This window comes from Micropterus salmoides, unplaced genomic scaffold (assembly GCF_014851395.1).
Source record: "Micropterus salmoides isolate LMB-PRFRI ecotype aquatic unplaced genomic scaffold, ASM1485139v1 Ms_hic_scaffold_997, whole genome shotgun sequence".
NCBI lineage: Eukaryota > Metazoa > Chordata > Actinopteri > Centrarchiformes > Centrarchidae > Micropterus > Micropterus salmoides.
Genome location: NW_024044789.1, coordinates 1 through 56,168, shown reverse-complemented (window position 1 = coordinate 56,168; position 56,168 = coordinate 1). Strand labels below are relative to the sequence as shown.

At 41.0% G+C, this 56,168-nt stretch overlaps 3 protein-coding genes and 4 long non-coding RNA genes across 22 annotated transcripts; 3 read left to right on the top strand and 4 right to left on the bottom strand.

The window, feature by feature from the left end:
- Nucleotides 1-1,980: 1,980 nt before the first annotated feature.
- LOC119896415 (proteasome subunit beta type-6-like) lies at nt 1,981-2,432 on the bottom strand. Its single transcript, XM_038709837.1, has 2 exons — nt 2,257-2,432; nt 1,981-2,155 (listed from the first exon to the last, which is right to left on the bottom strand). The coding sequence occupies exons 1-2, from the start codon at nt 2,375-2,377 to the stop codon at nt 2,028-2,030; spliced, it is 249 nt and encodes an 82-aa protein (XP_038565765.1). The 5' UTR covers nt 2,378-2,432; the 3' UTR covers nt 1,981-2,027.
- A 1,572-nt stretch (nt 2,433-4,004) lies between these two features.
- LOC119896414 lies at nt 4,005-4,500 on the bottom strand. Its single transcript, XR_005443226.1, has 2 exons — nt 4,437-4,500; nt 4,005-4,090 (listed from the first exon to the last, which is right to left on the bottom strand). It is a non-coding gene; the product is annotated as an uncharacterized LOC119896414 (long non-coding RNA).
- Nucleotides 4,501-10,869: 6,369 nt separating this feature from the next.
- On the top strand, nt 10,870-12,508 carry LOC119896413. Its single transcript, XR_005443225.1, has 2 exons — nt 10,870-10,907; nt 10,978-12,508. It is a non-coding gene; the product is annotated as an uncharacterized LOC119896413 (long non-coding RNA).
- On the bottom strand, nt 11,586-32,139 carry LOC119896412 (E3 ubiquitin-protein ligase RNF126-like). Of its 16 annotated transcripts, none has more exons than XR_005443214.1 (20): nt 31,862-32,139; nt 31,488-31,723; nt 31,177-31,400; nt 29,947-30,155; nt 29,597-29,672; nt 29,345-29,448; nt 28,918-29,213; nt 28,578-28,754; nt 28,308-28,476; nt 28,167-28,217; nt 27,652-27,866; nt 27,407-27,552; nt 25,936-26,030; nt 24,503-24,674; nt 23,760-24,042; nt 22,502-22,777; nt 21,753-21,821; nt 21,378-21,661; nt 20,795-20,910; nt 11,586-12,844 (listed from the first exon to the last, which is right to left on the bottom strand). XR_005443214.1 is itself a non-coding variant. In XM_038709834.1 (7 exons), the coding sequence occupies exons 4-7, from the start codon at nt 22,758-22,760 to the stop codon at nt 12,662-12,664; spliced, it is 627 nt and encodes a 208-aa protein (XP_038565762.1). In that variant the 5' UTR covers nt 22,761-22,777; nt 23,760-24,042; nt 24,503-24,674; nt 24,986-25,162; the 3' UTR covers nt 11,586-12,661. The 16 variants fall into 16 exon arrangements, 4 of the variants coding, with proteins under 4 accessions (XP_038565762.1, XP_038565761.1, XP_038565760.1 ...); XR_005443218.1 differs by lacking the exon at nt 31,488-31,723 and having other exon boundaries at nt 21,378-21,526; nt 21,608-21,661; XR_005443215.1 differs by lacking the exon at nt 31,488-31,723 and having other exon boundaries at nt 27,221-27,552.
- A 9,550-nt stretch (nt 32,140-41,689) lies between these two features.
- On the bottom strand, nt 41,690-43,611 carry LOC119896410. The gene is made up of 2 exons (XR_005443212.1): nt 42,648-43,611; nt 41,690-42,577 (listed from the first exon to the last, which is right to left on the bottom strand). It is a non-coding gene; the product is annotated as an uncharacterized LOC119896410 (long non-coding RNA).
- A 4,606-nt stretch (nt 43,612-48,217) lies between these two features.
- Nucleotides 48,218-49,572, top strand: LOC119896409. The gene is made up of 2 exons (XR_005443211.1): nt 48,218-49,130; nt 49,487-49,572. It is a non-coding gene; the product is annotated as an uncharacterized LOC119896409 (long non-coding RNA).
- Nucleotides 49,573-50,936: 1,364 nt separating this feature from the next.
- On the top strand, nt 50,937-51,568 carry LOC119896416 (proteasome subunit beta type-6-like). Its single transcript, XM_038709838.1, has 3 exons — nt 50,937-51,005; nt 51,088-51,292; nt 51,394-51,568. Exons 1-3 carry the CDS (start codon nt 50,937-50,939, stop codon nt 51,519-51,521), a joined length of 402 nt encoding a protein of 133 aa, XP_038565766.1. The 3' UTR covers nt 51,522-51,568.
- Nucleotides 51,569-56,168: the final 4,600 nt, after the last annotated feature.

The window sequence follows — 56,168 nt, the reverse complement described above, 5'->3', positions numbered from 1 at the left end:
CACCAGCACGTACCTTGAGATCCTCGGGCAGAGTCTGTTGTCTGTTCCAGAGTCTCGACTGAAAACTAAAGGGGACAGAGCGTTTGCTGTCAGGGCCCCGAGGCTCTGGAACAGCCTGCCCAGGAAATCAGGTCGGCTGAGTCAGTGAACTCTTTTAAGTCCCTTCTTAAAACATACTTTTATAGGAGAGCCTTTCCCGATTTATTTGACTTATTTTATCCCTTTTATTTTATTGTATTTTACTAACTTTATATTTATCTTAAACATGAACATTGCGTTTGTTAGCCATCCTCTGCGTTGGCTTGGTCAGTATTTCATTTTGTTAGTGTGACAGCCCTGGTTAAGATGAAAGAAACCCAGATTAAAGACGTGACGTTGGACTGAGGTGATGATCAGATCAGAGGGAAGGTTATCTTACCGTGCACGAGGATCACAAACACCACAAACATCTTCATCTTCCTGTAGAAACTCCAACAAGCACAAAGTTAATCTGCTTCTAACTAAAGGAAGTCTTCAGAAACACAGTGAGGACATCAGTTCACAGCCAGTGTCCCTTTCCTCCCCCTGATAATCTGCTGAAACTTTACTTTCGATTTGAACAGTTGCATAACATTTACAGAAACAGGTGGGGCAGGTAAGGGAAGGAGGAAGTCAGGTCATGTGTAGAGCAACAGTTACAGTATCTGGAAAGAAATGTTATTTTTTTTGTTTCATCTCAGTTCATGCATTTGAGAAATAGTGAAGAGAGACAATGGACCTCATGCAAGAATATTTTCCTTTTCTTCTTGCAAAACTCTAAACATAACAAAATGATATACATTTTACTAACCTGTTTGTGTTGGAGTGGGTGCTCTGTGCCTGAGAGGACTCTGCGTGTCCTAAAGGTGTCTCTTTCTGATTGGCTGGATTCACAGGTAGAACCTGGGAGTGGCTGCTGCTGATTGGTCCATTCACAACATCCTGTCTTTTAAAATATCTGGGCGAGTTTAGTGCAGACAAAACGTAGTAAAACGTTTTTTTTCCCGAGGTGGTCCCCTGAACACCCTGTTGTGTACGCAAGCACACTGCATTTCCTGCCTTTTTAACGCCGTTGTGTTTACAAACTTGTTGCAGCACAGAAGACCTGAGACACACCCACCAAACGGGAGCAAATATACCTCGAAGCCCGTTGCAAGTAAACATGCCGTTCAATCTGAAAATATTGCAAACCGGTGCAAAACGTTTTGAGATTGAACTCGCCCCCGTTTTCCAGCCGTCTGACAGCAGCAAACCAAACCCTGTTTGTTTTGCGTTAGAGCTGTGAGGTTCGTCTCCTGATTGTGGTGTCTCACTGTGTTTAAAGTTTATTCTTTTCCATTTCAGTATCAGTAAATCTGTGAATGACCGTGTTGTCTCTTGAAGAAAGCTGTTGACAGGCATTCATCTGATTTACCTGGCTTGACATTGTCGCTCCTGCTGGAGCGAGTTCAGCGCCGACAAATAAGATTTTTTCCACGGAAACCGTGGTACCTTGAACCCATTGTATATACAAGCGCTCTTTATTTTCCTGCTTTTTTAAAACCCTTGTTTTAAACCGGAATTCAACCCAGTGGACGCTGTAGCGCTACTGCCGATGAGTGTTTGGGGGTGTAATAGCAGAATGACGGGGACACCGACGCACAGGTATAAATGCATGGCTACGTGCGTAGCCTACGGCGTAGTTGCATACGAGTTTATGCATCACTGGCGACAGCGACTGGAGTTTGTTTCCACCAGATGACTGTGTCTGATCTGTTTAAAGTGTAGTAATGAAGCAGGACAGAGCCGCTCTCTGGCCTTCAGGCAGGAGCCCTCAGATTCAAACAGGTTCTTTAACAGAAGCCAACAGAAAACCAAACAAGGCTAGCAGTTTCCCCCTGCTTCCAGTCTTTGTGCTAAGCTAAGCTAATCCTGGACCCACAGAACTGTAGAAGTCTGTTTAAAGAAGGACAGGAGGACAGGGACAGACTGAAACCTTTATTATCACAACAAAATGGACATTAACGTGTTTAGTGTGTGGAGTATTTGGGCAGCTGGTTTCCCAGTATGACTCGTCTCTCCACTCCCTCCTCTGAGATGCTCGCCAGTCTGACCACGCCGCCGCTGGAGCCGTCTCTCTCCATCGCCAGAGACAGAGCTGAGAGACAAGACAGGAGAGAGACAGAGAGTCAGTCAGAGCCAGTAGTCCTGCAGTGGACCGCAGCTCCCAGCATGCCTTGCAGCAGCAGCAGTGTGTACCTGCAGCAGTGAGCTCCAGACACTGGTCTTTGCTCAGTCCCGGTTTGTAGTTGGAGTCCATGAAGCCGTAGATGTAGGTGCTGCCGCTGCCGCCCACCGACACCGGCTGCCTCACCAACATCCCACCAATAGGCACGCAGTACACCTGAGACACAGACGGGTGAGCAGAGAGACAGTCAGTGTGTGAAAATGTCCAGATTTGAGTTCAGCAGAGCTTCACAGGTTGCCACTGGAGTCCTCTTCCACTCCTCCATGACGACATCACGGAGCTGGTGGATGTTGGAGACCTTGGGCTCCTCCGCCTTCTGTTTGAGGACGTCCCACAGATGCTCAATAGGCTTTAGGTCTGGAGACATGCTAGAAGTCTGGCAAGATGTCGTCATGGAGGAGTGGAAGAGGACTGTGCGATGTGTTATTTTCAGGTGTGTTTATTAGGGATCGAAGTTTTTTCCGGACTGATACAGATTATTAGTGACCAATTAGACCGATATGTGGAACCGATATCCTTTTGCTGTAAAAATTTTAATGTTGGTCTCAAAATTTAGAATAACAAACTCCAACACAAAGTCTGTTAAAAACAACAATATTAAAGTTAATTGTCATGTTTATAAATTAAAATTAAAAACGGCTTAGAGATCCATCCCAGAGATGGACTTAACTATAAGTGATAAATTATCATAATCTTTGTCTTTAAAAGCTGCCATTTATATTGTATTTATTTTATATTGTTAGGATTTTATTGATATATTTATTGATACTATATTCTTTCTGTTCTTTATCCGTCCTTTTATTGGTTTTTCATTACCAATTCATTTCATTACTTAAAAATGTTATTTAAAAAAGATATACAGGTGCTGGTCATATAATTAGAATATCATCAAAAAGTTGATTTATTTCAGTAATTCCATTCAAAAAGTGAAACTTGTATAATGTATACATTCATTCCACACAGACTGATATATTTCAAGTGTTCATTCCTTTTAATTTTGATGATTATAACTGACAACTAATGAAAACCCCAAAATCAGTATCTCAGAAAATTAGAATATTGTGAAAAGGTTCAATATTGAAGACACCTGGTGCCACACTCTAATCAGCTGATTAACTCAAAACACCTGCAAAGGCCTTTAAATGGTCTCTCAGTCTAGTTCTGTAGGCTACACAATCATGGGGAAGACCGCTGACTTGACAGCTGTCCAAAAGACGACCACTGACACCTTGCACAAGGAGGGCAAGACACAAAAGGTCGTTGCTAAAGAGGCTGGCTGTTCACAGAGCTCTGTGTCCAAGCACATTAATAGAGAGGCGAAGATAATGAACAACATCTAGCTTCAACAGAAGGTAGAAACGAAGAGTACAAAGTAATGATTAAAATGACTCAGGAGGGAGCCTCATTCGGCGAGTGGAACCCGCTTCATTTAACAAAAGCTATAAACAAGTTGGTTGGCAATGTGAAAAGTGCGCGAGTAATGAGAAATGGAGCACTGATCAGCAAGGGAAGGCTGTTCGGCTTAACAAAATTGAAGGTAAGCGAGTGCAAGGATCATTGATCACCTATAATACAAAGAAGGTTCGAGGAGTCATTTCGGGAATACCCACAAATATGTCAGTAGAACAAGTCAAGGAAAATGTGGAAGGAGCACGTGTAGCCGAGGCAAAACGCTTGAAAACAACACGTAATGGTGAAAGATGTGACAGCTTGTCTGTGTAACGGGTTTGGTCGGGTGTGTGAAGGATGACTCTTGAGATCACTTCTTTTCCACGATTTATTGGCTCGCACATCTGCAGAACACAATGCACACATCAATTGCCCCCTGGCCTCCTCTTACATTACCTCTGCTTCCCTCAGCGGTGCAAGACGCAACTGAGCGCTTCATGTATTCAAAATACATTACAAACACATCACTCCAACATCACATGAGTTACTCTGCTCATAGTGTTCATAGAAAGCCATTAACACTGTTCAGAAAATACTAAATATTAAATGCAACAATTACATAAAAACAGCACATAGGTCTCCCCAAAACAACATCGCCTAACAGCGACACCTGGTGGTCTGAATAAAAAGTGTGTGTGGGAGGTGACAGAGACAACAAAAGTTACCAACAAACAGAAGGAAAACACATACCTGCAGAACACAATGCACACATCAATTTCCCCCTGGCCTCCTCTTACATTACCTCTGCTTCCTAAACATACAAATACAGCGTTTACAAGACGCTGAAAACTCCGACAAGCTACATAGGTAACATGACGCGCCCGCCTGCCTGGTAAAACTGGCGCCAGAAAGTTAAAATGAAAACACTGATAAAACGTATTTTAACGGTCACACTGATACAAAACTGCTACGTGACATAACCATATTGAAATTGCACAATTTGTGTTTAAAGTTTTAACGTAAATGGTTCAATTTCCAAAGAAAACAATAGATAAACCCAGCAGCACTTTTCTACACAACTTAGCCTCAGCGGTGCAAGACGCGACTGAGGGAGACGAGCACTACGGAAGCTTAGGAGGTACAAAAGGGGTAGTGTGCAGCTAAGGAATGACGGAGTTTACATTTCCACAAGAAAAAATAGCAAAAATAACTCAATGAGATAAATTTGGAAATAAGAATTATTAAAGTGCATTTTTAACTCCGTTACATCTGTTATGATTGTTTTTGATGAGGAAAGTCTACCATCTAAGGTATATATAGGTTATATGTGCTACGATGTCAAACGTTATGTTCCCCCACCTCTGAGGTGCTTTAAGTGTCAAAAATATGGACACGTAGCAGCTGTATGTAAGGGCAAACAAAGGTGTGGAAGATGCAGTGGTGAACATGAGTACGGGAAATGCGTAAATGGAGCTAAGCTAAAATGCTGTAACTGTGGAGGAGAACACAACTCGGCCTACAGGGGATGCGAGGCTAGTAAGAGAGCTGTAGAAATACAGAGAATTAAAACATCAGAAGGGATAACATACGCTGAAGCAACCAAGAGAGTAGGTTGGCAACCAGACAGACCAAACAATAAACAAGCTAGTGTAGAATGTAAAAAGTCAAGAACACGTGAGGGATGTGACAAAATCAAGGAAGACACTATGATTGCGGGGAAAAATGAGTTTGTTTTGCTTATGGTTGAAGTGGTAAATTGCTCTGTGCAAACAGAGAAGAAAACGAAAAATCTAAATAATAGTTAAAGCAGCAGAAAGTACTTGGGAATCAAGGGGTTAGTGTGGGAGGAGGTTGAGGAACAATTAAGTGGAGGAACAACAAGCTCACAAGCACTGTCATGGGGTGGTGGATCTTCATGATCCTAACTATACTGCAATGGAATGCAAGAAGTCTAATTGCTAATGGACAGGAATTTAAGCATTTTATCTCAAACCTCCAAGATAAACCCAATATTATATGCATACAGGAAACATGGCTAAAACCACAATGGGACTTTGTAATTCAGGGTTACACAGCAATTAGGAATGATAGGGTGAATGGAAAAGGTGGTGGGGTAGTTTGTGCTAAATGGGACAAGGTTTAGTTTGATGACTGTAGGAAAAGAGCATGAAGCAATAGTAGTCAAAAGCTGGACAATAATTAATTATTATAACCCTTGCAATAGATTAAATATAGACACATTGAATACTGTGGGTGGGCAAACACGGGATAAAGTGGTCTGGTGCGGTGATTTTAATGCACATAGTTCACTGTGGGGAAGTAAAAAGACAGATACTAATGGATTAATCATAGAGGAATCAATTGTGGATAAGGGATTAGTTTGCATGAATGATGGAAGTGGCACCAGATATAACAGTGTTTAAAATACAGAAAGTGCAATTGATTTAACATTAGTATATCAGGGGTAGCAGGCATTACCACATGGGAGGTGTTAAATACATCATCAGGAGGTAGTGATCACTACCCTATAATAGTTAAGATCGGAGTAGAGATACATCATGAGGAAAACTCAAGAATAAAAAGGTGGAAACTAGATGGGCGGATTGGGACACATTTCAAAAATTATGTAAAAATAAGTGTGAGAGTTTAATCAGAGAAGATTTATCAGATGGGGACCAATGTAATAAAAAGTTGGTGGGAGTCATTATAAAGGCAGCAGAGGAAACGATACAAGAAGTACAGGGAGCAGAGTGAAAAAGAACGGACCATGGTGGGATGTAAATTGTAGCAAAGCTATTAAAAGAAGAAACAAGGCATTTAGGCAGTTAAAAAACATCATTCACTAGAGACATTAATTAATTACAAAAGATCACAGGCCATAGTCCGGAAGACTATAAGAGCAAAAATACGTGCATACTGGAGGGATTACTGCAATAAGACTGGAAGAGAGACATCACTGGCTGATATATGGGGAATGGCTAGAAAAATGAGTGGAATCAGAAGGAGTTATATAATACCAGTCTTAATAAGTGGCAATAAAACGGCAATCAGTAATGTGGAGAAGGTAGAAATGTTGGCAGAAACATTAGTTAAAGTACACAGTTCAGAGAATTTATTAGTCGAAGCCAGAAAGTGCAGAGATAACATTCTTGCCATGAACCCAGGTGTCAATATACAGAAGAGCACAACAACTGATGATTTAGATTACCATTTAGCTTATTTGAGTTAAGGAGGGCTATCTCAAAGACAAGACTTCATCTCCAGGGAAGGACAACATCTGTTATAGCATGTTAGCTCACTTGGAAGATAGTGCACTTACTGTAGTTTTAAGATTATTTAACCAGATTTGGGAAACAGGCAAAATACCAATAGCATGGAAACAATCAATCATAGTACCAATAGTAAAACCTGGGAAAGATCCATCAGACCCATCAAGTTATAGACCAATAGCACTCACATCAAATTTGGGGAAAACCATGGAACGTATGATAACAGACAGATTAACATTCTTTCTAGAAAGCAGAGATCTGTACTCACCATACCAAAGTGGGTTTTGGAAAGGGAGAAATATAATGGACTCTATTTTATGTTTGGAATCTGAAATCAAAAAAGCTCAGACAAATGGGGAGATTGTGGTAGCTGTCTTTTTTGATATTGAAAAAGCATACGATATGTTATGGAAGGAAGGGTTACTTATCAAATTAAATAAATTAGGTATAGGTGGTAGACTGTACAACTGGGTGTTGGACTTTTTATTTGGCAGGGCAATAGAGGTCAGGGTGGGCACAGAATATTCAAGACTCTATAAAGTTGAAAATGGTACTCCACAAGGCAGTGTGTGTAGTCCAGTACTATTTAACATCATGATCAATGATATTTTTGAAAAAGTGGAAAGAAGTATTGGGAAGTCCTTGTATGCAGACGATGGGGCCCTATGGGTAAGAGGACGGAATTTGAAATTTATTCAGAAAAAATTACAGGCAGCAATTGTGGAGGTGGAACAGTGGGCAAATAACTGGGGTGTTAAGGTGTCGGGTGCAAAGACACAAGTGATATGTTTTCCAGGAGACATAAAGAAGTGTCCTTAAAATTATATGATCAAACCCTTGAAGAAGTAAAAGTTATCAGACTGTTAGGAGTGTTGTTTGATGAAAAGTTGACCTGGAAACAGCACACTGATAAGGTCAAAGACAAATGCAAAAAAATCAATAACCTTTTAAGATGTCTGTCAGGAAGGGACTGGTGGGCCACTACAACATCATTGCTTAAAATATACCAGACCTTGATGAGATCTACACTAGATTATGGATGTATAGCAAATATGTCAGCAGCAGAATGCCATCTTAAAAAACTAGATGTGGAACAGGCACAAGTGTAAAGGACATGCAGTGAGCATTTAAGACCTCTCCAGTGGCTGCCATGCAAGTGGAAATGGGGGAACAGCCACTAAGAATAAGAAGAACAAGAATTATGCTAACATACTGGGCTAATCTTCAGGGACACTGTAGCTCTCACCCCGCGCTAAAGCCGACCTAGAAGAATGTTGGGAACACAATAAGAGCAGCTGTTTCAGTTTTCGATGGGTGAAAGCAGAAAGCCTTTGCTTGTGCAGTATAAAATATATCCCAATAGTCCCATATCCAGATCTTTCTCCGTGGTTTTTTGTAAATCCATCCATTGACCTGCATATACAGCAAATAATCAAAAAGAAATCCAAGCAAGCACACACGGGAAGAAGAGCAGAAAGTTACATAGAGCAGCACTATAGAGATAACCGCATGGTCTTTACTGATGACTCTAAAGATCCAGACCGGACGGACAGGAGCTGCCATATACATCCCAGCATACAAAATAGGCATTAAAAAGAGAATCATCTATCAGTATATACAGTTGAGCTTATGGCCATTTTGATGGCATTACAGTGGCTAGAAGAAAATAAGGAAAGCAAGGTGGTCATTGCATCAGATCGCTGGGCAGCGCTCACCAGTATTAAATCGGTTAAGTCCTGTAGGCTGGATCTGGTATTTAGTATTCATAGCTCTCTATGTAGATTATAACATAAGGACTGGACTGTCTGCTTTGTTTGGGTTCCTGCCCATGTAGGGGTAGAAGGAAATGAAGACGCTGATATTCTGGCAAAACAAGCACTTAAATCAAAGTCAGTTGATATACAAGTTCCGCTAAGTAAATCTGAAGCTAAAACAGTCATTAAAGAGAAAATGCAAAAAATATGGCAAGAATACTGGGAACTAAATGAAACTGGAAGACATCTTTACAGTATACAGAATCATGTTGGTCTGGGAAGAAAACTGGGTGGTTGCCGGAAGACAGAGACCGTCATTAGAATAGGACACACAGGGTTTAACCATTCACTTTATAAAATAGGTAAACACCCAACTGGGCACTGTGTAAAATGTAGTAGTGTAGAGAGCATTCAACATGTGCTGGTTGAGTGTAGAGGCGAGGAGGAAAATAGCAGCAGTTATAGAGAAAGCTGAGCTTAGGTTCACTGTCGAGAACCTCCTTGGGGATAAAGCATGGGGAATATCAAAGCATATTTGTTTATTTGGTTTTTATGTTAGTCTGCACATAATCTGTTCCACACTCCAGTCCGGTAGGTGGCTGTAATGCTCCTAAATGCTGGCTGCCAACCTGCCACAAAACAAGAAGAAGAAGCAGAAGCAGAGCGCTGATCGGGGAGAGACGAGGGAGGAAAGTGTTTTTGCTTTGCAGACCAACTAAAGTCAGAAGTCTTTAATTACTGTCGGCAGGGCTCTCAAGTCTCGCGCATTTCAGCCAGTTCACGCGCTCACACCTTGTATTTCTCACGCTGAGAAGTAAGTTAAGAGATAACGTCCTCCAAGTTGTTCATTAATGGACGATCATTTCTGTGCCGAGTTCACAGCCTCATCTCTGTAGCTGCTAAATGCCAGAGCCGTTCAGCCCATCACAAATTAAAATGTGTCGTTTCCGGTAAACTCCGTCGTCCCGCCGCAGGCGCGTTCGTTACCAGGCAACATGGATGCGCGTGCACACACGCAGTGGAAGTCGGAAGCGCGAGACCCGATGGATGCGGTAACTGTAGGTTTTTGTTGTTTCCTGGAAAAATGACTCAGAGATAGTGAGAGCAGCTGATGTTGGGGAGGACAGACAAATGTGTTGTAAATTATTACTGATGCAGTCAGAAACTCTCCAACCTCTTTGCAACCTGCAGCTTTGGCTTTTTTATCCAGCGCCCAGCAAAGTAACTTTAAAAAATAAAAGGACCAATATTTCAGTGTAAAAATGCTCAGCAGGTGATCAGAAATGACGTCATAACAGGAAACCAGAATAATCCAGGAGATCATTTCCATGGATGGAAAGAATGAGATCAATAAGTTATTGATTTCCAGTATTGATCAAGAAGAAAGCTGAAAGAAACCAAATGTGTTGATCACTCAGAACAAAGAAATGCAGCTTTAATAGTTTGGATCAATGAAAGATTGATGCTCAGTTCTCTTCACATCATGTTGAAGCCGTTTGGAAAGAAAAGTGGGCTCAGAGTCGGCAGAAGAAAAGGCCAAATATTGATGAAGCAGGAAGAGCAGTTTGGGATCAGATCCAGATCAGATGTTTGTGTGTCTCGGTGTTCTGGACTGATGTTGAACATGTGGAGCTGAGATTCATTTACAGAACAGAGATGAAAACATTTGAAAGCTTCTTCTCTTCAAAGTTCAGCTTTAGATCCAGAAATGTAAAAGTCCAGCAGCTCAACACTGACAGGAGACATTACTGTGAAGCAGCACATGGACAAAACAATCCCAGCAGCATCAAGACTCTGATCATCTCCAACAGCTTCCTGTGTTTCTGTCCCCTGTTAGCTGCTGCTCTCATCTGCTTCTGTCAATAAAGTTATTCAAACTGCTGCTGCTGTCTGTGCAGCTCATGTTCTGCTTTGTTGTCCTCTCAGTCTGTCAGGTGGAGGTGGAGGAGGGGGCGGAGTCTGTCCTGCTGCCCTTCAAGACCACAGAGAACCTGCCTCAGGACGCTAGTGAGTGGATCCACTTGATCCCTATGAGAAGGTCCACGTGTATCAGACGGCTCTGACCAGCCTGACCAACAGGACCAGGTTTACAGAGACCGAACAGAGATGAAGGAAGACCTGCTGAGAACTGGAGACCTCAGTCTGACCCTGAAATCCCCCACAGACAGAGACGGAGGACGATACAGGTGCAAAGTCTACAACATGAAGGGAGACCTCATGAGAGAGAAAGAGTTGATCTCAGGGTCAAAGGTCAGTATGCAGACTGAGGTCAGAGTCTCTGTGTTTGTCTCTGTCTGACTGTCCTCTGTCTCCTCTGCAGAGAGAAGCAGGCTCCACTGATCCAACTCCTCTGATGGCCGATCAATCTGTTTGATCTTTGATCATTGATCCGATCTGACTCTGGATCAGAGAGAAAATGGAGGTGAAGCAGCTGATGGAGGACGGATGAAGACAGGAGGACGCTTTGTCAGCTTCTTCTTCACTCTGACTCCTCCTACTGACTCTCACACACAGTCTACACACTCACTATTGATTCCTGCTGATCAGTGATGTCAGAGTGAGGTCAGCGTGATGTCACATGGCTTGAACGGGCGTGTTTCCTGTGAACCTCCCAGCGGCTGGATAACAGCTGCGGCTCTCTGGATATTTGTGGCTCGTTCTAATGCGTGCAGTCAAACAAACTTTATTTCTACAGACACAGAGAAGTCAGCAGCTGCAGGAAATCAGAACCACTGACAGGAAGTTAAGAGTCAAGTTAAACCACATGTCAGAACTTTCTACAGCAGCAGGATTTAGAAGATGCTGGAAGCTGCTGTCTTTAGATTTTGGACCCGTCACAATTTGTCACATTTTCTGAAGCCACAACAAATCTTGTTGAAAGGAAACAGTTGATTGAAGGTCCAGTTTCAAACGAAGAGTCAAAGCTTCTCTTTGTGTCGACTCCTTTAATGAGAACATTGAAAAGGACTCGAGTCCAAGTCTCAAGTGTCCAGCTCAGATTATTCCAGCACCAACCCTGGCAGGATGCAAGTTAAACAGAAAGCAACACATTTAGTGACAGAACAGAAAGCAGCCAGCTGTTAAAATGGACTCAGAGAATGAAGACACAATAAGATTTGATTCAGTCAGACTTTCACAAGAACAAAGGTTTGTTCAGCCTGAACACAAATGTGGTCTGTAGTGTTTTTGTAGTCCCTGTTTATTCAGCGCCTCTTCCTCCTCACTACACACTGGATCAAAGCACAGCAGTTAAACCCAGAGGCCTCCAGTGGACCTGGTTCAGGCCTCTGAAACATCTGGACTCTGTGATCTTTGTCTTCCAGCGTTGACATTTGGAGCAGGTATAAACAGACGTCACGTGATCTAGTTTGTTTGAAGCGTACCGAGTCCTTCAGACGTTGATCTCAGAACTCAGCAGAAACTCCACTTCTTTAGTCTCTTTCCTCCAGGTTCTGGTTTTTCTCGTCTCTCTGTTCATTCCTCAAAGATAAAGCTGGATTTTTCATTGAAGCTGAAACATTTCAGTAAATATGCCAGATTTAGCCAGAAGGCTGTTTTTCATCTGTAGTCAGTACAAGTCAACACAAAACAGACAACATAGTAAAACCAACCCAGGGACCAGTAGACTCCAGCACAATATACTAGCAGTCATTATGTTCCAGTACACAGGTCATGAACTGTTACCAGAGGAAATCAGAAGCTTACAGTAATCTGTTGGACTCAAAGATGTTATGTTATTAAAGTGCTGTTTATGCACTCAGATCTAATTCAATAATCTGGTTTCCTGCAGCGGTTTGAAGCCAAAATAAACATTTTGCTGTGATTTCATTTCAATAAACTGATCAAAATGATGCTGATTTGTTGAACATATGAATTCCTGCTCTGTCAGGTCTGTCTTCAAGATGACAAGCAAACATCTTTTAAAACGCTTGTTTTCTAAATGGAGTTCTGCTCAGTCAGGGCGATGCTATGCTAACTTGTTTCAAGTACGACGACGGCTGGAATCATCTATCAGACACAGATTCATTTTCAGACCTCACCAGGTAGTTCAGCTTCCCGCCTCTCTTTTCTCCCAGCATCCTCCTGTCTCGTCTGTAGAAATATGAACTAGTGGTCCACGCGGTCCTTGTGGTCCGGACCGGTTGCCGAGGGGTCCGTTGCTGGTCCAAAGCCACTGCACACCTCCTCTGTATAATAAAAGCTTTATTTGTAGAGCACTTTTCAACACGGGGAACAAAGAGCTTTAAAACAATCCATCTGTCAATAAAGGAAAATAAATGAGGCGTCACACAGTGAAAGCTTTTTGTAGAAATGTGTCTAAGAAGTGAGATGAAACCAGGAGCAGACTCTGAGCCTGTAGGGGCCCTGACAGCAGAGACCCTGTCCCCTTTGGCTTTGAGCCTAGACTTTGGAGCAGTTAGCAGAGCCCTACTAGAGGATCTCAGTCTGCGTCCTGGCTCATATGGGGATAAAAGCTCAGAGAAGGTGCGTGCCCATGTCTGGCCTTAAAAGTGATCAGAAGGATTTTAAAGTGCGTCCTAAAAGAAACAGGAAGCAGGACGCTCACACTGGGCTGATGTGCTCACATTTTCTGCAGCGAGCGGCAGCATTTTGGACCAACTGTAGGTGATGAACTGATTTCTGACTCAGACAGGTATATAGGGAGGATATCGGTCTGCGGCTGAAATGAAAGACTTCACCTCGGCCGCATTTCTCAAATGATAAAAACAGAACAAGCTTACATGAGGTTCAAAACACAACTCCTAGTTTCTGGCCGAGCTTCTTGTTCGCTTGGGTTTGTCCTGATTTCAGAAAGGAACGAACATCACAGAGGAAGACGCAGAGATGTTGATCCTCACAGGTACGTGAATCTAAACTATAACGTGGTTCATGCTGAACTTGAGCGCTCACTCTTTCTACACATCCTGGCAGAGAACGCTGGTGAGCTCCCAGCATCCTCTCCTGTACCTGCTGAACGTGAGCGTTAAAGCGACGAGCGCCAAGAAATGTCCCCTTTACGCAGCGCCTGGATTCACTTTCTTCTCGTCTCTGTTCATTCAGGATAAAGGAGGATTTTTTGGACAACATGTGGACAAAGTGCAAACAACGTATGGTTGTTTTGTCAAGCTGTTAATTTTTCACGCGTTATCAACATGTTAACAACACATTGACTACGTGTTGATAACGTGTTGATAATGTGTTGATAACGTGTTGATAACGTGTTGATAACGTGTTGATAACGTGTTGATAACGTGATGATAACGTGTTGATAACATGTTGATAACGTGTTGATAACGTGTTGATAACGTGTTGATAACGTGTTGATAACATGTTAACGTGTTGATAACGTCTTGATAACATGTTGATAACGTGTTGATAACATGTTAACATGTTGATAACATGTTGATAACGTGTTGATAACGTGTTGATAACGTGTTGATAACATGTTGATAACATGTTAACGTGTTGATATCGTGTTGATAACGTGTTGATAACGTGTTGATAACGTGTTGATGACGTGTTGATAACATGTTAACGTGTTGATAACGTGTTGATAACGTGTTGATAACATGTTGATAACGTGTTGATAACGTGTTGATAACATGTTGATAACGTGTTGATAACGTGTTGATAACGTGTTGATAACATGTTAACGTGGTGATAACGTGGTGATAACGTGTTGATAACGTGTTGATAACGTGTTAACGTGTTGATAACGTGTTAACGTGTTGATAACGTGTTGATAACGTGTTGATAACGTGGTGATAACGTGGTGATAACGTGGTGATAACGTGGTGATAACGTGTTGATAAAGTGTTGATAACATGTTGATAACGTGTTGATAACGTGTTAACGTGTTAACGTGTTGATAACGTGTTGCTACATGTTGATAACGTGTTGCTAACGTGTTGATAACGTGTTGCTAACGTGTTGATAAAGTGTTGATAACATGTTGATAACGTGTTGATAACGTGTTAACGTGTTGATAACGTGTTGCTAACATGTTGATAACGTGTTGCTAACATGTTGATAACGTGTTGCTAACATGTTGATAACGTGTTGATAACGTGTTGCTAACATGTTGATAACGTGTTGATAACGTGTTGATAACGTGTTGATAACGTGTTGATAACATGTTGATAACGTGTTGATAACGTGTTAACGTGTTGATAACGTGTTGCTAACATGTTGATAACGTGTTGCTAACATGTTGATAACGTGTTGCTAACATGTTGATAACGTGTTGATAACGTGTTGCTAACATGTTGATAACGTGTTGATAACGTGTTGATAACGTGTTGATAACGTGGTGATAACATGTTGATAACGTGTTGATAACGTGTTGATAACGTGTTGATAACATGTTGATGACATGTTGATAAAGTGTTAACTGTTGATAACGTGTTGCTAACATGTTGATAACGTGTTGCTAACGTGTTGATAACGTGTTGCTAACGTGTTGATAACGTGTTGATAACGTGTTGATAACGTGTTAACGTGTTGATAACGTGTTGATAACGTGTTGATAAAGTGTTGATAACGTGTTGATAACGTGTTGATAACATGGTGATAACGTGGTGATAACATGTTGATAACGTGTTGATAACGTGTTGATAACTTGTTGATAACGTGTTGATAACGTGTTGATAACATGTTGATAACATGTTAACATGTTGATAACATGTTGATAACGTGTTGATAACGTGTTGATAACGTGTTGATGACGTGTTGATGACATGTTGATAAAGTGTTGATAACATGTTGATAACTTGTTGATAACTTGTTGATAACGTGTTGATAACGTGTTGATAACGTGTTGATAACGTGTTGATAACGTGTTAACGTGTGATAACGTGGTGATAACGTGTTGATAACGTGTTGATAACGTGTTAACGTGGTGATAACGTGGTGATAACGTGTTGATAACGTGTTGATAAAGTGTTGATAACGTGTTGATAACGTGGTGATAACGTGGTGATAACGTGTTGATAAGTGTTGATAACATGTTGATAACGTGTTGATAACGTGTTAACGTGTTAACGTGTTGATAACGTGGTGATAACGTGTTGATAACGTGTTGATAAAGTGTTGATAACGTGTTGATAACGTGGTGATAACGTGGTGATAACGTGTTGATAAGTGTTGATAACATGTTGATAACGTGTTGATAACGTGTTAACGTGTTAACGTGTTGATAACGTGTTGCTAACATGTTGATAAAGTGTTGATAACATGTTGATAACGTGTTGATAACGTGTTAACGTGTTGATAACGTGTCGCTAACATGTTGATAACGTGTTGCTAACATGTTGATAACGTTGCTAACGTGTTGATAACGTGTTGATAACGTTTGCTAACATGTTGATAACGTGTTGATAACGTGTTGATAACGTGTTGATACGTGGTGATAACATGTTGATAACGTGTTGATAACGTGTTGATAACGTGTTGATAACATGTTGATGACATGTTGATAAAGTGTTGATAACATGTTGATAACGTGTTATAACGTGTTGATAACATGTTGATAACGTGTTGATAACGTGTTGATAAAGTGTTGATAACGTGTTGATAACGTGTTGATAACGTGTTGATAACTTGTTGATAACGTGTTGCTAACATGTTGATAACGTGTTGATAACGTGTTGATAACGTGTTAACGTGTTGATAACGTGTTGATAACATGTTGATAACGTGTTGATAACGTGTTGATAAAGTGTTGATAACATGTTGATAACGTGTTGATAACGTGTTAACGTGTTGATAACGGTTGCTAACATGTTGATAACGTGTTGATAACATGTTGATAACGTGTTGATAACATGTTGATAACGTGTTGATAACGTGTTGATAACGTCTTAACGTGTTGATAACGTGGTGATAACGTGTTGATAACGTGGTGATAACGTGTTGATAAGTGTTGATAACGTGTTGATAACGTGTTGATAACGTGTTGATAACATGTTGATAACGTGTTGATAACATGTTGATAACGTGTTGATAACGTGTTGATAACATGTTGATAACATGTTGATAACATGTTAACGTGTTGATAACGGGTTGATAACGTGTTGATAACGTGTTGATAACGTGTTGATGACGTGTTGATGACATGTTGATAAAGTGTTGATAACGTGTTGATAACGTGTTGATAACATGTTAACATGTTGATAACGTGTTGATAACGTGCTGTCAACATTTTGATGACATGTTGATAACATGTTGATAACATGTTGATAACATGTTAACGTGGTGATAACGTGGTGATAACGTGGTGATAACGTGTTGATAACGTGTTGATAACGTGTTAACGTGGTGATAACGTGGTGATAACGTGGTGATAACGTGTTGATAACGTGTTGATAAAGTGTTGATAACGTTTGATAACGTGTTGATAACGTGGTGATAACGTGGTGATAACGTGTTGATAACGTGGTGATAAAGTGTTGATAACATGTTGATAACGTGTTGATAACGTGTTAACGTGTTAACGTGTTGATAACGTGTTGCTAACATGTTGATAACGTGTTGCTAACGTGTTGATAACGTGTTGCTAACGTGTTGATAACGTGTTGATAACGTGTTGATAAGTGTTGATAACATGTTGATAACATGTTGATAACGTGTTGATAACGTGTTAACGTGTTGATAACGTGTTGCTAACATGTTGAGAACGTGTTGCTAACATGTTGATAACGTGTTGCTAACATGTTGATAACGTGTTGATAACGTGTTGATAACATGTTGATAACGTGTTGATAACGTGTTAACGTGTTGATAACGTGGTGATAACATGTTGATAACGTGTTGATAACGAGTTGATAACATGTTGATAACGTGTTGATATTGTGTTGATAACATGTTGATAACGTGTTGATAACGTGTTGATAACTTGTTGATAACGTGTTGATAACTTGTTGATAACTTGTTGATAACGTGTTGCTAACGTGTTGATAACGTGTTGCTAACATGTTGATAACGTGTTGATAACGTGTTGATAACGTGTTAACGTGGTGATAACGTGGTGATAACGTGGTGATAACGTGTTGATAACGTGTTGATAACGTGTTAACGTGGTGATAACGTGGTGATAACGTGGTGATAACGTGTTGATAACGTGTTGATAAAGTGTTGATAACGTGTTGAACGTGTTGATAACGTGGTGATAACGTGGTGATAACGTGTTGATAACGTGGTGATAAAGTGTTGATAACATGTTGATAACGTGTTGATAACGTGTTAACGTGTTAACGTGTTGATAACGTGTTGCTAACATGTTGATAACGTGTTGCTAACGTGTTGATAACGTGTTGCTAACGTGTTGATAACGTGTTGATAACGTGTTGATAAAGTGTTGATAACATGTTGATAACATGTTGATAACGTGTTGATAACGTGTTAACGTGTTGATAACGTGTTGCTAACATGTTGAGAACGTGTTGCTAACATGTTGATAACGTGTTGCTAACATGTTGATAACGTGTTGATAACGTGTTGATAACATTTGATAACGTGTTGATAACGTGTTAACGTGTTGATAACGTGGTGATAACATGTTGATAACGTGTTGATAACGAGTTGATAACATGTTGATAACGTGTTGATATTGTGTTGATAACATGTTGATAACGTGTTGATACGTGTTGATAACTTGTTGATAACGTGTTGATAACATGTTGATAACATGTTAACATGTTGATAACGTGTTGATAACGTGTTGATAACATGTTGATAACATGTTGATAACGTGTTGATAACATGTTGATAACGTGTTGATAACGTGTTGATAACGTGTGATAACGTGGTGATAACGTGGTGATAACATGTTGATAAAGTGTTGATAAAGTGTTGATAACGTGTTGATAACATGTTGATAACGTGTTGATAACATGTTGATAACATGTTAACATGTTGATAACGTGTTGATAACGTGTTGATAACATGTTGATAACGTGTTGATAACATGTTGATAACGTGTTGATAACATGTTGATAAGTGTTGATAACATGTTGATAACTTGTTGATAACTTTTGATAACTTGTTGATAACGTGTTGATAACGTGTTGATAACGTGTTGATAACATGTTAACATGTTGATAACGTGTTGATAACGTGTTGATAACATGTTGATAACGTGTTGATAACATGTTGATAACGTGTTGATAACGTGTTGATAACATGTTGATAACGTGTTGATAACGTGTTGATAACGTGCTGTCAACATGTTGATTTCCTGCGATTCTGAGCCATTTGGCCAGTTACCCAGTTTGAAGGGTGAGTGTTGTACTTTTCCATTGGCTCCAGAGTAGTAGGGTTAAACCATTTCTGTAAGCCTGGGGGGTTTGCCTGCCACTATTTAACATACCTATTATTTCTTGGTCCTTTTCTTCCTTTGTGTGTAACCTATAAAATGTAATAGCTGGATTGCGGTTTTATGACATTAAATTATAACGTTATAAATCATTTAAGATAAATTGCCTCCTTTTGCTCCACTACTGCCTCTTTCAATAAAAACAATCTTTAGTTTTATATCATTACATCAACAATAGTGTGGCTGCACAGTTACAACAGTGGTACTCACTAAATGTTGGTTTAGGATACAGACCATTGGAATAACATGAAACTTTCCTCTTTCATTGAATGTAGAGTTATGACCAGCAGGGGGCATAATAGACTAGCCTATACCCTTAATCCTGATGAAATGGTAAAATAATGACAATGTCCTGATTTTAACCAGGTGCTCGGGGTGGGAAACTAACATCATTTAAGATTAATTATCGACCAAGTCTTAATTGAATAGCTGGATATATCATACAGCAACAAGAAAGCAGTGTGAATACCATTTAAACTGCCTACTGAAGTCATTTCATTAACAGAAACGTTACAATGTTTCCATCTGCATCTGACTCTACATCAAAAACACCCACAGAGCTAGACAACCACGAGAAAGGTTTTTATTTCAAAGATACCCCATCAATTGCCCGTCATTGGCCCATGGGTTTATAATGCAATCCAATAAAACACCAGCAGAATAACCAGAGATCAATATCTTCCTGCCTAATCTCAACAAAAAAATATCATTATATCCTTCAAAAACACAACATTTATTGCAGGGCTACATTAGGTCCAAAGCCTGTAAATGCCAAGAGTGAAAGTAACCCCTACAGCCATCCCATATGCCACTGAGGGCTCAGCTGCAGGATTTAGCACATTTTCTGATGTGTAAAGAGGACACGGTATCATATCAAGTCTGGCATTTCCCACAATAGCGTATTGCAGCGGTGCATTTCAAGGCAGATGGAGTTGCTTGAGAGGTGCAAGTAGAGAAGACATGGGGTTGAACTCAATCGACTGTTAGGACGTCTGTACGGGTTTCTGTTTACATGGTGCAGAAAGGCATTAAATAAATTAAACAAAAATACAAAGAAATATCAGACTGAGATGATTATAACTGCCACAGATAGCAAAGAGAACGTGACAAGCGCTGTGTCTTGGCGAGGAGAACAGGGATGAGAAAGGTAGGTGTCTCAGAAGGACCATCTCTCCTGTTTGCGGCGTCCATGTAGAGGGTGGATACTCTGATGGGGAGTTATAACTAGTGGACTCCTTATTTAAGTCCTATTGCACACGATGCTCAGGCTGTTCTGTGACCTTTGTCTGGTAAGTCAAATATACCTCAGCAAAATCCCACACTGCTAATGTTAAATGACTGGTATAGTAGGGCAACTTCAACATGGGTGAACTAATTCTGCATTTAGCATCTAATAATGTTTAGTTGATTGTAATTTCACATTCCTTTAAGGCAATTCTAAAGGTAAAGCTGGCAAAATGATATATACACGTGCTTATTGTTTGTTACTGTAAGTGCCATTAACCTCCATTCCTCTCCTAGAACACATTAATTCGTCACGTATTTGCACTGGGAAACACTGTTCCTTCATTACAATAAACAATAGGAAATGTTTATTTTTAGTCGACCCCACATAAATGTTTCTACCAGGTAGCATGTTCTAAATTCCTTTAGGTCCTAATGCCTGAATGAGCACTGTGAATATCATATCAACTATTAAATGCCATTAAGGATCTGTTTTGTGAGTTTATTTTACAAAAGCTCAACTCTCTTTGTTATGACTCACCAGTTCCAGCCATGGTACTATCCATTCTGAATGAAAGAAGTGGTTACAGGGCAGCTGTCTGAATGGCTCTCCCACTGCGAAGTTCTCTCTGTGCACTGGACACTGCACACAGCAGTCTACAGGAGAAAAGAAATGTTTATCAAGACCCCTGTGGTTACTAGGGGTGGGGAAAATAAGTACATAAATCGATACTTCACAGGGTTATTATTATCAATGTGCAACTAACAGACTGTATATAAAAAAGCAACTAATGATTTTCACTCGCACAGTGTGAGCACGGTAACATTTAACAGTTGGCTCCCTCTCCTCATTCTGCAAAGGACACCTACGTGACAGGCAGCAGAAAATGACAAGCGAATGTGAAAGCAAGAGGAGCAGAGGAAAATACGAGCAATAAGCTGTCAGTGTGGCAGTAAAAGGCGGAGTGAACATGGTGTGGTTGGAGCATTGTAAAGTGCGTAGTTCAACATGTATCTGCATCTATACTAATAGCAGCAGCATCAGAAATAAAAATAGCAGCAACAGGAGTCACTAATAATGCTATGTAGCTACATTTATAGGACGTAAAGTTAGCTCCACTCACTTTTGTCTCTAAACCTGCAATCAGACACACGTGCTGTCAGTTTATCCATTTTGTCTTGCAGCCATTCACATTTCATACTGACAGATGGGAGAGGAGAGATCTTCTCTATCAGCTGGAGGAGGGCCTGTGTTCTGCAACTGACCCAGTAACTACACTGACAAAAACACATCTGTGAGCTGCAAAGAAATGAAAAGGTGGCAGGGACATAAAGTTTTATCACGGCATCTAACCCTCTCATTCCTCAGGGATTCATTATCCCCTGGATTAGAGTGCAGGATACCGTCCTGAGAGAGACAGACACCACATGTTAATTAGAAACAATGCTTACACTGCCACTAGACCTTACACTGTGAAGCTATTATAATGTAATCTTACCTTGAGAGGGGAGGTAAGCTAGGGAATCCAGAGTTGGCAAAGAGACTGGCAAGAAACTGTTGTATAATCCTGAGACACAGAGAGAAATATACTGTCATCAAAAAGAAGAACAGTTGGGATTGTAAGAGCATAAATGCCACTGTTATTATAAATGGGTGTATGCAAGGCGGAGAAGAGAGCCAAGAGGAGGGTAAAGAAGACTGAAGCTGAACTGGTCAATTACTCCCCCCTCCACAGCAGGTGAGCGGTCTGGTCTACCGGTATCTCCTCTAGCTGACACGAGAGACTAACTGGGAAACAACAAGGGAACAATACAGAGGCATGGCCAAAACATTATCTATGGCTAGACTACCAATCGGTCCCGCCAGAGTGTCCACATCCTGGACTTGTCGCGTCTGTGCACGGCTTGGACCGAATCGGTTAGCAGGAACTGTTACTCTTTCTTGCCAATTCAGAACAGGAACTGCAGCCGCAGCCCCTTGTTGAGCAGTGTCGGATCCAAAAATCTCTGCCATGGCTGTGAGCGGTTGTGTTTGCCTCTGAAGACGTCCTTGGACAAATATCTGATATGGCGAGGCCAACAGGGCGCGAGCCACGGTTGTTCCGTTGTTGCCTGAAAACCTCCAGGTCCCGGTTAATCCGTGGCAGGTAAACATAATGCAGCGGCCACAAGTGCAGCTCATTGGTACAGTCAATGATTCTTTCATTTTCAAGGAAGGTGAAAAGCTGGTGGTCCACATTAGTCATACCTCTCCAGAGATCTCCCCAAAGCCTCTCCATCCGCTGGTTATGGACACTTCTGCCCCGGATGGCACTTCCTCTTTCTAATCCACGGTAAATGTTCATGAACAAGCAGACAGCATTGTTTTCTCCCCCATGGTCACACCTTATTCGAGACTCCATACCTAGCAGTGGCTTGAACAAACTGGTCAAACACTGTGCAACTTCTGTTATTATCTGAAGCCTGCAAAAACACAACCGGCCTGCTGAAGCCACAGATTCCGCCATGGATCACTATTCTCCATCTACAAACGAAACAAAAAGCTGTTATTCTGTGTTAAGATTACATTAATAAATTCAGGATACTATGCTTACCCCTGCCAAAAATATAGGGGTGCAGTCAAAGTGCAATTTTGTACATAATGCAGTGTTTCCCACAGGATGACAGCGTAACTGTGGCCGGGGGGGGGCAGTGGACATTGACTAGTAGCCATGTACAGTGTCCTAACCTCGGCCACCCAGCTGTAGGCTATTCTTAACATAACTAGGCTCCATACATGCTTACTAATAACTTATTTGAAGGTGGGTCTCAGAAATTGACAGCGTCGTGTTGGACAGATTTGTGCAGCCGTGTTTATGATACTAACGTCGACCATTCAGCTTCAGATGGATTCAGTGATCTTCTCTGCGCGGAAAAGCTGGCAACAAGCCTTCCTGCAGCGCATGATCATGTTTTGATTCAGGCTGCACAAAGAGGAGCAGCTGTTTACAGACGGTTCAGTTGTCAATGTGTTTGTGAGAGAGGGGGGGAGGTAGCGAGGTGCTGAGCGAATACATGCACTGCACGCAACTCTACAGTCAAACACCACGGATCCATTTCAAATAGTACAAATAATTAAATAATCTTCAATTTGTGGCAGTCAGCGTTGATATTGTGGCGGACCACCACAAATACATTATGTGTGGGAAACACTGTCATGTATCGTCAGTCATCAATAATACAAAACAGACACGCAGAAAACATCTCATAATTACAAGTAACATAACAGAGGACACCTCAATTTATAAAAACCTGATGACAGTTCAATAAACTAGGAAAGAAACCTGAATATTAACTTGTGTCCTAACAACATGCAAGTAACGCACACCAGTACGGCAAAAACAAATTCATATTTGCATGCAGAATATTCACTCTTAAAGTGAAAAGCTTGCACTGAAGAGGCCTGTAAATGATTCTGTTAGTTGAGTGTTTAGTCTCACTGTAACTAATTTATCATCCGCATGTACCTGATGAGTTTGTGGTTCCCATCTATGTGCCACAGCGAGTTGGGTCCTGCAGCACTGTAGGTTCTCCGGTGCAGTCGGTGAGACAACGCTCTGGATTCACTCCAATCAAACTCTCTCTCACTCTTCTCCTCTGCACTCAAACAGCCATAGCAGCCAGTCTGGCCAAAACAGCATTTGCTCCCATCTCTTCATTTTCTCCAACCGACTGCAGCTTGACTTGACTTCATCAAGTTCTGCATTAGAAAGACGTGCAGACCTCATCAGGTAGGGCAAGTTGAAGCGCCTGGGAGAGAACAGAACTCAATTTCAATCTGAGTGTATTTGCATTTTACTGAACGTGACCATCTTACACAAACTTCTGATAAAGATAACAGCATCAATAATAATAGCAGCTTCAGTGATAACTACACCTTGAAGAAAAAAATAAACACATGTTTAAAAGTTATCCTCAAGAACGTTTTTCCTCAATAATAAACTAAACCAAACTATTGGTTTGGAGTGTAAAGAACATGGCCATTGGTTTTCATGCTCAGAATGACCAAGTGTGTCACCCAAATTTAATGTCTGACCTATATGCATTACATTACGATACTGAACTTTAGCTTATTCCACTTTACCCACTGCCAGCTTGAGAAGTCTACCCATTTCACTGAACATATAGTAAGATAGAAAACAAAAATCTAGTGAATAAATTGACAAAAGAACACAATATTTTGTGTACGCCTTGTAACTGTTGTTCATACCTCAATCTTCGTTTAACTGTACTGACTGATACATCCAGGATTTCAGCAATTTGCGTAGCTACAAATCCACATGAAAGCAGGAATCTCAGGTGTTCTTCAGTGATTAGGTAGCTGGATCGTCCAAAATCACCTGTCCGGACCAATGGGGCTTGATACCCGGAGGTCTCTAATGCTGCCAAAACAGAATACATGACCAGATATGAACCAATATGCATGCCTGTCAGCCACTATTATCAAATTATTGTTTTATAAGGCTCATTTAAAATCGACACAGCAGACAGGACGCAGCATTCTCTCATGATTAGAGCTATATTTGATTACACTCATACAGGTGAAGTTGTGCAGGTGCAGGGATAGAGATGAGATGTTGATGGCGGTGTATTACCCTGGTGTTTTTAGCCTGTGGAAAAACCCTCTACATTTAATGTAGTTTACCTTCAAATACAATTTCTGTCTAAACATAGGAATGAAGTAATAAGTTACCACTGCTTTGCTGCTAAAGGTGCAAGGAAACTTGCATATCATGCACACAGATGAGGGATGAGGCCAGCCGACTTCTTTGTTCCACAGGTGAGCTGGCTGCCTGATTGGCTTACGCTGGTATTCTTACCCTCGAGTGGTTGGGTACGACCAGCCGTCTTATTTTAGTTTATTTTTATTAGGGACCAATACATCTAACATAGATAAACTAAATAAAGGAATCCGTGTGTGTACCATAGTGTTTAACACCCGTCCCTAGAAGGGCTTTTAAAGAAATAAAACATTAAAACAGTAATGAAAGAAAAAAGAAAATACAATATGATGGACATTACAATACAATAATCTTATAATCTTACTTTATTCCCTGAAGTCAACCTCCACAACAGTGTAATGTTATCTGTCCAAGCTGTACACTGCACCCCACTAGTGTTTTGATTATAAATGGTTAGGGAAGTGGTAGAGGACAGAGTCAGGATTTATATCAGCCTGAGATGAAGTACTGCCTGTGGCTCTCACACATTACAAGAGACTGTGAAAACATGGCATGTAATGAGCCCCTGGCCAATATGTATTGGGAGCATTTTTGTACTTGTTTGTTAAAGATATCTACAAAGGCAGTCCTTTAGTTATGAATTAAGATGAATAAGTCAACACAGTGTGTAAGTAGTTCAGAAGGCAAGCAGTTTTAGTTTTACTACCACACGCTCACACACTTTATTTCGCTTTGGTATTTATTTTGAGGTCAAGTCATTTTTTATAGCTTCTAAGCACCTGTACAATCACAGACACTAACAATCACACTGGTCAGACCCCTGATCAGTCAGTCAAGCCATCTAAAGTCAGGACGACAAGCTGTGGACTACGCATGTTGAAAACAATTCCACCTTTAAGCGTCTCCAAACTTGAAAGCCTTTCCATGATGCATGACGTAATCTCTAGGCAAAAGTCAACACCTTCTTGAGTCACTAATGGAAGAAGTTCATCTGCATCGTCCAACTGGAGAATCCTCCCTCTTGCCCATCTGATGCTCCTCTCAAGGGTCTCTAGTCTGAGGAACAAAAATGTGACATTTTTGACAAACTAATCTTAATTACATTCCCATCAATCTGTATCCAATTGAGCACAAGTGAGTGGAGCATGACTGAGTAGAACCTGAAGCTACATTGTTACAGTCACCTATAGGTTGTACAAGAGCATCATATATCTGTATGGCTAGTTTGCACATTCACGGATTTATATTAGCTCTAATTTGACCGATATTGGGTGCAAGAGATTTTACAGAATGGGTGGGGGGGTGCGTGTGACCTCCAGATTAAAACTAGTTAGTGTCATATCTTACAGAAAATACAGTTTCATAGTTTCGCATCATTGGGACTTCTGCAGTTTCTCTTCCATTATTAATGCCAGAACTGCTACTGCATTTACTAACTTCCTAGACAAGCTGCCCGTCCTGTTCATACAATGTCCCTCTTAACAAGTTTTTCCACGACACGTTGACTTATGAAGGGGTGGGGGGGAAATACATTCCAGCGATCCGTTTCAAACCGGACCAGCCGCCTCCCACCACCACAGCTAACAGTTAGCAGTCAGAAACCCCTCCAGCACAGATGCTCCTTATTTAAAAACACAGTCAGTAAGGTTAATGTTCCATCGCCTAAAAATAATTAAAATGTAACGTTATATCAGTATCGAATGGGAGCATGCCAGAGAGGTTGAAAGAAAAAGGGGTTGGCCGGTTGGGGAATCTGGCACTCAGTTTCATGGTATTAACAGTAAATGTTGCCCTGTCTTTAATTGGGACTCTACAGTCGATGGTTTCTACCAAGTAATAAAAATCTGCTTCCCGGTATAACGTTAACTAAAAATAATAATTAAAAGTCATAACGTTAATGGCAGGAAACTCAATCACCAATGTGTTACAGTCCTAAAGCTGTCCGCTGAAACGTTAAACTTAAACATGTGACATTACAAAACGTAGTTAGTGATAAATGTTTAACAGTTATTTACTTAGCCGCGTGGAAAATATCTCCAATTTCCTACAATACCAGGCCTACAACCTAGCAGTTAGCTTGCTGGCAGCATAGGGAGACGTGGCTGCAGTTTCTTAGTAGAGATACACTTTCAAACTGCATTGCTCAAGTTCTGTAACAAACCTCATCTACTTTGGTTGATTATTCAGAGCTTTTAATTAGGACGTGTCACACTGGTCAACAACTACAGACCTAAGTAGACAATTACCTCAAATCATCTTAACATCATCACCTGAGAACAACGTTAGCAGGCAGGACATTCAAAGTTCAGCCATTATGAAAATAGCTGTCAGTGACTTTAAGCCAGACCAGAAGTGGGAGCGTGAATAATGCCATCGCACATAAACTTGGCGAACTGTCTGTAAGTGTCATGGATAGGAAGTTTCAAATTTACAAGACAGGTGTTAGCTTCAGGGTACTTCCGCCCTGCGTCGTGAATGAAGTTCAGCGTTGGGTGAGGAGAAAAACCAAGAGCGGGTACTCTGTCGGCTCCAGAGGCAAACACCAAAATTTGCTCCATTGTGACCTCAAACACACCATCTGTAAAATAGTGAGGTAATACAATAATTAACATCTGATGATCTGCAGGTTTGTGTCAGCAAGTCAGAGTCACTCAAAAAGAGTGAATCCTTTATTTACCCTCCACATCTAGAAGAAAGTCTCTCCAGTACCCTTCCACTCTCTTCTCCAGGCGCCACCGGTTGCTTCCAGGAGGGGACAGTGTCACTTGGAACAGGGAGATCAAGTCTGTGGCCTTTAGAGGCCTCTCAGATGAAGAAAACACCTCCTTCAAGATGCTGGCGTGAATTTTCATCAGGTCCAGGAGACCAAGTGTGTTCAGTCCTTCAGAAAGTCTGTAAAGAACCAAAATGATTAGAAGGTGTATGTTTGTCCTGCAAGGTACCATGTCTCACACACACGATTTATACGACAGCATGTTAAGGAAAATACATTTAAAAAAGCACATCTGCCCAACACACCCCAGTGATGAGAACCAAGCAATTTCCATAGGTTAAGTCAATCAGGAGTGTCGCACAACAAAATTGTGACCGTCAAGCAGTGGGCCCAATCAAACAGAAGCAAGTGCTCTATTAAACAGTATGTGGCACCATGCAGGTTTGTTTTTCCAGCAATAAATATTGATGTGAGCTCACCCAAGCATTTTCCTCAAAACATAAGTCAAATCTGGTCCAAGCACTGTAGCTCTGCCATCAACAAAATTAAGGAGTTAAAATGCAATTTACAATTTGTAGCCAGCATTACAGATAAAGTGTGGGACTATACACAATACTCACTGTTGGGAGGCTTCTTTTGTCCTTCCACGTAGAAACTTGTGGCAGCCTGAACCAGCCGGTCCCGTCCCTCCACGGTGGTGAGACGCCTCAGGGACCCCAACAAGGACAGGCTCTCTGCAGCTTCCTCAATGGCAGCTCTAGCCTCTGTTATATCACCGGCCTCACTGATCTTTATGACGTCCAATTCATTAGTAGAAGCAGGCCTTCAAGATACTTTCACTGTTTAGAGAAAATAAAATAAAATAGCAAGGACAGACAAAATTCACATACCTTTCTGAGTTTCCACTGCAAATCTGGATCTGCTACCTCTTTGAGAGCGGGTGGTAATGTGGGTGTAGAGCAGAGGTTTTGGTAGAGCCTCTCCGGAAAGAGAAGGCAACACTCCTCCATGCAGCAGCGCCACAGCCATCATAACTCCATAGGTTCTGTAGAGACCTCTGTGTAATGCTGCATAATGGAAATGTAGAACAATACATTTTGCAGTGGTTAACAGGTGGCAAATCTCTGCAGAATAAGGTGTTTATAACTCAAATCTAAAATCTTAATCCGCCAGGAATACAATCAATTTGTTAGAATATGACTTAGATTAATGGCATGTGTGGGTACTAACCGTGGCTGTCCAGGGACAGGTTCTTACTGTGGCCCTGTAAATAGGCTGCTATCTCTGAGAGCAGTCGGAAAAACCCCCGTGTAGGGCCCCCCTCATCCACTGAACCTTCTGCTTGCATGAAGTCATCCATAAATATGACGCTTAATTTGGCCTCTGGATTGAAACTCCTTCTTGTAAAGGCTCGCATGGCACCATCCATTATGTTTTCTCTGCATACATTGATCATATTACTGCTGGGCGTCTCTCCAATCCAGACTTTTGATGCCAGAGTTGTCAGTAAGGTTTTCAGATCTGGTCTAGAACAACAACCACCAGAAACCTTTTTCAGGTGGGACTTGCAACATTCAAAATGTGTATGTAGCACTTTATTGGCCTGATGGCCGCGACTCATTTAATCCATTAATGGAAGTATGAAACTAGCACTTACTCGGTAGTTTCTTTGACATGACTCAAATCCAGGAAGCCAGCAGTGGTATCAGAGGACCCAGATGAGATGTTTTGAGGAGTGGTCTCTTCAGGAACCAGAGTGTCCTGACAAAACACAAACACCTGAGTAAAGACATTACCATTAAATACAACATTACAAAATATAGGCCTACAGCTTGCACTAACGTAAGTGTTTAACATACTTTACCTGGGCGAAGAGGGGACATTTTATAAAACACTGCTGTGTGCTTACCCTTTCCTGCTCAGTTTGCAGACTTTGTATGTATTCCTCATCTTGTCTTGTGAAGTGCACGCCACTCATGTAAATCCTAGAGGAAACATTAAAAATGTAAAAACATTATATTAGTAGTTTTATATTCAGTCCCTAGTAAAGACAAAAGCTTACATCAGCATCATCATCTGCTACTTCCACTCTCTCTGTGTCATGAGATTCACGTTCGAGCTGTAAAACATGCTTACTGTTACATTACAATGGCAACAATCGCTTGTCTTAACATTTCAAAAGGAAATTACTTTTGGTTGGGTAATAATTTTGATAAAAAATGTTAATTGGATAATGATAGTGCTGATAACTGTACTTACATCCCTCGCCATTGTATTAGGTCTCTCCAGGCAGTTTTGTGAAGTATGGACCTCCTGTACATCCTTCAAAATACCAGAACGCCCCATTTGTTGGCCAAAGATGCAATATGCCATTATGAAATATACAACAAGCCTAGAAAGAGCTTAAAATGGGTGCCCATATCATCTTGGTCCAGGTTTTGGCCAGAGTTCGAGACCTCTTCTGCATCCTAAAGAGACAAAAACAACACGTATTGTTTATTTGATCTGGATGTTTACACTAGAGCCCGACTGATATGGGTTTTTGGGGGCCAATGCAGATTTTAAAGTGAAAAAGAACTGATATTTAGATTTTGAAAAGGATTTGGATAATAGACCGCTTTCTGGTATAAACTACACTTAGAACAGGCCGTTTTCTAAAACCTTTTCCTAATTGGATTATGTTAATAAAATAGATTACGGTCTCAACAACTGAACATTTAAACAACTGCTCATCAATAAATATTTGCTGCTAGAAGGTGGAACTTTTTCAGCCATCTGTAAACAGAAGCAGCATGTGTATTTTACCTTACACATATTGACCATTTTCAATGCAGCATATTCACATCTAGTTTTATCCCCTTACCAGCACTCTTAATTCTATCCAAAGCTACAAGAAACCATTTCTCAACCATATGGCTCTAAAACACACCGTCTACGATACAGTGACCTGCTCTTGAATGTCTCCAATACTACATGACTGTCTACAACCAGGACTTGCAACTTTGAGATTTCATTTCACTATAAATGAAGCTGATGTTTTCTTTTGTGGTTTTTGTGGTGACGCAGTGTTAACAGGGGAGCTGCAAAGCGCCACCTGGTGGGCAATCTATGACACTCATGACATGAGTGATCTAACTCAGTCTTCTTTTTTTAATAGTCATATTGGATGTTATAAACGGCAATTTAAATGTAATTGGATCAGATCGGCTGGCCGATACATTTGTCGGGTTCTAGTTTACGCCCACAATATACTGCTAAAATTATGCCTGCGTTACAGATTTGATGGTGGTAAAAACCAAACAAACAAAAACCATCTTGCTGTTCTCCAACCTGCTCTTCCAGACTCTCCTTTTAAAAAGTAGAGTGAAAGTTGCTATAACATGGTTCAGTTATATGCATCGGTGTTCCAGCGCATCAATAGGAATGAGCCATTACAGATTCAGATGATTAAGACGACATTCAGCTCAGGGTATGATCAGTGTACAGTACCTTTGGGAGTATATATATAAAGCTGATCGATTCAGCTCTCTGCTGGCTTTCAGCACAGATGGTGATAGTGGACAAACTTGAAGTCTTGTGGTTTCTTTATGACAATCTACTCTTGCCAACTCAAAATCAGTGTCGCCCACTCTTGGAAACGCATTTCTGAGGACAGCGTTGAACTCCTCAGCAGACAAGGACACTGGCACCTTAACTTTTCTTCTAAGCTTCCGCTACAATGAAAATTGCATAAAGAAAAATCACTACAAGGTATTTGTGAAGCAGTCTCTTCAGAACATACAATGCAGTGTTTCCCTTACTCAGTAGTGTAAATTACAGGCAGACCCATTTTGGATTTTACGTCTGATGCTATGAAGGAAATTGTGGGTGGAAAATTCCAGCAGACGAGCTCCGTCTTTTTAGCGACTTTATAAAACGTGGAAAAAGTTACCGGAGCAGACGCATCCAGGGAGAGAGAGGCGGAGAGAGGCGGAGAGAGGCGGGGCACGCCGCTGTGTTTGCAGCAGGTGTGTGCGCAAGCGTGAGGAAAAGGGAACTGAAGGGAAAGGGCGCAGATTCAATTATAGTGTAAGCTGTAAAATAAGTGATTAAAATGTCAAATAGAAAATGCCTCCCCACTGCCCAAGTTGTTTGTCTGTGGGAAACACTACAGTGCATATGTAATTAAACATACCTTTTTGTGGGTGGAATGTTTCCATATCAGGATGGAGGAGGAGACCGACTCTGAAAGTTGCAAGTCTTGTTTGCTCCGTTCTCCTCGGTCCTCTGATGGGAGTATTTTGTCTGAACATCCTCAGCCTGAAAAGGTGACAGAAAATGAGAGACTCGGAAATGCAAAGCCAGAAGCCCAGATAGTCAATGTCGCCGGGAAAAAACCCATAACATATCCATAACTAATGGCAAGAGGTAAATTAATGGCAATTAATATTAAGATAGGCCTATTAAATATAATACATGCAGGTGGCCATTTAGGACATCCTCCCCTGCTTTAATCATAAGATGTACTATGTTAAACTTAAGACGGCGCTCGTCTGCAGAAAGGCAGAGTCCCAGCCTAATAAAGCGCTATTAATCCTTCATCACGGTGTGCCACAACCAAACTGAAAGGAAACAGTTTTGGCTGAACGCAAAAGCATCTCAGATAAATCTGATTTATATGGAAAAATTCAGCTCTTTGCCCCACAAATTTTACCAAATGGATCTACAACTGAGGGCTGACAAACGACAGAATCACCACCATGTAGCTACAGTCGGTGTCTATTCATAGTCGGGGGCCCGGCCAGGGGGGAAAGCTTGAACAGCACAGTTTTTAAACTCACGTGCTGATGTCAGCAAGGTGTCACGTCTTATACAGAGACCTTGCTGTCACTTGACAAAGATTTCACTGCCGTCAATAAATATTTTAAACTGAGCTGCTGAAACATTCGGCGTGAGTGCAGTCCTGCATTTATTAAAACCTTTAACAGCAGAAATGTTTCTATCAAAAGGTGTCATTTGCAGCATTTTTGCTGAGTTAGCTTGCTACATAGTTGGCTAATGTTGGCAAACACTACAACAACACTTCAAGTCTCCCCAATTAAAGTCACTGAGGCGACATCACAGAATATTTCATTAACGCTACTCAAACATGATTTATGTTTATTTATGATTATATTATTAAATCTGTTACTCATGGCACTCACCTAATCTCAAGCATAGATCAAAGAGGCTGCAAAAGTGGGGGAGGGGAGGCAGTGTTGTGATTGGCTGCAGCTTAACAAGCAATTAAGCAACCTGTAACTGACTTGCACTGGTATTACAACGCTAGAAATCAGCACCAGAAGCTCCACATGTTTAAGGTTATATGCACTTGTTTTAGGTAGTTAAAAATAATTGGAATACAGGCTACCTAATTTATTGTAAGTGTTCTGATGCGCAGTGAGTTAAATGTAAGACATAATCACAAATTGTGTAATTCTAATAACTTACTGAGAATTCAGTATAATCAAAACTGAGTTGAAGCAGCCAAATGTGAGCATCTAATGAGCTCTGATCTAGGCAATGAGTGAGTGTATGAGAGGGAGTCACAGCTTTACAGTTCTATCATGCTGCCTGCAACAGTTGCTCCACTTGGGGGGTTAAACCCAAAGGCCAACCTATTGTAGCCATCAGTGATGCTCTACTAGAGCCATTATCTATTAATGAACTGTTTTCATCACTTTCTTAAACCATCTGTTCAGACGCTTCCATCATATATTAAAGATAGATATCAACATTAAAAAAGTTACCCAATGATGTTATTCTGGCCACCTTAGATGTGGAAAGCCTCTACACAAAGATTTTCCTTGTAAGAGGTCTTGAGTATTATCTGCACAGAGGAAGCACTACCACCCTGTCCATTTATTTGTGAGCTAATTTGGTCCTTAAACTGAACTACTTCTCCTTCATTGGAGATTTCTTCCTACAATGTAAAGGAGCATTGATGAGTTCTACTTTTTGCACAGGAATATGCTCATTTATATGTTTTTGTTTTCACACACATTATGTTTTTAAGACTAACAGGAACCCCCTGACCTTAAGTTCTCTGTTGAATATGATCATAAACATTTGTCTTTATTGGATTGATGGAATTATGCAGTGGCAGCCGTATCTCAAAATAAACAGATAAGACTACATTCTGCCTAGCCAGCAGTGCTTATCGAGCTCTGCAATACGGTTTACCCAAGAGTCATTTACGCTCAAATGTCATTCTACTGAGGAACTAATTGATAAGCTGCTGCAATGAAAAAAGAGCTTTCGGGACAGAGCCTACTCTTTACAGTGTATTGATGAGGCTTACCAAAGTGCATTTCAATACTGGAACGATCTTTTACAAAACAAAATAGGGTAAAAGTTACTCTGTCAGAACGCTATTCTTAAACACTGGCCTCTGATCCGGCATTAGCATACCCAGCATTTTAATGATCCTCCCCTCTTTGTCTATAGAAGAGCTGCTAACTTATGCAACACGCTGGCACAGAGATAATATTAAGGCAGGTTTTAAACAGAATATTTTAGCTCCTGGAAAAGATGGGAATAATCCATCTGGCAATTGTGCCAAACAACAGGGAAAATCCTCAATGTGGATTTTGATGTGTTGTGCTGTAATCCAAGATGTTTCTTTTCTTCATCTCTCATGTACAGTTTATGGTCTATGGTTTGTGGCGCCCCTCACCTGATAACCATTAGTCCTTTTCTTATAGATCTGGGGGACTTCTGATTTATGATGGCTCAAGCCTGATCCCTCTCAAATTCCCATTTCCTTTGTCATTACATTGTATTGTGTTATTAAGGGACAAGTAAGGCTTCTATTGGCATGCATGACAGTACGCCATTCAGTACTCAAAACCTCAATTCCCAGGAAGTGGAGCCTCTGTCATCAGGGCTTGCACATAGACTCACAGTAAATGGGCGTGCACAGATGTGTTGGTACTGCCAGTGACTGGAATGTGATTGGTTATTTTTGCCTGCCTATCCAATGTTGAGTTATGCTCTGATGAAGGTCTGTTAGACCGAAACCTTAATAAACTGCATAGATTTAAGTGTGTTGATCTCTCTTTTATCAGTTTGGACTCATTGATGCTTCCAGCACCTTAGCAAAAATTAAGCCGGGTGGAGCAGTGGTCATCCTGCTTTATTTCTGTCTGTTTATAAAACAGAATTACTAAAAAATAAAACAGAGTGAAAAGACATGGATGGATTTATTAAAGTGCAATTTAAACTTTTATTTTGTATTTATATAGTTATTTATGACTGATATAGTGTATGGACTTGATGGCTGTCAAAGCTTTCAGGCTTGGAGACGCTTCAAGATGGAAAACATAAGACTTGATTCACCGGATTTTAACACATTCAATAAAAAGCGACTTTAGTTTAAACCAAACAAAAGACTAAAGTGAAAAACAATATCTGGCTGGTGTCTCAACCATTTGGACACACCTGTGTCAATTACTAGACAGCGGACGCAAAGTGGCTTACATGTCATCTCAAAGCTCATAACAAGGCTTTGTCTTTCTTTTATAAAACATACAGCTAGAGTTTCGTCACTACGTTCTTCTTCTTCTTGTAATTTTGGCAGTGTAGACGCTCATCACTACGTTGTACATTCAAAGAAGAAGCAGAAGTAATGATTTACAGCACTGGCATATAAGTTTAGCATTGGAGCAATTGTTTGTATTCATTAGAGGGTGAGTCAGAACATAAGGCAGAATATTTTAATCAGATCCTGTGGTGCTGTCACATTCTGCCTGTCGGCTATGTTTAGTTTAGCGCTCTGTGGGTTTTTGATGATTTGATCAGTTCAGTATCTGTCTTATAGTCTGTTGTGTTTTGGGTTTCACTCATGTCTGTCTTCTTGGTGTCTTAGTTTTACTTCTTAGTCCTGTATCTTAGTTCAGGTCTACTCCTGGGCCCCGTTTCAGAAAGCGGGTTTAGTGAAAACTCTGAGTAAGTTGAGCTGTGAACCTAACCTGCTCTGGAGGAGGTTTACTTCAACTAACGCTGAGTTTCTCTCTGACTCCTCCTGCGGAGCCTGAAGCTGCCGTCTGACACACGTTTCATTTCCTCAATTATTCTGTCGATATCAAAGCACATATTGGAACACAATTATGTCTTTAGAAACATCGAAATCACGGCTAAATAGGCCATTCGTTTTCTTTTTTACCCAAACATGATCTTGAACATCTGTCATCGATGTATGGACAGAGAGTTGGACATCGGAAATTTATCCTCAGCACAGAATAAAATCTATAAGCTACACCGTCCTTTATAACTCAGTGACTGTGTGGACATTAAGGCTACAGTGCTGCAGTTTAAAGTAATCTGTACAGAACTGATCAGTGAACAGTGACCTTTCACATTGTAGTCGCACTGATTGAACATTCCTATAGTAGTTATCAGCTGGATATGATGTGAATATTTCTGAGTGAGGATGACTGTGGTGCAGCTGAAACAAATAAATGTAGTTTAAAAGTGAGTTTTTCATTATCTGCTGATAGTCTGAATGTGTTTTAACAGCATTTCATAAAATACGAAATGAGCAAGATTTTATTAATGTAACATAGACGTCTTAAACTTCACAGTCAGTTTGAACCTAGAAACATTTTACATTACAAAAAAATCATTAATAGACCCACTGAGTCGGACTGTGGCTTTACTATCACAGGTCCATGAGGAGCCTAAACTGTGTCTAATCTGTTCCATTAATATTTTCATCTTCAGTTATTGCCACCGGCATTTAGTCCCGTCAGGTTACAGCTGGATAAACAGGCCTGTAGCTTTTTAAAACAGGCTGGAGGAGAATTCCAGCTCTTTATCATCATTAAGGAAATTCCAGTCTGGTAAATGATGAATGAGCAACGCTGTATAAAATGTAACGTTGTTAACGTATCGATCCTCCACTCCTGTGTTTTACAGCCAATCAGGGTCCGCGTTGGCAGCATTCATATTTCTAGCTCCACCCGATTAAAATGGAGGCCCTGCCTTTATTTACCCGTTGCCATGGTGAATCGTAGTATCGGAGGTTTTTTTCATCCCCACGCACGCGCTTCAATCAGGCTCAACATACGAGAGTTGACTGAACTTGTTCTTCAACCCAGAGTTCAGGTTTACACTCAGAGTTTGTTGAACCTGCTTTCTGAAACAGGTTCCTGGTCTGTGTACTTCTGTAGTGCTTTGCCCACGACTGATCTGAGTTCTGTTTTATCTTCAGTCTGTGTTCCTTGTTGGTGTTAGTTTAGTGGTGATATCTCTGATGGTGTCTGGGTTAGTTTGTTATTTTTATTATTCTGATCTGTTACTTCTTACCTTGATATGTTCAGTGTTCAGTACTTGTGTAATGTCTGCTCACCTCCAGTAATCTGCCTGCCATCCAGCCTCTCTGTTTCCCCTTCTGTCTCTCTGCCTCGTTAACCCTGATCCCAGTCACCTGTGTTGCTCCCGCCCTGCTTGTTAGTCCCTGTGTATAAATGTCTGGTGTTTCTGTTCACGGTCGCATGTCTGCTCAGTCGGTTGTCGTTTGTTCTGCGAGTTGATGCATTACCTGTTCTGGGTTTTTGGATGTACCGGTTTCCTTGTACTCGTGAGTTTGGTTCATGCCTGTGTTGTCTTGCCCTGGATTAAATACCCTTGAACTATATCTCAGCGCTGTGTCATGCATTTGGGCTCTCACCTGCTCTGCGCTCCCAGCGATCCTGACAGGTGCTCAGTTAGCTCAATTGCTAAAGTGCAGGACTCCCACCTAGAAGGTTGTTTGATCACATTGGGAGAATTTTCCCCCCACTTCCACAAATTGGTCATAAAGTGGCTGTTTCACATGCTCACAACATAGCATGTGCTGCTGTGTGTGTGTGTTCCAGTGTTTGATCTGCATCCATTAAGGTACAAATGATGATTTTTCATTTCCCCAGTATCTCCAATATGCCGATTTTGCTCATTCAAAAGCGTGCAGCATAATCCCGCAACCATGCTTTCACATAGTGATGCGATTTTTGCGGAACCAGCGCTGTGACAGAAAAAGACCAACAGACACAACACCAGCATGCCGGCTGTGGCTTTTCACACAGACATCGTTCCGTCTCTGTTACTACCCATGTTCCTGGCGCAGAGGTGGATCAAATCAGACCCCCCTTTCACGCTTCGTACCTTTCATACAGCGAGTTTAATGCAGTTTGAAAGCAGCTATGGATAGCCACACTCGTGATTTTATTGCCAACAATGAGGAGTCTGCTGATATTTAACAAGAGCCATCAGACCATTTGCACAATATTGCGCACAATTAAAACTGTTGAACCACATTATTATATCTAACTTATTATGTATAATAGGCTGTAACTGGCTAAACACTTCTCAGGTTTTAGGCTTTAATAAGATGAGGACGACCTAGGAGTTTGGCACAGTAGTGTACATCTGCTGTCAGGAAAGTCAAATCAGTTACTGACCTAATTACAAACTTTCATTCTAATCCCGACATCTTTGGAAGCTATACATTTCATCAAAAAGGGTAATATCACCTGTGTACATATGTGTGCCTAATATCTAAACAAGGTCCGTTTAGGTTTTAACAAGCCCCATAATTAGTCACAATGTGCCCCCTGCTGGTCAAAGCCCTAAATTACATTAAAATGCTGAAAAAGTTCACGTTGTTTTAGACATACAGTATTTTTTACAATGGTCTGTTTCCTACACCAACATCAAATGAGTACCACTGCTGTTATTTTCCCCCGCACAACTGTTCATGTTTTTTTAAGATATAAATCTAAAGTTGATGAATGGTGTAAAAAGCATTAATTCCCTCTGATGTGTTTATCAAAATAGGCAGTAAATGAGCAACATGATGAAAACAATGTATAACTTTAATAATATTATTATTATAATAATACTAATTTATTTTAAGTCTTAAACAGCAATCCAAATATTACATTTTCATAGGCTGCATGCTAAAGGAAGAAAAGGAAGAGAAATTAGAGGATCCTTAGCATGTTTAATAGCGGAAAAGGTTTAACCCTACTACTCAGCAGCCAATGGGAAAGTAAAACACTCACCAGTTCAAACTGGACAAGTGGTCAAATGGCTCAGAATCAGGTGAAATCAACGCGTTGACAACATGTGAAAAATTAACACGTAGACAACACGTCAACCACATGTTGTTTGCACGTTGTAAACGTGTCGCCAACCAGTTGTCTTCGTGTTACAAGTCACATATTATAACGCGGCAAACTGCACATATGATTCTTCCTCCGGTCATTAAAGCGCGCGGTTATAAAATAAAGTCACAGAACAAAAAAACACTTTCACAGCTCTGTGCAGGAACCTGGGTTATATCAAACTTTGTAAATTACATTATTAATGAAAAGTTTTGCTCCGTTACTTTCAGATTCCTCTCGCTCACCATCTTGAATTTAATGACGTCAGACGCTGCGTCCCTCTGTACACTCATAAGTCATCAGTAAGATAACAACGTTCACTCAAAAACAATGATGCACATATAATTAAAACAGCATTACCCGTTCAGAGAACTTATTAGCTGTTTTTGAGTGCTTCACCCATAATGCTTATGACTTAGCAGTACTGTTCAGGATTACAGTGCATACATTCATTTTTAAGTGGCTATATTTTCAGTGTAAGAAGAAAAAGGCCTGTGGCGAGAAGCACGGTGCCCGATTTTCACTAAATCTGATTCCAACTTGAACTCTCATGAGGACAGTTTTTAAAAAAGCCTTAAAGCTTGTACTTTCATTTAGTATACAAGTTAGCTGCCTGCCTTCATTGACGAACTCCAAACAGGTGAAACCTGACTGTAGTCTGATGAACTTGTTGGCAGTCTGGTGTTTCACCTTCAGCAGCATGATGGCATCTTAAGGAAGCTGCAGAAAATGGAGAGAACTACCTGTGTTGTTTTCTCAGGTGCAAAGTATTATTATTATTATTTAGTTTAAAGCCAAAATATTACAGTAAAAAGACTATTTCAAGTCCTCCAAACAAAGCTGTTATATTATTAATTCTGAAAGGCAGGATTAAATTCCTGCCTGCAGTCCATATTTGCAGTTTTTCCTTTCTGCTCTGTTTTTCATTGCAGATCCCCTCAATGTAGCTGGTCGTCATAGCAACACAACTGCCGCGACGTGACGTTCAACGTGACCCACAAACAGCTGTCTCTTGGTTTAAGTTAAAACGTTTGAACCTTGCTCAGGATGTGAAGACAGATAAGATTCAGCAGGTACAGGAGAGGATGCTGGGAGCTCACCAGCGTTCTCTGCCAGGATGTGTAGAAAGAGTGAGCGCTCAAGTTCAGCATGAACCACGTTATAGTTTAGATTCACGTACCTGTGAGGATCAACATCTCTGCGTCTTCCTCTGTGATGTTCGTTCCTTTCTGAAATCAGGACAAACCCAAGCGAACAAGAAGCTCGGCCAGAAACTAGGACTTGTGTTTTGAACCTCATGTAAGCTTGTTCTGTTTTTATCATTTGAGAAATGCGGCCGAGGTGAAGTCTTTCATTTCAGCCGCAGACCGATATCCTCCCTATATACCTGTCTGAGTCAGAAATCAGTTCATCACCTACAGTTGGTCCAAAATGCTGCCGCTCGCTGCAGAAATGTGAGCACATCAGCCCAGTGTGAGCGTCCTGCTTCCTGTTTCTTTTAGGACGCACTTTAAAATCCTTCTGATCACTTTTAAGGCCAGACATGGGCACGCACCTTCTCTGAGCTTTTATCCCCATATGAGCCAGGACGCAGACTGAGATCCTCTAGTAGGGCTCTGCTAACTGCTCCAAAGTCTAGGCTCAAAGCCAAAGGGGACAGGGTCTCTGCTGTCAGGGCCCCTACAGGCTCAGAGTCTGCTCCTGGTTTCATCTCACTTCTTAGACACATTTCTACAAAAAGCTTTCACTGTGTGACGCCTCATTTATTTTCCTTTATTGACAGATGGATTGTTTTAAAGCTCTTTGTTCCCCGTGTTGAAAAGTGCTCTACAAATAAAGCTTTTATTATACAGAGGAGGTGTGCAGTGGCTTTGGACCAGCAACGGACCCCTCGGCAACCGGTCCGGACCACAAGGACCGCGTGGACCACTAGTTCATATTTCTACAGACGAGACAGGAGGATGCTGGGAGAAAAGAGAGGCGGGAAGCTGAACTACCTGGTGAGGTCTGAAAATGAATCTGTGTCTGATAGATGATTCCAGCCGTCGTCGTACTTGAAACAAGTTAGCATAGCATCGCCCTGACTGAGCAGAACTCCATTTAGAAAACAAGCGTTTTAAAAGATGTTTGCTTGTCATCTTGAAGACAGACCTGACAGAGCAGGAATTCATATGTTCAACAAATCAGCATCATTTTGATCAGTTTATTGAAATGAAATCACAGCAAAATGTTTATTTTGGCTTCAAACCGCTGCAGGAAACCAGATTATTGAATTAGATCTGAGTGCATAAACAGCACTTTAATAACATAACATCTTTGAGTCCAACAGATTACTGTAAGCTTCTGATTTCCTCTGGTAACAGTTCATGACCTGTGTACTGGAACATAATGACTGCTAGTATATGTGCTGGAGTCTACTGGTCCCTGGGTTGGTTTTACTATGTTGTCTGTTTTGTGTTGACTTGTACTGACTACAGATGAAAAACAGCCTTCTGGCTAAATCTGGCATATTTACTGAAATGTTTCAGCTTCAATGAAAAATCCAGCTTTATCTTTGAGGAATGAACAGAGAGACGAGAAAAACCAGAACCTGGAGGAAAGAGACTAAAGAAGTGGAGTTTCTGCTGAGTTCTGAGATCAACGTCTGAAGGACTCGGTACGCTTCAAACAAACTAGATCACGTGACGTCTGTTTATACCTGCTCCAAATGTCAACGCTGGAAGACAAAGATCACAGAGTCCAGATGTTTCAGAGGCCTGAACCAGGTCCACTGGAGGCCTCTGGGTTTAACTGCTGTGCTTTGATCCAGTGTGTAGTGAGGAGGAAGAGGCGCTGAAAAACAGGGACTACAAAAACACTACAGACCACATTTGTGTTCAGGCTGAACAAACCTTTGTTCTTGTGAAAGTCTGACTGAATCAAATCTTATTGTGTCTTCATTCTCTGAGTCCATTTTAACAGCTGGCTGCTTTCTGTTCTGTCACTAAATGTGTTGCTTTCTGTTTAACTTGCATCCTGCCAGGGTTGGTGCTGGAATAATCTGAGCTGGACACTTGAGACTTGGACTCGAGTCCTTTTCAATGTTCTCATTAAAGGAGTCGACACAAAGAGAAGCTTTGACTCTTCGTTTGAAACTGGACCTTCAATCAACTGTTTCCTTTCAACAAGATTTGTTGTGGCTTCAGAAAATGTGACAAATTGTGACGGGTCCAAAATCTAAAGACAGCAGCTTCCAGCATCTTCTAAATCCTGCTGCTGTAGAAAGTTCTGACATGTGGTTTAACTTGACTCTTAACTTCCTGTCAGTGGTTCTGATTTCCTGCAGCTGCTGACTTCTCTGTGTCTGTAGAAATAAAGTTTGTTTGACTGCACGCATTAGAACGAGCCACAAATATCCAGAGAGCCGCAGCTGTTATCCAGCCGCTGGGAGGTTCACAGGAAACACGCCCGTTCAAGCCATGTGACATCACGCTGACCTCACTCTGACATCACTGATCAGCAGGAATCAATAGTGAGTGTGTAGACTGTGTGTGAGAGTCAGTAGGAGGAGTCAGAGTGAAGAAGAAGCTGACAAAGCGTCCTCCTGTCTTCATCCGTCCTCCATCAGCTGCTTCACCTCCATTTTCTCTCTGATCCAGAGTCAGATCGGATCAATGATCAAAGATCAAACAGATTGATCGGCATCAGAGGAGTTGGATCAGCGGAGCTGCTTCTGTTCCTGCTTCTCTCTGCAGAGGAGACAGAGGACAGTCAGACAGAGACAAACACAGAGACTCTGACCTCAGTCTGCATACTGACCTTTGACCCTGAGAACAACTGATTTCACTCTATAGATGTTCTGCTGGGACGATGCAACTGTATCGTCCTCCGTCTCTGTCTGTGGGGGATTTCAGGGTCAGACTGAGGTCTCCAGTTCTCAGCAGGTCTTCCTTCATCTCTGTTCGGTCTCTGTAAACCTGGTCCTGTCGGTCAGGCTGGTCAGAGCCATATTGATACATGTGGACCATCTTATAGGGATCATAGCGTTCCACTCACTTAGCGTCCTGAGGCAGGTTGTCTGTGGTCTTGAAGGGCAGCAGGACAGACTCCGCCCCCTCCTCCACCTCCACCTGACAGACTGAGAGGACAACAAAGCAGAACATGAGCTGCACAGACAGCAGCAGCAGTTTGAATAACTTTATTGACAGAAGCAGATGAGAGCAGCAGCTAACAGGGGACAGAAACACAGGAAGCTGTTGGAGATGATCAGAGTCTTGATGCTGCTGGGATTGTTTTGTCCATGTGCTGCTTCACAGTAATGTCTCCTGTCAGTGTTGAGCTGCTGGACTTTTACATTTCTGGATCTAAAGCTGAACTTTGAAGAGAAGAAGCTTTCAAATGTTTTCATCTCTGTTCTGTAAATGAATCTCAGCTCCACATGTTCAACATCAGTCCAGAACACCGAGACACACAAACATCTGATCTGGATCTGATCCCAAACTGCTCTTCCTGCTTCATCAATATTTGGCCTTTTCTTCTGCCGACTCTGAGCCCACTTTTCTTTCCAAACGGCTTCAACATGATGTGAAGAGAACTGAGCATCAATCTTTCATTGATCCAAACTATTAAAGCTGCATTTCTTTGTTCTGAGTGATCAACACATTTGGTTTCTTTCAGCTTTCTTCTTGATCAATACTGGAAATCAATAACTTATTGATCTCATTCTTTCCATCCATGGAAATGATCTCCTGGATTATTCTGGTTTCCTGTTATGATGTCATTTCTGATCACCTGCTGAGCATTTTTACACTGAAATATTGGTCCTTTTATTTTTTAAAGTTCCTTTGCTGGGCGCTGGATAAAAAAGCCAAAGCTGCAGGTTGCAAAGAGGTTGGAGAGTTTCTGACTGCATCAGTAATAATTTACAACACATTTGTCTGTCCTCCCCAACATCAGCTGCTCTCACTATCTCTGAGTCATTTTTCCAGGAAACAACAAAAACCTACAGTTACCGCATCCATCGGGTCTCGCGCTTCCGACTTCCACTGCGTGTGTGCACGCGCATCCATGTTGCCTGGTAACGAACGCGCCTGCGGCGGGACGACGGAGTTTACCGGAAACGACACATTTTAATTTGTGATGGGCTGAACGGCTCTGGCATTTAGCAGCTACAGAGATGAGGCTGTGAACTCGGCACAGAAATGATCGTCCATTAATGAACAACTTGGAGGACGTTATCTCTTGACTTACTTCTCAGCGTGAGAAATACAAGGTGTGAGCGCGTGAACTGGCTGAAATGCGCGAGACTTGAGAGCCCTGCCGACAGTAATTAAAGACTTCTGACTTTAGTTGGTCTGCAAAGCAAAAACACTTTCCTCCCTCGTCTCTCCCCGATCAGCGCTCTGCTTCTGCTTCTTCTTCTTGTTTTGTGGCAGGTTGGCAGCCAGCATTTAGGAGCATTACAGCCACCTACCGGACTGGAGTGTGGAACAGATTATGTGCAGACTAACATAAAAACCAAATAAACAAATATGCTTTGATATTCCCCATGCTTTATCCCCAAGGAGGTTCTCGACAGTGAACCTAAGCTCAGCTTTCTCTATAACTGCTGCTATTTTCCTCCTCGCCTCTACACTCAACCAGCACATGTTGAATGCTCTCTACACTACTACATTTTACACAGTGCCCAGTTGGGTGTTTACCTATTTTATAAAGTGAATGGTTAAACCCTGTGTGTCCTATTCTAATGACGGTCTCTGTCTTCCGGCAACCACCCAGTTTTCTTCCCAGACCAACATGATTCTGTATACTGTAAAGATGTCTTCCAGTTTCATTTAGTTCCCAGTATTCTTGCCATATTTTTTGCATTTTCTCTTTAATGACTGTTTTAGCTTCAGATTTACTTAGCAGAACTTGTATATCAACTGACTTTGATTTAAGTGCTTGTTTTGCCAGAATATCAGCGTCTTCATTTCCTTCTACCCCTACATGGGCAGGAACCCAAACAAAGCAGACAGTCCAGTCCTTATGATATAATCTACATAGAGAGCTATGAATACTAAATACCAGATCCAGCCTACAGGACTTAACAGATTTAATACTGGTGAGCGCTGCCCAGCTATCGGATGCAATGACCACCTTGCTTTCCTTATTTTCTTCTAGCCACTGTAATGCCATCAAAATGGCCATAAGCTCAACTGTATATACTGATAGATGATTCTCTTTTTAATGCCTATTTTGTATGCTGGGATGTATATGGCAGCTCCTGTCCGTCCGGTCTGTGGATCTTTAGAGCCATCAGTAAAGACCATGCGGTTATCTCTATAGTGCTGCTCTATGTAACTTTCTGCTCTTCTTCCCGTGTGTGCTTGCTTGGATTTCTTTTTGATTATTTGCTGTATATGCAGGTCAATGGATGGATTTACAAAAAACCACGGAGAAAGATCTGGATATGGGACTATTGGGATATATTTTATACTGTACAAGCAAAGGCTTTCTGCTTTCACCCATCGAAAACTGAAACAGCTGCTCTTATTGTGTTCCCAACATTCTTCTAGGTCGGCTTTAGCGCGGGGTGAGAGCTACAGTGTCCCTGAAGATTAGCCCAGTATGTTAGCATAATTCTTGTTCTTCTTATTCTTAGTGGCTGTTCCCCCATTTCCACTTGCATGGCAGCCACTGGAGAGGTCTTAAATGCTCCACTGCATGTCCTTTACACTTGTGCCTGTTCCACATCTAGTTTTTTAAGATGGCATTCTGCTGCTGACATATTTGCTATACATCCATAATCTAGTGTAGATCTCATCAAGGTCTGGTATATTTTAAGCAATGATGTTGTAGTGGCCCCCAGTCCCTTCCTGACAGACATCTTAAAAGGTTATTGATTTTTTTGCATTTGTCTTTGACCTTATCAGTGTGCTGTTTCCAGGTCAACTTTTCATCAAACAACACTCCTAACAGTCTGATAACTTTTACTTCTTCAAGGGTTTGATCATATAATTTTAAGGACACTTCTTTATGTCTCCTGGAAAACATATCACTTGTGTCTTTGCACCCGACACCTTAACACCCCAGTTATTTGCCCACTGTTCCACCTCCACAATTGCTGCCTGTAATTTTTTCTGAATAAATTTCAAATTCCGTCCTCTTACCCATAGGGTGCCATCGTCTGCATACAAGGACTTCCCAATACTTCTTTCCACTTTTTCAAAAATATCATTGATCATGATGTTAAATAGTACTGGACTACACACACTGCCTTGTGGAGTACCATTTTCAACTTTATAGAGTTGAATATTCTGTGCCCACCCTGACCTCTATTGCCCTGCCAAATAAAAAGTCCAACACCCAGTTGTACAGTCTACCACCTATACCTAATTTATTTAATTTGATAAGTAACCCTTCCTTCCATAACATATCGTATGCTTTTTCAATATCAAAAAAGACAGCTACCACAATCTCCCCATTTGTCTGAGCTTTTTTGATTTCAGATTCCAAACATAAAATAGAGTCCATTATATTTCTCCCTTTCCAAAACCCACTTTGGTATGGTGAGTACAGATCTCTGCTTTCTAGAAAGAATGTTAATCTGTCTGTTATCATACGTTCCATGGTTTTCCCCAAATTTGATGTGAGTGCTATTGGTCTATAACTTGATGGGTCTGATGGATCTTTCCCAGGTTTTACTATTGGTACTATGATTGATTGTTTCCATGCTATTGGTATTTTGCCTGTTTCCCAAATCTGGTTAAATAATCTTAAAATACATAAGTGCACTATCTTCCAAGTGAGCTAACATGCTATAACAGATGTTGTCCTTCCCTGGAGATGAAGTCTTGTCTTTGAGATAGCCCTCCTTAACTCAAATAAGCTAAATGGTACATCTAAATCATCAGTTGTTGTGCTCTTCTGTATATTGACACCTGGGTTCATGGCAAGAATGTTATCTCTGCACTTTCTGGCTTCGACTAATAAATTCTCTGAACTGTGTACTTTAACTAATGTTTCTGCCAACATTTCTACCTTCTCCACATTACTGATTGCTGTTTTATTGCCACTTATTAAGACTGGTATTATATAACTCCTTCTGATTCCACTCATTTTTCTAGCCATTCCCCATATATCAGCCAGTGATGTCTCTCTTCCAGTCTTATTGCAGTAATCCCTCCAGTATGCACGTATTTTTGCTCTTATAGTCTTCCGGACTATGGCCTGTGATCTTTTGTAATTAATTAATGTCTCTAGTGAATGATGTTTTTTAACTGCCTAAATGCCTTGTTTCTTCTTTTAATAGCTTTGCTACAATTTACATCCCACCATGGTCCGTTCTTTTTCACTCTGCTCCCTGTACTTCTTGTATCGTTTCCTCTGCTGCCTTTATAATGACTCCCACCAACTTTTTATTACATTGGTCCCCATCTGATAAATCTTCTCTGATTAAACTCTCACACTTATTTTTACATAATTTTTGAAATGTGTCCCAATCGCTCCATCTAGTTTCCACCTTTTTATTCTTGAGTTTTCCTCATGATGTATCTCTACTCCGATCTTAACTATTATAGGGTAGTGATCACTACCTCCTGATGATGTATTTAACACCTCCCATGTGGTAATGCCTGCTACCCCCTGATATACTAATGTTAAATCAATTGCACTTTCTGTATTTTAAACACTGTTATATCTGGTGCCACTTCCATCATTCATGCAAACTAATCCCTTATCCACAATTGATTCCTCTATGATTAATCCATTAGTATCTGTCTTTTTACTTCCCCACAGTGAACTATGTGCATTAAAATCACCGCACCAGACCACTTTGTTTGCCCACCCACAGTATTCAATGTGTCTATATTTAATCTATTGCAAGGGTTATAATAATTAATTATTGTCCAGCTTTTGACTACTATTGCTTCATGCTCTTTTCCTACAGTCATCAAACTAAACCTTGTCCCATTTAGCACAAACTACCCCACCACCTTTTCCATTCACCCTATCATTCCTAATTGCTGTGTAACCCTGAATTACAAAGTCCCATTGTGGTTTTAGCCATGTTTCCTGTATGCATATAATATTGGGTTTATCTTGGAGGTTTGAGATAAAATGCTTAAATTCTTGTCCATTAGCAATTAGACTTCTTGCATTCCATTGCAGTATGGTTAGGATCATGAAGATCCACCACCCCATGACAGTGCTTGTGAGCTTGTTGTTCCTCCACTTAATTGTTCCTCAACCTCCTCCCACACTAACCCCTTGATTCCCAAGTACTTTCTGCTGCTTTAACTATTATTTAGACTTTTTCTGTTTTCTTCTCTGTTTGCACAGAGCAATTTACCACTTCAACCATAAGCAAAACAAACTCATTTTTCCCCCAACATAGTGTCTTCCTTGATTTTGTCACATCCCTCACGTGTTCTTGACTTTTTACATTCTACACTAGCTTGTTTATTGTTTGGTCTGTCTGGTTGCCAACCTACTCTCTTGGTTGCTTCAGCGTATGTTATCCCTTCTGATGTTTTAATTCTCTGTATTTCTACAGCTCTCTTACTAGCCTCGCATCCCCTGTAGGCCGAGTTGTGTTCTCCTCCACAGTTACAGCATTTTAGCTTAGCTCCATTTACGCATTTCCCGTACTCATGTTCACCACTGCATCTTCCACACCTTTGTTTGCCCTTACATACAGCTGCTACGTGTCCATATTTTTGACACTTAAAGCACCTCAGAGGTGGGGGAACATAACGTTTGACATCGTAGCACATATAACCTATATATACCTTAGATGGTAGACTTTCCTCATCAAAAACAATCATAACAGATGTAACGGAGTTAAAAATGCACTTTAATAATTCTTATTTCCAAATTTTATCTCATTGAGTTATTTTATTTATATTTATTTTTGCTATTTTTTCTTGTGGAAATGTAAACTCCGTCATTCCTTAGCTGCACACTACCCCTTTTGTACCTCCTAAGCTTACGTAGTGCTCGTCTCCCTCAGTCGCGTCTTGCACCGCTGAGGCTAAGTTGTGTAGAAAAGTGCTGCTGGGTTTATCTATTGTTTTCTTTGGAAATTGAACCATTTACGTTAAAACTTTAAACACAAATTGTGCAATTTCAATATGGTTATGTCACGTAGCAGTTTTGTATCAGTGTGACCGTTAAAATACGTTTTATCAGTGTTTTCATTTTAACTTTCTGGCGCCAGTTTTACCAGGCAGGCGGGCCGTGTCATGTTACCTATGTAACCTGTCGGAGTTTTCAGCGTCTTGTCACTTGTAAACGCTGTATTTGTATGTTTAGGAAGCAGAGGTAATGTAAGAGGAGGCCAGGGGGAAATTGATGTGTGCATTGTGTTCTGCAGGTATGTGTTTTCCTTCTGTTTTTAATGTAACTTTTGTTGTCTCTGTCACCTCCCACACACACTTTTTATTCAGACCACCAGGTGTCGCTGTTAGGCGATGTTGTTTTGGGGAGACCTATGTGCTGTTTTTATGTAATTGTTGCATTTAATATTTAGTATTTTCTGAACAGTGTTAATGGCTTTCTATGAACACTATGAACACTATGAGCAGAGTAACTCATGTGATGTTGGAGTGATGTGTTTGTAATGTATTTTGAATACATGAAGCGCTCAGTTGCGTCTTGCACCGCTGAGGGAAGCAGAGGTAATGTAAGAGGAGGCCAGGGGGCAATTGATGTGTGCATTGTGTTCTGCAGATGTGCGAGCCAATAAATCGTGGAAAAGAAGTGATCTCAAGAGTCATCCTTCACACACCCGACCAAACCCGTTACACAGACAAGCTGTCACATCTTTCACCATTACGTGTTGTTTTCAAGCGTTTTGCCTCGGCTACACGTGCTCCTTCCACATTTTCCTTGACTTGTTCTACTGACATATTTGTGGGTATTCCCGAAATGACTCCTCGAACCTTCTTTGTATTATAGGTGATCAATGATCCTTGCACTCGCTTACCTTCAATTTTGTTAAGCCGAACAGCCTTCCCTTGCTGATCAGTGCTCCATTTCTCATTACTCGCGCACTTTTCACATTGCCAACCAACTTGTTTATAGCTTTTGTTAAATGAAGCGGGTTCCACTCGCCGAATGAGGCTCCCTCCTGAGTCATTTTAATCATTACTTTGTACTCTTCGTTTCTACCTTCTGTTGAAGCTAGATGTTGTTCATTATCTTCGCCTCTCTATTAATGTGCTTGGACACAGAGCTCTGTGAACAGCCAGCCTCTTTAGCAACGACCTTTTGTGTCTTGCCCTCCTTGTGCAAGGTGTCATGGTCGTCTTTTGGACAGCTGTCAAGTCAGCGGTCTTCCCCATGATTGTGTAGCCTACAGAACTAGACTGAGACCATTTAAAGGCCTTTGCAGGAGTGTGGCACCAGGTGTCTTCAATATTGAACCTTTTCACAATATTCTAATTTTCTGAGATACTGATTTGGGGTTTTCATTAGTTGTCAGTATAATCATCAAAATTAAAAGGAATGAACACTTGAAATATATCAGTCTGTGTGGAATGAATGTATACATTATACAAGTTTCACTTTTTGAATGGAATTACTGAAATAAATCAACTTTTTGATGATATTCTAATTATATGACCAGCACCTGTATATCTTTTTTAAATAACATTTTTAAGTAATGAAATGAATTGGTAATGAAAAACCAATAAAAGGACGGATAAAGAACAGAAAGAATATAGTATCAATAAATATATCAATAAAATCCTAACAATATAAAATAAATACAATATAAATGGCAGCTTTTAAAGACAAAGATTATGATAATTTATCACTTATAGTTAAGTCCATCTCTGGGATGGATCTCTAAGCCATTTTTAATTTTAATTTATAAACATGACAATTAACTTTAATATTGTTGTTTTTAACAGACTTTGTGTTGGAGTTTGTGTTATTCTAAATTTTGAGACCAACATTAAAATTTTTACAGCAAAAGGATATCGGTTCCACATATCGGTCTAATTGGTCACTAATAATCTGTATCAGTCCGGAAAAAACTTCGATCCCTAATAAACACACCTGAAAATAACACATCGCACAGTCCTCTTCCACTCCTCCATGACGACATCTTGCCAGACTTCTAGCATGTCTCCAGACCTAAAGCCTATTGAGCATCTGTGGGACGTCCTCAAACAGAAGGCGGAGGAGCCCAAGGTCTCCAACATCCACCAGCTCCGTGATGTCGTCATGGAGGAGTGGAAGAGGACTCCAGTGGCAACCTGTGAAGCTCTGCTGAACTCAAATCTGGACATTTTCACACACTGACTGTCTCTCTGCTCACCCGTCTGTGTCTCAGGTGTACTGCGTGCCTATTGGTGGGATGTTGGTGAGGCAGCCGGTGTCGGTGGGCGGCAGCGGCAGCACCTACATCTACGGCTTCATGGACTCCAACTACAAACCGGGACTGAGCAAAGACCAGTGTCTGGAGCTCACTGCTGCAGGTACACACTGCTGCTGCTGCAAGGCATGCTGGGAACTGCGGTCCACTGCAGGACTACTGGCTCTGACTGACTCTCTGTCTCTCTCCTGTCTTGTCTCACAGCTCTGTCTCTGGCGATGGAGAGAGACGGCTCCAGCGGTGGCGTGGTCAGACTGGCGAGCATCTCAGAGGAGGGAGTGGAGAGACGAGTCATACTGGGAAACCAGCTGCCCAAATACTCCACACACTAAACACGTTAATGTCCATTTTGTTGTGATAATAAAGGTTTCAGTCTGTCCCTGTCCTCCTGTCCTTCTTTAAACAGACTTCTACAGTTCTGTGGGTCCAGGATTAGCTTAGCTTAGCACAAAGACTGGAAGCAGGGGGAAACTGCTAGCCTTGTTTGGTTTTCTGTTGGCTTCTGTTAAAGAACCTGTTTGAATCTGAGGGCTCCTGCCTGAAGGCCAGAGAGCGGCTCTGTCCTGCTTCATTACTACACTTTAAACAGATCAGACACAGTCATCTGGTGGAAACAAACTCCAGTCGCTGTCGCCAGTGATGCATAAACTCGTATGCAACTACGCCGTAGGCTACGCACGTAGCCATGCATTTATACCTGTGCGTCGGTGTCCCCGTCATTCTGCTATTACACCCCAAACACTCATCGGCAGTAGCGCTACAGCGTCCACTGGGTTGACTTTTGCCGGTCGAGCAGGCTAACTTCCGGTTTAGCCCTTCGCTAACGTAAATGGGGGTAAAATTGTCTACGTGCGGCTGGTTTAGCCTTTTCAAATGTTACTGAGCGAATGGATCACATTCCGATAGTGAAACGAGTCATTTCGTTTGGGTTGTGACGGGTCAAATATATTGATCCACCTTGTTATAGCCGCCGTTTTGACCGCTAGTAAGTTACTTTAAAGCACGGGGTACTTCCCGTCGGCTCAAAAGCATTGCGAGGCAAGCTACATTTTTGGAGGTGCCCCTGTTGTTTTTATTTAATTATTTGAGAGAGTAGTTTTTTTTGTTTTTAAATATATCCAGAGTCTGTACTGTACAGCCTGATGTGAGAGCTGTTTCACAAAAGCAGAATTTAGAAATCCAGGTTCCTTGCAACGTAGGCTTGTAGGTATGTTTACTTCTGTTTGGCGGTCGTGTCACAGGTGTTGCCCAATCAGCTGCGGCAAGTTTGTGTAAACAACGGCAGGAAAATAAAGTGTGCTTGTGTACACAACGGTGTGTTTCGAGGCACCACGGTTTCCGTTGAAAAAGCGACAATGTCGAGCCAGGTAAATCAGATGAATTCCTGTCAACAGCTTTCTTCAAGAGACAACCCGGTTGTTCACAGATTTACTGATGCTGAAATGGAAAAGAATAAACTTTAAACACAGTGAGAAACCACAAATAAAGGTTTAAATAAATAAATAATAAAGAGGATTTTAAAAAAAAAACATGGCCGCTGTAATAAAACGGTAAAGAGTGAAACAGCCCTCAGGAGACTAAAACTAACCTCCCAGCTCTAACACAAAACAAAGGGTTTGGTTTGCTGCTGTCAGACCGCTGGAAACCTGATATTTTAAAGACCAGATGTTTTGAATGAACCAATCAGCAGCAGCCACTCCCAGGCTGTACTGTGAATCCAGCCAATCATAAAGAGACACCTTTAGGACACGCAGAGATCCTCTCAGGCACAGAGCACCCACTCCAACACAAACACAGGTTAGGAAAATATCGTTTTGCAAGACGAAAAGGAAAATATTCTTACATGAGATCCATTGTCTCTCTGCGCTATTTTATTATTTAATACTTCTTAATTTTTCTTAATTTCTCAATTACATGATCTGAAATGAAACTAAAATCAAATTTCTTTCCAGATACTCTTCACATTACCTGACTTCCTCCTTCCCTTACTGTAAATGTTACAAAACTGTTCAAATCGAAAGTAAAGTTTTCTCAGAGGTCAGCAGATTATCAGGAGGAGGAAAGGGACAGCTGGCTGTGAACTGATGTCCTCACTGGGTTTCTGAAGACTTCCTTTAGTGAGAAGCAGATTAACTTTGTGCTTGTTGGAGTTTCTACAGGAAGATGAAGATGTTTGTGGTGTTTGTGATCCTCGTGCACGGTAAGATAACCTTCCTCCCTCTGATCTGATCATCACCTTTTAATCTGGGTTTCTGTCATATTAACTAGGCTGTCACCAATAAAGTGAAATACTGACCAAGCGAACCGCGCAGGATGGCTAACAACACGCAATGTTCAGACTTTCTTGCTTGACACTAACACGCGTGTTACATGAGTAAATTAGTGCTTCAAAATTCCACAAGTGTAACACTGCTGTAGGTCGATAAGATCTTAATCGATCACTGATCACAATTTCTGTCTGGTTCCTTCTCTCCTTACATGTTTCTCAGGTTGTTTGAAAGTGAAATCTGTACGTGTGTTTCAAGTAATCTTTTAATATTGATTATTGTGAAATTATTCAAATGCAGTTTCATGTGATCTGATTTGAAGCGACATCATGAGGAAGAAGAAATGCAGTTTAAATCCTTTTTATTTCTTTATTGTTTCATTATTGAACTGATGAAAAGTTGGACTGACTTCAGTGTTTAATGACATAAATCTCTGTCAGCTGTTTGTGTCTCTGACATTAAAATGTTTTCTTGAACAGAAAAAGCTTGTGTTTCCTGACGGCTTCAGTCATTTAGAGATTGATAAAGAAGTTTAGTTCTTGTTCAGATAATCAAAAGGACTGAAGGTTCAGCTTTCTGTCTGTCAGTCTGAAACAGAAACTGGACCAACAGCTCTGACAAACATGAGGAAGCTGAAGCTCCTCCTCTTTCCTCAGAAGAGATCTGTGGTGATCTGGACTCATTCCAGAGAGCTGCTTTAAAAAAGTCTGAAGACTCATATTTGCAATGAGGAAACACTAGAGGCAGAGTAAGGTACTGAAAGAAAAAGAAAATAAAGATGAAGAATAACGATACAGTAATACAAATAAAATACTACAATAAAGAGCATACAAATATAAGAACAAGAGAATAAAATACAATAAAACAATGTATCAGTAAAAATAAAAAACTTAAATGAAGCCTGGGTAAACACGTAGGTCTTTTGTTTGCTTTTAAAAATATCTCTGCTGCCCTCTGGAAGGCCGTTACAAAGACTTTGGTCATATTAAATAAAAGGACACCTCAACATCAGTTTTCATCACGGGGACTTGGAGAGATAATTAACAGGCCTCTACCAGAGGACCTAAGGGTTCTGAAGGCTCATAAGCTAAAAGCAGATCTGATACACACTCACTCGCCACTTTATTAGGTACACCTGTTTAATTGCTAGTTAACACAAATAGCTAATCAGCCATTCACACGGCAGCAACTCAGTGTATTTAGGCGTGTAGACGTGGTCAAACAGAGCATCATAATGGGGAAGAAAGGGGATTTAAGTGACTTTGAACGTGGCATGTTTGTTGGTGCCAGACTATGGAAGATTTTAGTGGACTTTAATATTTGTAACCCACAGAAAACAATCCACAAATGTATTCTATATAGGGCTGAAACAATTAATCGATTAAATAGTAAAATAGATAAATAAAATGCGACACAAATTCTTTGCATCGATGCTTCGTTTAATCCATGTAACTATACAGCACAGAGTTTCGCAGGAACATTTATTACTGTCGCACATCGCGCTTACGCTGTGAACACGACATGATTTAATGGAGCTGTTTGCAAAGTGGAGGAAGAGAGAGAAAATAAGGGACAAAGAAGAAGGTGTCCAAAGTATGGGATTATTTCAAGCTAAAGAAAACAACAACACTGTAATGTTACAGTCCGTCCACCGTAAAACGAAACTTATGTCGCCTTGGCAACAGCATGACGGCACCTGACCAGAAAGCAGTCGGTGTTCTGCCAGCGGACCACAGACAAGGTAACAGTAACTTTCAGTTAACTAGCATTTAACTGAAATCATGATTGATTGTTGAGTTGAAGCCAAAGTAAGCTGCAGTCCTCAGCTGAAAAATGACCACGTGCGTTTGTTGTTCTCCTTTTTGGGCCGTGAGTTGTGACCTCAGGAGTCAGGAGTTAACTGCGTGTTGGGGAGCTGCACCTTTAACTCACCTCCAGCTCTCTCTGTTGCTCTGACGATCCCTGCTACCTGCGTGTGCTAATCCATCCTTTCATCCAGATTCTTTGTCTCTATAATTGGTATTTATAATAACAAACAACGGCTGTTTCGTGTGTAGGATCGCTCTTTTCCCGTTTGATATTTCACGTGTTTTCTTGACAAAATGTGTTTGGAGACCAGCATCGGGTGACACAGCTGTCAGCTCTTGTAGTGTGTGTGTGTGTGTGTGACCCCCTGTCAACGATCAGTCACATAGTGTGAACAGCACAAGACTTCAAAAATGCTGTCAAGTTGTGCGAATGGCACGGCCATCAGCCGACGCTGAAAGTCGTGTAGTCTGCACGAGCCTTTAATATAACTTGTACTCTGGCTCCTTTTTTTCCTTGCATCTCTGTAAAACAGACTGGTTTGTTGGTAGTCACGGTGGAACCGCTTGAGTGTGTCAAGATGTTTGATCAGATGTTTGACAGTTTGATGGCAGGTAAGCTGCTCCTTTTCCTCAGTCTTTTCCGTTTTCCTTCTCTAGACAGTAGCTGTTTCTCAGTCTGCGTTCTTGTCTGTACTTGTGGACTTGTCAAAGATCATCAGTTGCAGCCCAAGTACTGCTCCAATTCAAATGTCGGCATCTAGCCAAGTACATTACATTTACTCATTTTAGCAGATGCTTTTATCCAAAGTGACTTACAATAGGAACAACTGACAATAAATACTAGTAAGAGCTCATAGCACATATCACATCAATTGGGTAAATACCTAGAGAAAGAAGTAAGAGT

Excerpts from the sequence above, each read along its gene's own strand:
- LOC119896415 (XM_038709837.1), bottom strand. The coding sequence starts at position 2,377 with ATGTTGGTGAGGCAGCCGGTGTCGGTGGGCGGCAGCGGCAGCACCTAC. Across the intron at positions 2,156-2,256 it reads TCTGGAGCTCACTGCTGCAG|CTCTGTCTCTGGCGATGGAG; the intron begins GTACACACTGCT and ends CTTGTCTCTCAG.
- LOC119896412 (XM_038709832.1), bottom strand. The coding sequence starts at position 22,492 with ATGTGGACCACCAGCTTTTCACCTTCCTTGAAAATGAAAGAATCATTG. Across the intron at positions 21,822-22,104 it reads CACTCTGGCGGGACCGATTG|GATTATACAACAGTTTCTTG; the intron begins GTAGTCTAGCCA and ends TCTGTGTCTCAG. Across the intron at positions 12,845-20,794 it reads TAGTACCATGGCTGGAACTG|AGGAGGTGTGCAGTGGCTTT; the intron begins GTGAGTCATAAC and ends TTTATTATACAG.
- LOC119896416 (XM_038709838.1), top strand. The coding sequence starts at position 50,937 with ATGTCTCCAGACCTAAAGCCTATTGAGCATCTGTGGGACGTCCTCAAA. Across the intron at positions 51,006-51,087 it reads AGAAGGCGGAGGAGCCCAAG|ACTCAAATCTGGACATTTTC; the intron begins GTCTCCAACATC and ends AAGCTCTGCTGA. Across the intron at positions 51,293-51,393 it reads TCTGGAGCTCACTGCTGCAG|CTCTGTCTCTGGCGATGGAG; the intron begins GTACACACTGCT and ends CTTGTCTCACAG.